The sequence below is a fragment of the Polypterus senegalus genome, chromosome 18 (genome assembly GCF_016835505.1).
Source record: "Polypterus senegalus isolate Bchr_013 chromosome 18, ASM1683550v1, whole genome shotgun sequence".
In the NCBI taxonomy this organism is placed as follows: Eukaryota; Metazoa; Chordata; class Cladistia; order Polypteriformes; family Polypteridae; genus Polypterus; species Polypterus senegalus.
Genome location: NC_053171.1, coordinates 84,283,109 through 84,355,197, shown reverse-complemented (window position 1 = coordinate 84,355,197; position 72,089 = coordinate 84,283,109). Strand labels below are relative to the sequence as shown.

Here is a 72,089-nt window from a genome sequence, read left to right as displayed (position 1 = left end):
AAAGTGTTGCAGAAACTATTATTAAAACGGTATGACAACCCTGAACCACCCACCCTACTCACCGGATTTAGCTCCGTGTGATTTCTTTTTGTTCCCTCGGATGAAAAAAGACTTGAAAGGAAGGCGTTTTGCTGACGTCGAAGAGGTAAAACAAGAAACGACCAGAGCATTAATGGGCATTACTTCAGACAAATTTAAAAAATGTTTCGAACAATGGAACAAACGGTTAGATAAGTGTATTTCCGCCAATGGAGAGTACTTTGAAGGAGACTAATTGTAGTTTGTACAGAAGATTAAATTAAACACGTTTTCAAAATATTTTTGGGTCCCCCCTCGTATTCCGGTCTTCTTGCTCTTCTAAGGTCGGCCTGCCTCCTCCCAATTTACAGCAAAACTACCCGTGCACTTCCTCAGTACCTTAATGCCCTGAGTAAAGGAGCACTTCAACTAGATAACCATAAAACCGAGAAAAGCAATTGCCAAAAAAAATGTGTTTTGAGATCAGCCAATTTAACAATCACCAATCAAATCATCGGAAGTGAAAACTGGCCAATTTAGTTGTGAGGCCGAACGATCAGAGTATCACTAGTTTTTATACTTCTGGACAATAAAACAGTACAAAATAAAATGTACATCTTAAGAAAAGGAGAGGAGTAAACACTAAATAGTTTCAATATCTTACATTGCTTGGAAAAATATGGGACAATAGTTTTTCTATAAGAACAGACTTTACAGTACTAAACAATGAACTTTAGACGTTTTATATCACTTAAGTAGTGTTGATATTTTTTTTCGGCTTTAAACAAAAGATAAAGAAGTTTAGGATAATTAAAAAGTTGTAGGCAGGAATCAAACCACAATGCTATTGCCTTTTAGTCTGCCACCACCATAGACAAGCACTAAGATTGTCCTTTCTGACTATTAATCCTTAAACCGCCACACACTTTGGGGGTAAATGCACCCCCGGACGCCAAATACTTTTTTGCTGCAATTCGCCAAGAAAAAGTGAAATTTGAATGGAATACATGCATTTTTTTCATGCAAAGAGCATCACAGTTACTGCAACAGTGATCATTTTACACACTATCAATGAACTGTAAAATCTATAACAAAAACTACTGGAACAATCTCTTATTATACGTACAAGGTGCAACTGACACCATTGATGAAATTCAGTAAATTACCGAGCCAAATGCACTTGAACTGGCTGCACGTAAGCACACAGACTGATTACTGCAGGCTAGTCTAGTGCAGCGGCTCAGTCCCAGGGACAGTGAAGCTTCAGTTCTGTGGTGATCATGAGCTGGCTGCTCAAGAAAGTACGGCACTGACTGATCAGCTCTGGTGTGCTGGCAAATTGCATTGGGAACTGACTATAGCTGGCTGTGGCGGTTTAAGGGTTAAATATACACACTGTTGTAAATTTCTCTGATTTTTTTTTTCATGATAAAATTCATTTTTGTTCGGGTTGCATTTTTTTGGGCCTCGGGGCCATAAGACTGATACATTATTGGAAAACATTTTTCTGTTGGTTGTCTGCAAATAACCAAAAAAATTCTTCACAATCTGTGAATCAGTCAGGGACATGTAGCTTTATATATAATGAATATCTAAGCAATCAACCTAGACCTCAGCATTAACGTTTGCAGTGCTCCATCTACTGGAGTGTATGTAGTTATAAAATGCATTGCCTTTATCATTCCAGCAAATGGTGCATCACAAACATTTGTAATAATGGCATATCTACAAATGGTTGTGTTGAAATGACAAATGTATTGCATACTTCTCTTTTATGCAATTTGGTATGGGATTTGTTAAAGCAATATTAATGTTTGTGATATGCCATCTGTTGGAATGACAATTCCAATGCATTTTATTATTACCAATGTTTGTGATGCGTTGTCTATTGGAATGACATATCCAATGTATTTATTTTTGCAAATGTGTGTGATGTGCCATCCTTAGGAATGACAAAGACTTAACAACAAGACAGACACACAGGTATACAGGCACACAGACACTTGTCCTTTTATTCAGTGGATAGAGATGATAATCTGAACTTAATACCAACTGCTGAAGGTGGTGTGCAGTTGATGAAAGATAGCTTCTATACATTTTATATTGAAAAAAACATAAATCTTTTAAAATAGTTTGGCTGTTTTCCTATGCATTGTGACAGATTGGGGGCGCTATCGCTCCCTTGAACCCTTGTCCAAGACGCAAGACATGAGGTAAAAGTCCAAATGTTGACTTTATTACTACTGCACAGTGCACAAAGCACCCTCCCCTCCACAATACTCAAACTCTCTACAATACACAATTAATAATCGATAATCACAATCCTCTAATCCCAGATGCGTTGCCACCCTTCCACACAGCTCAGCTCACCGTCTGGGGATTTCCCAGAGTCCTTTATAGTCCATGACCCAGAAGTGTTTCCAATCCCCAGTCCATGTGATCTTCTATCACTTCCGGGTCAGATCAAAAGTCCTTTTCTTCACCCCGGAAGTACGTCATTCCCCTTGTCCATGTGACTCGGAAGTACTTCCAGGGCATAAAGCAAATAATTGTTGTTCCTCCCTGCAGCATCTCCTAGCAGCCAACATGGTATCCAGCAGGGCTGTGAATAAAGACTCCAATGTCCATGATGCCCTGCTGGCCTTCGGGGCACTTCCCTGCTGCAGGGAGGGCTCCACCTGGAGGCGTGGGGGTATTGGCCGGGATGAACAGCCGGCCATATATCACAGCATATTAGAGAGTGAGAGCAAGAAAATAATTTAGCAAAACACTCCACACCCTATGCTTTATGGCTCATCTTGAGTTTCACCCTGAAAAATACTAATTAATGTTCAGTATGTGTGAATATATAAATTCCTTCCTTCTTTTTCTAAGTACAGGTAGTCTCCAGGTTATGGACATCCGACCTACGACTTACGAACGAGGCCACAGTTGCGAAACATGCGCCTCAGTAACTGCCGCTCCGTCATCTTCGGCCTGGGGATGCTGCAAGCTGTGGCTGGAGGGGGTCAATTTCGCTGCTTGCACGGTGTAGTGTTCCTCAGGTGGCTCCCGGTGGCAAGTAGTGACCCATGGTCCATAGTCACCGGGGCCACAGCTATCGCTTGTGTGCAGGAGGATGGTTCGCTGCCCACCCACTACGCCACTGCAGCTACTGATCCTGACTGGACGCAGGCTGGATGGAGCGAAGGGGGGTGTTTCACTACCCGCCCAGCACACACAGCTGGTAAAGCTGCAAGCGCTGACCCGGTTGTGGCTGAGCGGAGGCCATTGAAGGTGAATGGGACGGAAGGGATAGCATTGTAGTGTGCCTCGGATGGCTACCTGTTGAATTGGAGTTGGGCGATTCACTACCCTCCTTTGGCTGCACTATATTCGTTCTCGGTGGGCGGACACTGCAGGCAGCATATTGTAGTGGAGGTGACTGTGTGGTGGGCGAGTGATGAACCCCCCCCCCCTTTGCTGCCCCTATTTATTCTCAATAGCAAGCCTGCTTGTACTGTTACGCACATAGCAGGAAGTTGTTTCTCGTCAGTACATCAGACGTGTTGACGACGGGTGCCTCCCTGCTGTGATAGCGTGTACAACTCATCTTAACCTTTTGTCTTCACCCTTCAAGAATGTCTCTGAAACACAAATCTGATGCAAGTGCTAGTGATACAGTAAAAAAGAGAAGAGGTGAAACGCCATCATTCATTGGCAGAGCACTTGGTTACGGTCGGTAAACAATAGGATTTATTAAAATAATGTACCTGTTCCAACTTACATACAAATTCAACTTAAGTACAAACCTACAGTCCCTATCTCGCACGTAACCCGGGGGCTGCCTGTATATGTAGTCCAGAGCAGGTAGATAGAAATTACTAGGGAAGAAATTTTGGCTGCATCCTGGTGCTACTCTGTGGCAGAGCACACTCTCAAGAAGTAACATTAACCAACCATGTGCATCTTCGGGATGTCGAATTAAAAGAAGAGCCACTGAGTGTGGAAGGTGAGCAGGTAGGATTGGAAGAGGGTTTCTGGACATGGGAGACAAGACTGACTGTGCTTGTTGGTAGGAGCTGAGGAGCATTAGGTCTGTTATTTACACCTTCCTGTTATAATTTCGGTTGCTCCTGCTGCATTAACCTTCCCTTTATAACTTCCCTTCCCTTTCTTTTATACACTTTCTCCGTCCTGTGACTTTATTTCACTTTGGGGTGAGCACTCCTAAAATCCCCTCACTAAACACTTTTGAGTTTCATTACATGCCATGCTGTTGACTTCTTCACAAAAAGTTTTTTCAATGTCATAACTGTTTCATAACATTTAATGACAGATCTGTTTCAACAGATTTTGCTACAGATGCATATTCCTGTCTAAGCTCCTTCATGGGTTGGTTTATGAATTCTTCCTACTGCAAGATTTATTGAAGCTATCAAGAAAACCTGACAGGAAACTTGTGATAAAGGCAATTTTGTAAGCGTTATATAGAAGCATGGCTCGCACATATCTATCGAGAGGGTAAGCAGCTTAGACAAGTATTGGAAAGTGATTGCTTTCCGAGCTTTGCAAGTGAGTATTTAATGCGCTCCTAAAATGGGCAAGAAGCTAATGATTAACATGAGGCTCTGTCCCGTGCCTCTGAACTTGGGTACATTTCAGGGTACATTTCACAACATTTTCAACCTGCTGGATTTCATTTATTATTTTTGCAAGATTCCTCTGAAAAAAAGAATAACACGACTACAAATGTTGAGACAGCATAATATACGGTAAGCCTGGCAAATGGTATATGTGCCTGAGAAGGTGAGCTTGTGAAGGTGAACTATCGAGGTGTCTTACTGATTAAGTGAACATGGGACATAGAAATATCCAAGCTTCTGAAATGTTAACCTAGAAAAACAAAACAACAAGTTCACTGCTGGTATCGGCACATGAGAGCTCATTACACAACAGAAACAATTATACCGAGGCTACAAATGAATCAATATAACCTCCAAGATGAGGACAATGTTTGTGCAATCTTCCTCTTGTTCTAGCTTTAGGGAATGTCTACAAATTGATCTGCGTGCCTGTAAAAATTGATAATGAGCTTTGAGAATAAACCTCAAATGAGAGAGAAGTCGAATTAGTGACCTGTTTCATTATATCTTTGGAAATACTTGTCTCATTCTGTGGAATTTGGCTCAAGTGTGAGAGACCACATCAGATGCCTTTAAGAAAATGGTGAGCTGCTGGAAAGCAATAAAGCAAATATTTATTGGGCCTATAAACACTTTTCTTGTGCCTCTCTTCGAATCCCTTTCTTGCTTAGTTGTTAATACAGTTCTAGATTAATTTTATTGATCTAGGCTGTTTGTGAATGCAGCTATTTATGGCAAATTTGTAGTACATTTGTTATTTTTGTGTTTTATTTTGCTGCTTTCAGTCACAACAATAGCTAGCTTTGGTTTTGTCTAAAAATGATGTAGTACACTATTAGAATTCTGATTACGTGTTCGATAATTAGCGTGGCCTGTCACATAAAGCAATGGCCGCATTTCCTTTACCTGGGTGGCGTAACATGAACAGAAGTGTTTTTTTTTTTTTCTTTCTTCTAGAAGTCTCCACAGGTTCATTACATGGCTGTTGGGTGTCACAGAGTTAAGCACTGGGGCCTCATAGGTCCAGCATTTTAGGGTTTGAACCCCAGACTTGATCTGTGCAAGTGTGGAGTTCCTAAAAATGTCAGGTTAATCAGTGATGTCAATTCAGAATCAGAGTCACATTTTTTGGCCAAGTATGCTCACATACAAGACTCCATTTTTTTTCTTGATGACTCTCCATATATTGTTACATGACAAATATTCACACACATGGTCAGTAAACACCTGAGATAAATACTGAAGAACAAACTGTTAACACATGCATACAAAGTCCAGGGCAGTGCAAGAAACGCTGAAATAAATACTGAATTAAACATTAACTATAGGCATGAATAGTGCAAAGATTTTGGGGCAGGTGGGCAAACTGAGCAAAGACAGCCAAATTAACCATTTGTGAGCTTGATTGCCTGTGGAAAAAAAAAACTGTTCTTATATAGTGGCGTGTAAAAGTCTTCAATCCCCTTAAAAATTGGAATTTTCTGAATGACAAAAGATTTATACACTTATTTATCCATTCAGTATTTTTAATGTGAAGTCTTATGCTGTAACAATGCATCTCCAAAGTCCAAATAAACTACTTTCTATAGATATTTAACTCAAGAAGAAAAATTTCAAAGTTCTTGCATAAGTATTCAAGCCTGACACAGTAATACTTTGTCAAGAACCCTTTTGCTGCAATACCAGCCTTACCATATATACTTACGTATAAGTCGGGTCTTAAAACCTGAAAAATCGATCATAAAATCAGACCCTGACTTATACGCCCGTTCAAAAATGCGACACTTATTTTTTTTTACATCTTCTTGCATCCTCCAATCTCACATCAGTTTCTCAGACGCATCAAATTTTGTTGCAGCAGCGCAGTTACCAATTTCTTTCGCTATTTCAACGATGTTTCATTTAAAACCAGCTTCATATTTTCTTCTGATCGAATGCTCCATCGTAGATAAGAGATGCTCTTACGATAAAGTAGTATGAGGGTGTGAGATACAAAAAACACAAAACAGTGCAAACATCGCTTCAGGAATAGTTTGGGTATTACCGTGTGGTCACGTAGGCACAATAGAGAGAGAGAGGTTAGTGAGGACGCGCTGATATAGCGCATTGCCGCCCCTACATAGAAAAAAAAAAGGCCCTGTGCTTTGTGGCAACTCTCTCAGGTGGGCGTTAGCATATCATCATCTCTGGGACCAACAGAGTCAGTTTTCCACATTTGACTTATATGACCGACATTATAAAATACCGGATATTATACAGTAAAATCAAGTCCCGACTTATCCGCGGGAGAACTTCCACGAGTATACACAGTAATTCTTTTGCTGTAAGAATGGACCAGTTTTGCTTATTGTTCAGGAGTTATTCTTCCCCATTTTTCTTGGCAGATTTTATAGAAACCCTCTAGGTTGGTGGGGGGCGCCTCTGGATAGCAGTTTTCAAATAGTGTCACAGATTCTCGACAGGTTAATTTCAGGGCTTTGACGTGGCCATTCCAAAACATTCCCCTTTCTGTTTTTGAGTTATTCCTGTGTCACTTTAGCCTCATTGTATGTTGAAGGATGAATCTTCCCCCTAGCCATAGGTTCATAGCAGATTGGATCACGTTCTCCTGCAATATTTTGTGGTATTTGTGTCCATCCATTGTCACTTCACCTCTGACAAGATCCCCAGTCCCAGCACATGAAACGCATCCCCATAGCATGAGCTAGAAGTTAGTTTCACCTGCTGTTTCCTATTTGTTAGAAAATTGATAATCTGTTGGCACTTGGAGACAGGGACAGAAAGCTAAGGGAATTTCAAATGGAGGAGTTCATAGATGATTGTGTTAAATGCTTCCCCTTTTGTGGAGGTCAGGCACTCTGGGATTGTTCTGGGCCAGTGCACAACGCGGCTGAGGCAGGCTTCACACCACCTTGACCCTTAATTGTATTAAGTGGGTTTGAGAAATTGAGGTATGTTATTAATGGACTGGATGAAGGAGGAAAGGAGGGGTGTTACAATTTTATGGCTTTGCCATACTTTTGCTACTTTTCTGTTTTTACAATTAGTTTAGTTTTGCATTTATTGTTAAGAATCGGAAAAACCCCAGTTCTTTTTAGACGTTTTATTTGTCTAAGACACATGACAGGCATGCATGTTGGAGGATTTTCTCAGGGGCTTGATCGAGGTATGTAATAATCCGCTGAGATGACAGGGGGCTGTTGCCGCTAACATTCTCTTCTCCTTCTTTCCCTGTAGCACTGAGAAACCACCCAGTGAGAGCACTTAGCCCTGCCCCTTCCCTTTCTCCGGCTGTTTGAACCCTGACTTCCCAGAAGGATGTATCTTTTTTATTAAGAGTGATGCACTGGATGGAGCTCCTGAGAAAACAGGCCTTTACCCTTCACCTAAACCCAAACCTTTTCTATTTGTAAGCCCAAGATCAAGATGTCTAACACCAGAAAACATTTGGTATTTTTATTGAACTTTTTGTTCAATTAAAGAGGACGACCAGGTTAGAGTTGATGAATTAATTATTTAATTAAAACAACAGAAGTTATTTCCATTATCTAACAAACACCAAAGTGCTTGTCTGCACCAACTGAGTGAGGCCATGAAATGAACTAATCTTTAACTGTCTGTGTGCCATTTGTCACCCTTCTATTTACTGAGCCACACACAAACCTTTAGATCCAGTTGGCATCACCAAACACACACACTCACGTTCTGTTGGTTTCTCTTTATTTCCAACTTCACTCTCTTCCTGCACATCAAACCATTCCAATAACTCATTTTCTTATTTAGATACTAATGACTTCACTAAACATCAGATGTCAAAACTGTTTTAGGTGGTCTTCTCTTTAGCAGTGCAGGATTCCCATAGGTGTAAGGACCTCTCTCCATAATACCATCGACACGCGCAGTCCTAGCCCATTGATATGAAGGTCCCATGGACATGACCCCTCTAGGTAACTGGCTACCACCTGTTCTCAGAACTCCTTGACATGATGCCTGCCCTGTCTGATCTCTCTCTCTCACTAACACTGGTGGACCCTACGCTGATGATGGCTCACTTCAGACTGGGCATACTGTATCAACTTGCATCCTTTGAGTGCCCCCCTAAATTTAGTTGCTGTTGCCCTCGAGGATGAGGGTTCTGAGATAAGGGTAGTGTAGTGACCCACCCTTCAAAAGGCCAAATACTATCAGAAGGGGTAAGGATACCCAGAGAAGCTGAGGCTCTGTAAACAGTGTGAGTGGGAGCATAGGGGGGAGCAAACATGGCACTATGGGTAAGCACTTTATTCTGCATCTTCCTGTTGCCCATGTGTGTGGATTCTGGCTTTGAGTTGGCTCATTAACCAGAGGATAGTGTGGCAGTCAGGTTACCCCTGAGCCCGGCTGAGCAGAGTGAGGCAGAGCTGGGCTGCATGAGTGAACAGGCCAAGGGCATGAGATAGTGGGCTGTCTTGTTGAAGGTGTCCCTGAAGAAACTGAAAGTGATATTGTAGGGCCACACCAGCGGTCTGTCTCTCACATTCATCAAGTCATTAAAATGTTATAGATAATGATAAAGCATTTGCTTTAAAAAGATAGATTTGACACTCCATTGCAGCTTGAATTTTACTGACTTGAGTGTTTTGTTGAAATTATTTTCAGTTATCTTGTTACCCCCTCTGGAAGTTTACTAAGGAACCCTAATGGGCTATGGACCACTAGTTGATAACCAGTGATATACAGGATAACAATGCAGATTTATATCCCTTCATTTTCAAACCCACTTAATCCTATTCAGAGACAGGGTGGCCAGATTTCTCCATGATGCACCCGGTGCAAGGCCGGAACAAACCCTTCATGTGATGCCAATCTGTCAAAGTGTGCACTCACTCATACTGGAGCTATTTGGAGTTAATTAACCTAACACATCTGTCTTTGGAATGTAGGAGAAAAGAAGGTACATACACATGAAGAAGACGCAGCCTCGTCACAAACAGAAAACAATTTGAGATTTGAACCCAGGAAACAGGAGGTGTTATACGATGCGATTAACAACAGTGCCATCATAAATGGAAAATATGAACAATCAAATATGTTCTGAAATAATATATTGAGTATTTCACATTTGGAACAAGATCAAATGCTCATTGCATAGAATGTTAATGTACTGCATCTAGTTATTTATGACAACTTTGCAGAGATCTATTTTAATATTGACATTAAAGAGTTTCTTTCTGTTAATCAGGCTCAGAAAATCCAAATTACAAAATCCACTGTGATTCAATATCTGCCTTAATGAGACGATGCGTCTGTGTATCTGTGAATGTGTCTGTCAGTCCAGTTGCTATGCCTCTGTCATTCCAACACAGTTCATCACAAACATGTGTAGTAATTAAATGCATTGCATTTAACATTCCAACTGACGTTACACCACAGGAATTTAAATTGCTTTTATTTATCCCATACAAAAAGGCAAATAACAGACACGTATGCATTGTATTTGTCATTCCAAGAGATGGTGCATCACAAAACATTAACACTGCTTTTACGAATCCCATACCAAATGGCATATAACAGAGACATATGAATTGCTTTATCATTCCAACCGATGGCGCATAACAAATATTTCCAATAACATTTTATTATTGCAATGTTTGTGATGCGCCATCGGTTGGAAAGACAAATGCAAAACATTTTATGACTACGTACACTCCGATAGATGGTGCACTACAAATGTTAACTCCAAGTTCAAGTTAAATACTTAGATTTTGGCCCGTCCCAGATGCATAGCACAGCTAGTTATATAATGAGCGAATACTTTTTATAAGGCACTGTTATGCAAAAGCAATATCCAGAAATAAAGTAACAATAAATGTATTAATATCCTTCATTTTATATACAGCTGAGGCATCTCAAGACATTATACACAGTATACAACAGGGGTGCCCAAGACGTCGATCGCAATTGAAGGGTAGATCGCAAAGTAGTGCAGGTAGATCGGGTTGCATTCAAAAAAAATTTTTTAAACGTTAGTCCATCATACAGTATATCCTCCCTATGGCATTTGACACTTGATTGACACACAGGCGGCCATTCTGAGATCTCTTTACTTCTAACACACCCGCTTGTACATCCCGCACGTACGATCAAACGCGCGAGCTCCTGCAAAACTCCGGCTATCTAAGTGATTTAGTTAGCCTTCCAATTTATATCGACTAAAGAAGGGATTTAAAAAATGTTTGGGGAGGGTATGGGCTGGATGTGGAATTGGAAGAGGATTTTTTTTCTCACAATGTCACAATCGAAGTGCGTTTGTCTGATCTGTCAATCTATCATTGCTATTCCAAAGAAGGAAAATGTGGAAAGGCACTTTCGAACTGTTCATAAAAACTACGAAACTGACTTCCTTCTGAAAAGCAATCTGAGAAAGAGAAAGAAGAGGGAACTAAAATCGCAGTCAATCAGACAGCTGTCATTTTTCACTCGGCTGAATTCAAAAGCAAAAACACACACACCAAAGCATCGTTCCGGGTGAGCCACTCGATCATTAAGCATAAGAAGTCCTTCCAAGAGCTACCTCCTTGACTGCATTATTTGGCTGTACTTATTTATGCTAGTCAGTCTTTTTTCTCATGAATATTATTAAATCCAAATACTGTAGTGACCAGGGAGGCGTCCAGGAGGCATCCTGATCAGATGCCCGAGCCACCTCATCTAACTCCTCTCGATGCGGAGGAGCAGCGGCTCTACTCTGAGCCCCTCCCGGATGACTAAGCTTCTCACCCTATCTTGAAGGGAAAGCCCAGACACCCTGCGGAGGAAACTCATTTCAGCCGCTTGTATTCGCAATCTCGTTCTTTCGGTCACTACCCATAGCTCATGACCATAGGTGAGGGTAGGAGCGTAGATCGACTGGTAAATTGAGAGCTTTGCCTTACGGCTCCTTTTTCACCACGACAGACCAATGCAGAGCCCGCATCACTGCGGATGCCGCACCGATCCGCCTGTCGATCTCACATATAATGTATATATATATATATATATATATATATATATAATTTTTAATGTAGGTAGATCATTTAGACCTGGTCATTTAAAAAGTAGCTCGCAAGCCGAAAAAGTGTGGGCACCCCTGGTATACAATATATCCAGTGTATAGTGGGAAAAAAGAAACAGAACAGAATAAGAGTTAGGGATCTTCCAGTCACCACATTTAATTGCGTCAACAAAAAGAGGTAGACTGTAGTAAATTAAACAAAAAAGAGAAACTGGCTCCACCATACAATCCAATATATTGCTGTTTAGGCTTTAAAAGTTATGCTTCTGGGGCAAGATCCGTCACCTCTGGAGGTTGTTCACCAAACGACCACCGACTTTGATGTAGGATGGAAGGGCTGTTGGTTCTGGATTTGTACTGTCAATATTCCTCCTATACCTTATCTTTCGCTCTATGGAAGGAAGAGGAGAAAATGTGAACAACTGAGAAACCCTGTGCTCTTAGACTGGGTTTCTTCCCTTCGTCTGGCTTTGAAAGCACTCCCCTAGCATACATACTGGAAAATAAATATGTATATATTGTGGCAGGCTCCAGCCTCGGAAGGACCAGGGGAGAGAGTATTTTCAAGATCGTTTTTCCCCCGGACTGACAGAGGGCAGCCCCCCAGTGGGCACCTGGACATTTGCAGGGCCCTATTAGGCAGCACTTCTGCCACACCCCGAGGTGTTGCTAGAAGAAGCTCATTGGGCACCTGGACTCCTTCTGGGTGCCCTATAAAAGGAGCCAGTCACCCCCACTCAATGGGTGAGCCTGAAGGAAGTGGACAGAACTTGTAAGAAGGAGTGGAGGACTGGCCGAAAGAAGGGACTGTGCTGCAGATTTGTGCTTCTGTACTGTGCTCAGTAGTGGGGAGTGAGGGAAAAGCGATGCCTCATGAGAAATAAACGTGTGTAGCCTTGGACTTGTGTCTCTGTGCTCGTCTGTGCCTGGGTTTGGGGTGCTGTACACCCCCGGTATTCCACTATATATATATATATATATATATATATATATATATATATATATATATATATATATATATATATATATATATATATATATATATATATATATATATATATATATATAGTGAGACTTGCCCGGACACCACCAGTCAGAAACCACATCTTTATAAAAGCCACACATTTATTATTCATTTAAATAAACACAGGAATAAAGTCCCGAACAACACACAATGCACACAGCAATCAATCACCACAATAATCCATCTTTTCTTACTCTGTCCTTGGCCGCCTATCTCCTCCTGGGAGCTTTGTCCTACTCCCACTCCCGACTCTGGCTCACCGATTGCTGGAAGGCGGCCCCTTTTATTCCTGCCCGGATGTGCTCGAGGTGGCTGATGACATCCATCCGGCAGCACTTCCTGGTGTGGCGGAAGTGCTGTCCTTTGCACCAGAAGCACTCCGGGCGTCCCTGGCAGGTTCCTCCGCCATCTTGCAGAGTGTGGCGGAAGTAACTATTTCCAGGTCCCACGAGGTTTAAGGCGCCCTCTGGTGGTGGCCACAGGTCCTAATAAGTTATAATCTTTTCTCTCTTTTCCCGTGGTCCTTTCCTGTTCCAGGGCGGTTGCCCCCTCGTGGTCCGGAATCTATTCTTGCCCCCTTCTGATCCTTTTAGGCGTCCCGGCCGGGTAAGAACCCCAGCCATCTGTGACAATATACTGTATATATATATATATATATATATATATATATATATATATATATATATATATAAAACTGAATTGAACTTACCCTGTCTATTTAAACTGAGCTAAAAAAACAGAATGATGTACTGTAAAGTTTCTTATACCACTGGCTATGTTCTGTAACATTTCGTTTGCCCTTTGAGTTTAACAGTGTGAAACAAGATGTCAAAAGATTAATGTGAGAAATCTGAATTCTGTTGTTGACCTTTACATTAATTATCCAAACTCCTTGTATTAAATGCCTAAAGGTTTACCCCCTTGCCACTTGACTGTAACATATGCCAGCGAAGCAAGACTAAAGGCTGGCTTAAGAGGTTGATAAGCATCCATTGATGAGCGGCAAACACTGCAAGATGCGGGGCTGGAAGATGTAGTGGAGACAGAATGTCATTTATTTGTGAGATGAAACTCACTGGCATGATCTGGTGAGGGTGAGCAGAGGGTTGGCTGTGTAGGATGTGTGTTCTGCGTTAGCTGGCATAAACAGAAAAATGCATTAAAACATAAATGTATTTCTAAGCGAATAAAGAACTACTTTGAATCCTATTGTATTATTAAATGCACTTTGATATTGCTGTAGGCTTCAAATTTGATTTAGATTAATTAAACTATATAATTTTAGCTATGGGTCATATATTTACTGTATTTATATAAGCAAAATAAATTTGCTTCAAGGATGGAGAAATAAAGATGCAATATTCTACATAGCACTGGCATATATAAAAAAAATTCAGTCCTTTTTATTTTCCACTCTGATTTAGTTCATAATCATACTTTCAGTTACATGGTGTTACAAATCAGTGACTCAAAACATTGGATCTATCAAGGATCCCCAGGACTGTAGAAGACGAGGAGTGAAACAAATCAACATGAAAAACAAAGAAGAGTAGCAATTAAAAGAAAAAATGTTCATCTGGCTGTAGTGATAACCTGGCAGGCAGGTTTGCCTCACTGCTTGTGTATTTAGCAGCCTTTTGATTGTCACACTTTGCTCAGTCACGCTGTTTGTTTTAGCTGTCCTCTGATTTTTCACTATTGCCATGTTCTTCAGGTTCTCTTTGCTAAACACTTGTGGGCATGTTTACTTTCTTTTGAAATGGCTTTGTACTTTTATTTTTAAACATGTGTGTATTTTTGCCAATGAACTACAGACATTTTTCCCTTTTGAGCAGTCTTTCTTGGCCTACAGCTGTCATTCTGAAGAATTTCAATCCATTTTTTTAATAACGTTGCCAGCTACTTTCCTCCATGACAACATTAATGGGAACACCTGCTCTCCAATGACCTGGTTCTCAAAGTGGGCATAACAGCAAGAGCTGAATAGAAGGTAAAGAATTAATTTTAGAAAGGGCAATGACTGCAACCCATGAAAACTCTGAAAGGTGGCTTTGTGTGAGTAAGCATTGGTGTATACGAGTGTTACGACTCTGACAACATTAAAGAGTTATTATGGGTCTAACAACATCCTTGTGTGGATTTCTGGGGTTTGGAAGTCACGGAACATCTCTGGCTATGAGGTTTATCCCTACCTTCCATACTTTATTCACATTATTGCCTAGCACCGTATTGTTATGTATATCGCCGCTGCCATTTAGCAAGTCTCGTCACCTTGATACTACTCCCAGTACCCAGGGGGGTGGTCTCGAACATCACAGCATCTGACGCTATCACGTAATTTTTTTAAAGACAGGCCCAAAAGGTCTCTTGTCATCCAGGATTGTGGATGAAACCAATGGAACCAAGAGCTTTGTGCATGTTTCTTTTTTGTATTTTGGTTCGGAAGACTTTTGCTTTCGTGCTCCGGTTTCCTCCAACAGTCCAAAGACATGCAGGTTAGGTGAATTGGCGATTCTAAATTGTCCCGTGTGCTTGGTGTGTGTGCGCGCGCCCTGTGGTGGGCTAGCACCCTGCCCGGGGTTTGTTTCCTGCCTTGCGCCCTTTGTTGGCTGGGATTGGCTCCAGCAGACCCCCATGACCCTGTAGTTAGGATAAAGCAGGTTGGATAATGGATGGATGGATGGACTTTTGCTTTCCCCCTTTAACTTTTGGTTAAAATTTTGACAAGAGATTTTGTGTCCTCTCGATACACAACCTAGTTTTGGCTTCTGACTTTATTTAATCTCCAAGGTGTGCTGTATTCAATTCTGTCACTGTTCAGTTCGCTGATAGCGCAGCATGAATATGTCTTGCAGTGGCTTGGTCCTTCATTCAGGGTTAATACACACTACTGACAGGACAGACTCTGGAATCCAGTGATCCCCAGACTGAATCAAGCAGAACAAATGGATGCCATCAGAGTTTTACCACAGCACCCTTCATGGATCCACAGAAAATGAGGTTGAGCGTTCTAGATGCCTCACAGTGTGTTTTACTTCTTTTTCCAGAGGGGACCAGAATTGCAGTGGACAGAACAGGTCTTCGAATAGCAGCCAGAAGATCCAGGGAACTAAGCCAGAGCCAGGCCAGACAGATTAGGAAGCAATAAAGATGGCTGCCTTTTCTGGTCACAAGACCTGTAAAGGAGAGTAAAAAGGGAACAGCTCATGCCTAGTGGACAGGAAAAGAAAATGACCTTAAGATAGAAGAGAAAGATAAAATTGTGGTCTAATAACAGGTAGGGTCAGAATACCAAATGAGACAGAAATCCAGAAACACAAAATATAAAAGTCAAAATATTGTGGCTTGAAGGTTCATACACTGACTAGTTTTACACATAAAGATCTCAAGATGCCGGTCTGCTTATGATTCCAAGGATTAATAAAATAACAGTGGGAGGTCGAGCTTTTAGTTACAGGGCCCCTAAACTGTGGAATGGTCTACCTGCTACTATAAGAGATGCCCCCTTCGGTCTCAGCCTTTAAATCCCTGCTGAAGACTCACTACTTCAGTTTAGCACACCCTGACTAGAGCTGCTGCTTAACTGTACAGACTGCATCTCTGTTGTTAGACATTAACACTTAAATATAAGTAACATGATAGTTAGAATTGAATACTAACCCTCACCTATTCTGTTTCTGTTCTCGGTACTCAAATGTGGCACTTGGTGCCACGGCCCACCTGCCAAGTTGTTCTGCCTGCCTATGGTAAAGTCATCCCTGATGGAGGATCGCAGGAATCATGGGAAAGAGGGGTCCTTTCATTGGATTGGCTGGCCCAGCACTGTTTCAGCTGTGGAATTGCCAATTGGGAGAGGCAGCTTGATGGATGAGGTCTCCAGGACTCTAAAAATATCCAAATCCTATTATGTGATATCATCTACTGTTAAATTCTGCTCCGTACTTCTAAAACTTTTATTTTTTATGCTGTATTGAGGATTTGTTCTGTTCTGTGTATTGTATTGTATTGTATTGACCCCCTTCTTTTGACACCCACTGCACGCCCAACCTACCTGGAAAGGGGTCTCTCTTTGAACTGACTTTCCCAAGGTTTCTTCCATTTTTCCCTACAAGGTTTTTTTTTTGGGAGTTTTTCCTTGTCTTAGAGAGTCAAGGCTGGGGGGCTGTCAAGAGGTAGAGCCTGTTAAAGCCCCTTGCGGCATCTCCTGTGTGATTTTAGGCTATACAAAAATAAACTGTATTGTATTGTATTGTTTTATTCACTCCTAACTGATGATAATGGATATGTTTGTTTTATGTTTTTGTTTATCTTGACTGAAAAAGGCCAACATTTTTGAGGAACCCGAAAGAAATTCTATATATAATATTAAAAGCCCTCATACCTGGCAGACCCCCACAACCTCAAACCAGCCCTATAAAGATCAGAACTGTAAATAGTAACAACAAAATGAGCCAGCATGGAGAGCTATGTCAGAAGTGGCACTGCACCATCTCTGCCAAGGAGATTAAAAAAAGTAAATGAATGGACTTCATCTAGGACCACAGACCCCACCTGTCAAACTAAATGTATCACATTAACATTTGGGACCACTGATCTCCTCCGCTGAGAATTCCAAAGGTGTCACATTTTCAGTGTGAGGTGAGGGAAACTTTTAAAGCAATTGCCCCAATCAGGCAACAATTCTCTGCTGAAGAAAAGAGAGGTCTAGTAATCAAAAATGTTACAACTGGAAAAAACACGCAGTACTATATCAGGTGTAGGGAAGGAGGACGGGAGGCCAGAACAGAACGATAGTCAGATTGGCTGGCGGAATGGAAAAGTAACTTTGCGCCCGGCTGATGTAAAATGTAGTGGATGTAGTGCAGTTCCATCCCTCATACGGCAGGTGGCAGTGGTCCTCGTGTGGCAGCCCAGTCAGGAGTCCAGAAGTGCAGCCCTCTCAGGGTCCCTGGGTGCTGATAAAGGGTGCTGTCGGAGGAGGACCTTCCTGCTTTCTATATGACCTGGAAGTGCTTCCAGAAAACAGGGTGTGGCACCAGAAGCATTTCCAAGTCTCAATTCCCAATAAGGTAGCCTGCTGCCTCACATCAATGAGTCAGAGTTGGGAGGCAGCGGGCAACACTCAATGGGAGCAAGAAAGGAGACAGACCTGGTTTGTTTCGTGTATTTGCGGTTGATCTTTAGAAAGGTGATTTTGAAACATGTTAAGGATAAACACATTTATTTTATCCTAAAACTGTGTCTTTTATTTGAGGCTCAGTGACACTCCCTTGGGGTTACACAGGTTAAACAATCCCTAGGCCAAGAACTTCCTGTTGACAAGCTGCTGGAAACTCCAAGTAAGTCCCCGCCACCAGCCACTCACAGACTGCTAAAAATTACAAGGGGAACCCTCCTTCACTCAGATGTCATTTGAACCTCCTAGGTGGACCAACCCCCCCACTGCTGAGACACTCAGAACTCCAATGGTGACCCCCACCTATAAACTGCTATAACTGTCCCCTGCCCTCAAACAGTTACTGTAATAAAAATGGTGCACTTTACAAAAAGATCAACAAACTCTGGTATAAATAATGCTTTTCAGCCAATTCAGTCTTACCTTATCCCATTTTACAAATATACTACTAATAATCAGGAGTGGTCTCCCCTAGAATTTCTCATATACTCGGATATAGGGATGGATATTTGTTGTGTAAACCACAAGACAATGATTATTATCCATCCATCCATCCAGCCAGCCATTTTCCAACCCGCTGAATCCGAACACAGGGTCATGGGGGTCTGCTGGAGCCAATCCGAGCCAACACAGGGCAAGGCAGGAAACGAACCCTGGACAGGGTGCCAGCCCACCGCAGGGCACACACACACACACACCAAGCACATACTTGGGACAATTTAGAATCGCCAAAGTAGCTAACCTGCATGTCTTTGGACTGTTGGAGGGAACCCACACAGATATGGGGAGAACATGCAAACTTCATGCAGGAAGGACCTGGGAAGCGAAGCCAGGTCTCCTAACTGCGAGGCATCAGCGCTCCCCACTGTGCCACCATTATTATTATTATTATTATTATTATTACTAACAGAACAAGGTGCAGAGGACAGAAAGATATGGAAGAAGAGGATCCGCTGTTGGAAAATGGATGGATGGATGGAACCCCTAACGGAAGCAGCCAAAAAAGAAGATTATTATTATTATTATTATTATTATAAAAGTAAAGTTGAATAAATCCGACTCTGCAGCTGCATGAATAAAAAGTAAAGTACCACTTCCGGTTAGTTGATAGAAATCTATGTTTTGTACCCAATACTTGTATGCAAAATTTGATTGACCTAAGTAAAAGTGTACTCAAGTTATCGTGTCTACATACACACTGTAAGAAAGGCACTATATAGGCGCCTGATCTGAAACAAACTCACCTCAGAGGCACGTATAAAAATAAAGAAACTTTTATTTTTTTTCACCTGTGGGGCACATTTTCTCCGTGTCCCACAGGCACAACACAGTCCCAAAGTAGACAAAAACACCAACACACACAGTCCTCTTTTGCCCACCACCACCACTCCTCCGTCAAGCTTCGTCCTCCTCCTCCTGACTCTGGCCATTGGGTGGTGGCTGCTGGCCCCTTTTATAGTCCACCCAGAAGTGCTCCAGGTGGTTGACTGCCAAGTTCCGGCTGCACTTCCAGGTGTGGCGAATACACTGCCCATATGGGCTCTGGAGTCCCAGCTGCATCAACCCCTGGCGGCACCTGCGGAACCCAACAGGGCTGCACCCAACTTCAATTCCCATGGAGCCCTGCAGGAAACCGAGGCACCACTCCAACCCAGGGGGTCTGCCATCTAGCGTCCAGAGTCAAAGGGAAGCACAACTTGCAAGTGACCACCTTAAATACCTTTTACCACTCATGATCGGACACCCCTGTATATGAAGTTCAAGGCTTAACGAGCTCATCCAACCAATTTGGTGTTGCAAGTAATCAGCATTTTGCAGTGGCATGCATTTAGATCAGCAAAATGACAAGGGGACCCACATTTGTGCACAGCCAGTTTTTCACATTTGATTTAATTTTATACAACTAAATACTGCTTCACTAAAAATCTTTGTTCGGAAAACACCTCAGTACTCAGACGTTCATAGGAAATGAAAGACGTACCACTGTTATTTTTTTGTTGAAAGGAGAGTCAATTATTATGCAGGCTGAGAGGGGTTCCCAAACTTTTTCATATGACTGTACTTTCCCTATACTTATACATATACAAAAAAGTATAAAGTACTAGCTCAGGGGTCCTCAATCACGGTCCTGGAGAGCCGCAGTGGCTGCAGGTTTTTGCTCCAACCCAGTTGCTTAATAAAAAGCACTTATTGCTAAAGTAACACTTCTGCTTCACTTTAGTGATTTTGAGCCCTTATTGCTTAATTTTGTCTTAAACAGCTATTTTAATTGCTCCTTATTATCAATAACATGCAAATGACAAGAGAGAGCAGCATTTCTCCATTTAGCTTATTTACATTTACACCTGTGTGTATTTATCTGCACTATTGGGTTTAATTAAATACTTGGAAGAAAAATGAAGAGAAAAAAGTGAAGGACTGAGAATTACTCGTCCATTTTAGCCTTCAAATCATTTGCATGATAGAAAGGGAAAGAAAATCTAGGATATGAGAATGACCTGACATAGCAGAGTTAATTTAATTTCATAGCTTGTTAGTGCTTTATTGGCAAGAATTGCTTTCTAATTAAGTAACCAGGTCAGAACAAAAACCTTCAGCCACTGCGGCTCTCCAGGACTGGGATTGAGGACCCCTGTATGAGCTAGCTAGTAAAAAATACATTCAGATTTGCCAAGCACCCCCTAGTGGCCAAAGTGGTTATGAATGAAGCAAGTGAACAGAGCTAGATGAAAGGGAATAGTACAACGAGGTAGAACAATGAATCGCATTTGCTGTTTTATTCTGCTAGTGCCTTTGATCGGAGTGAGTAAAGTGCCCTCATTAATCTGTTTGTGAGTGATGGATTTATTGATTTGGTTAACTAATATATCAGCAGTTTTTTCTCACTGTCTCCAGCTCACTTATATAAACACTTCAAATGACTATTTTTTAATATTATCTTTATTGCATTCCTTTAAAGTAGGTCTGTCTGCATTATGACACTAAGTTTTCATTATAATTATGTGGATTCTTTGCACACACAGTTAATGCTACTTCAACGTAAACATTACCTTTTCCTACAAACATAAATCTATCATCCACCCCTTGATTTTAAAACCCAACTTTTAATTTCAAGATCAGAAAAAGCTGCAATCCACTCTTGTGGCCTCACAAGTCAGCAAGCAGCAATGGATTGGCCACTTAATCACAAGACACAATTACATTTACACTCAATTAATAGCTTACTGTCAATGATACATCTAAAGAGAACGGCTTTGGGAGGTGGGAGGAGAATGGAGCTTTCCATCCAAGAAAGAAATTCTTGGAAACAAAAAGAGAGTATGGAAAATCCAAATAGACATTAACTGGGCCAAGAAGTGAACCCAGTCCTATGAAGCTGTTAGGCAGAACTACTAAGCACTTTATCATGCAAAACCATTAAGGTTTTGGCTTTGCTTAAAGATGGAGCTCATCCGTTGCTGAAAGAATGGAACAATTCAGTCTTCAAGCATTCCTGAATTATTTTTGAGAAAGACAGAGTTCTGTTCTAATGTCTTTAAGGAAAAAACAGCGAAAGAAACACTTTATATGACAGACATCTGCTGTCATCCATAATGGAAAATTAGTGGCAAAGGTTGCCCCCATAAAACGGTGTGATCCAAAGGTACATCTTTATTAAAGCCTATATGAAATGTTGCTTTTCAATTTCTTAAATCAAAAGAGGAAATATCCTCTGGTGAATTTTACAGCAGTGATGTTTTGTGGTTTGCACTTTCCTCACATTTGTCAGCAAAAGCCTGGTGATAAAGCAAATCTCACAAATACACAGAAATTGCCAGTGGAGTCATAAAGAGGCCACCAGATGGGTTCAGTTCTTTGCCACTGGAGCTAGACTGCAATGATAGGACTGACAATATTGGATTTTAAGGGCAGTGCTATCTTGATTGATGTTAAGTGCCTAGTGTAACTAGAAAACATACATTTTAATTTTCACTTACAGATATTTCCATCTGTGGGTGACACATGTAGGAACCCCAAAAGTAGTAAACAAGTTTGTTTTAAGTATGCTGGGTTTCAGAAATAGTATAATGTACTAAACTGTATTTTTTATTGTTGTTTTATTATTTCTTTTTTTTTTATTGGGAAGATAAAATAATAATTGTGTTTCAGTATCTAATGCAAGCCAATCAATGTTGAGCTTAAGGTTGCATCATGATTTTAGTCACGCGATAAGGCAGTGTGAGGGAGATGGTGAACGTGTGCGCTGCCAGCGATATCTGCTGTCTTTACAAGGGAAAGAAAAAAAGAGTGTGTCATCTGTTTTTAGAGACTAGTATATTCACTGTGATATCCGGCCCAAGTGAAGAGTGACGACGCTTGTTTATTTTTTTTCGGTTGTATTTCAAGTGCAGTTATGTTTGTTTCTCTACGGTACGCTGCGAGTGTGTCTGTGACGCGAAGGCCTAGAAGCTGGAGAGACATTTGTTCGCAAGGAGCGAGAACTGCTGATAAAAACCCTTATCACTGCCGAAGTCTTCAAAAGTGCAGCAAAACAGGACAGAGCGTGCATTTCTTCTTTCGAAGTGGATCGGCTGGATTCATTTAGGATTTCAAGACGGCTCGTGAACGACGCTGAGTCTTCGTGTTGTTCGGTGAATACACGATTGTTTCATTAACTCATCGGAGAAAGTAAGTGGATTCATTTTTCATGCAGGATTGACATTGGAATTCATCTTCTGTTTAATGTGCACCCACGAATGGGCCCCAACGTTAACGATCGATCCAACTTTTGAACTATTTGACTGACTCATGCATACTTTGAATGGATCCGAATATCTATCCGTCTAGTGTTTAAATGGTACCTATATACTGTTGTGGTGTGAACTGCACTTTTTCTCGAGTCTTAAACTCACCTGAGATGGATGATGTGTTTTTTTTGTTTGGTTTCTTGTATTAGATAGTTCTGAGGGGAAATGGAGTCCTTGAAAAATGTTCTAACTGGTTTGCTATTATTGTGATTCAACTAAGGTATTCCAAAACAGAAACATAGACAAAGTTAAAAGATCAGAGAAGAGGTTTATGTATTTTATTTGACCACAAACTATTACATTATTGTCATACAATAAATCGTTATTTTTTTTTTTTTTTTCCTTTTTTACAAATTTGTATTCTGGTATTTCATTGAGACTAGAGAGTTATTTAAATTTAAGAAGAAATCAAGTTACTGCTAAAGTTTAAAACCGAAAGTAAAGAAGTTACCGGCCTAATTCACCATTCAACTGCCGGGGATCCAGGATTCTTGTTGAGTATACAATTAAATTAACCCCTAGGGTTAAGAAAAGGGTTACACACAGTTGAGCACAGGTTAGCGCTAATTTTCCACAACTGCACAGGCTTTGGCTTTGCTCTTGTTGGTGTGGAGTTTACGTCTTCTCCAAGTGACTGTGTAGGATTCTCTCCCTGTGCAATCCAGTGCTCTTCCCACAACTCAAAGCCACAAGTGCTTGATGTACAGGTGACTCTAAACTGGCCCTGTGTGGGTGATTGAGTCCTGTGATGGACGGATACCCAGTGTGGCCAGGAAAAACTCTGCCACCACAATCCAGAATTAGATTAAGTGGGTTTTACAATTGATGTGTCACTGCAGAAATGGATTAAGTTACTTCAGAAAAGATGTGAATGGTTACACTTTAGTTATATGTGTGGGTGGGATATGTGGAAGAATATATGCTCAATTTGTATGTGTCTATTCGGGATTTGTATTCTGCTCACGAACTTTAAATCCTATCACTAGGAAAATATATGTTGCTGCTTAACAATAAGTAATGAACTGAGTTTCATGTAGAGTATATTAAACAGTTTCATGCTAGTTATTTTCTTTAAGCTGTATTCAAATCTGTATCTTTAAAGGTACAGAGTATTTTGGAGTTACAAAGACAGGCGGTTACAGATAAGACAATTAATAATCTCTTTAAGCAGTAAAGCTGATAAATGTTTGCTAACTAAGGGTCACCAGACATGACTTAACTTTTTGTTGGTATGAACTAAGATTTATAGCAAGAGTTGGGGAGGGCATTTCCAAGCTGAAGAATAGAGTCTGCCTTAACTGGTATTCAGAGCTTTAATTTAAATTTCTGGATCAGCATTAATTCTAATAAATACCTCCTTTTGTTAAATTAAAATATTTGCTTCTTATTTTCTTCCAGACATGGTAACAGAACAATTAACACTACTGACCTGGATCCAGATCTTAACACAAGTCACCCTTTGTGTTGTTTGCATGTCCTTCACTTGTCCAGTGGGTTTTCTCCACATACTCTGCAGTCGTTCATATGCCAAAGGTGTGAATGTAAGAGTGATTATATGTATAAATAAAACTGTAAAACTCTCTGTTTGTCTTTTGAATATTTTGACTGTTTCACATTGTGTATCTGTCACACTAAGGACCTAATTTCAGCCTTCTGATTGCATCCTGTAAGGTTTCTAAACTCTTTTGAGGCTCCTCCCAATGGGACGACATGCCGAAAAGGATCCCAAAGTGCGATTGCCGCATTTACGGAAGACAGCCTATCGGTTGTTGGGGCAACCGCGTGCTCCCAGCGCTGTTTTAGCTTGCCGCCAAAACAAATACAAAAAGATTGCGGTCGCGCTATAAGCACCTGTCGTCAATGGGTGATGCAAGGAACATTGTAAATGCAGAGAACAGTATTACTTGGCCACGAACCTGCCTGATTACTGTGTCTGTGTATAGGAGAGTGGTAGATCCCACTACAATAAATAACCCTGCTGTTTTTTTTTTTTAAGCTGAATAAAGTTGGTTTTACTAAAGTACTGAGACTCAGCTTCGTGTTTTGGGGTGCAAGACAGGGCCTCACATGTCACACTGTTTGTTTGTTCACCATTCACACAAAAGTGATGTTACTTACCAAGCACGCCATACTGGCCATCACCAAGATGTAGAAGATGTGACAGATATCACTTTCCGCAATAAAGGAGTGCAATCTCTTAAGAAAAAATAAGCCTATTCCACCCTTTCTTATATAGTTTGCCTGTCTTTTGAGACCAGTTCAACCTGTCATTAATGTGGACCATCAAGTACTCGTAGGAGTGGGTCACATCTACATCCACTCCCTGAATAGTGACTGGACATACAGGCTCTTTGGTGTGGTGAAAGTCAATAATCAGTTCCTTGGATTTTGCTGATGTTGAGTTGTAGACAATTCTCTTTTCACCAAGAAACAAAGTTCTCCACCTGAATCCTATTCTCTGTCTCATCCCCTTTATCAATACACCCCATACATGCAGAATCATCTGAGAATTTCTGTAAGTGACATGCCCTGGTGTTATATTTGTAGCCTGAGAGTAAAGAGAAAAGGAGACAGGCCTGTTCCTTGTGGTGCTCCAGTGTTGCTCACACAGTCCTTGATTCTCACAAACTGTGGTCAGTCTGAGAGATGGTACATCATCCCTGACACCATAGGTCATATCTCTCAGCTGAGCATCTCTTAAGAGAGATAGATGGCTGGATGGTATTGAAGTTGCCAGAGAAACCAAAAAACATAATCTTCACAGTGCTGCCAGCTTTGTCCAAGTGAGAATAAGCCTTGTCCAATAGGCACACTGTCCAAGTGGTCTACAACATGAAGACTCATATAATCCAGGACCAGCTTCTCAAAGGTCTTCAGGATGTTTTAGGCATTAGAGGAAGAGACACCTGACTTCTTTTTAGACAGGAATAATGCAGGATGTTTTCCACAACAACAGCACTTTCTGGAGCCTTAGGGACAAACTGAACAGATGACAAAGGACAATGCAAAGTTGGTCAGCCCAGGCCTTAAGAACTTGAGGATTAACACCATCTGGTTCTACATCTTTTCCTCTGTTTCACATGTAGGTTGCCAGTGGTACATCCTAAAATACAGGCTATATGGCATTTCAAAAGTTTCATTGTGGGAATTTTGTATGTGTATGGTAGGGAGAGCAACCTAAAAACTGCATGTTATTCAAATGTGGCTGAGTCAATCTTAATGAAATTTAGCATGTACAGTGCTCCCTCCTCGATCGCAGGGGTTGTGTTCCAGAACCCTCCCGCGAAAGGTGAAAATCTGCAAAGTAAAAACCACACATTTATATTGTTATTTTTATATTGTCACGTTTGGGTCACAGATTTGCACAGAAACACAGGAGGTTGTAGAGACAGGGACTTTAAAACACTGAAAACAAACATTTGTCTCGTTTTCAAAAGTTTAAACTGTGCTTCATGACAAGACAGAGTTGACAGTTCCGTCTCACAATTAAAAGAATGCAAACATATCTTCCTCTTCAAAGGAGTGTGCGTCAAGAGCAGAGAATGTCAGAGAGAGAGAGACAGAGAGAGAAAAGCAAACAATCAAAAATCAATAGGTGCTGTTCGGGCTTTTAAGTATGCGAAGCACCACGCGGCAAAGCAGGGAGCAATGTGAAGGTAGTCTTTCAGAATTTTTAGAGGAGTGTCCGTATCCTCTAGGCCAGTATGTGAACAGCCCCTCTGTCAGGAGCAGAGAATGTCAGAGAGAGAGAAAGAGAGAAAAGCAAACAATCAAAAATCAATAGGTGCTGTTCGAGCTTTTAAGTATGTGAAGCACTGTGCGGAAAGCATATCGTTTATCATTGAGGAGTTTTATTTAATACGTAATACGTGCTCTGATTGGGTAGCTTCTCAGCCATCCTCCAATAGCGTCCCTTGTATGAAATCAGCTGGGCAAACCAACTGAGGAAGCATGTACCATAAATTAAAGGACCCAGTGTCCGCAGAAATCCACGAACCAGCGAAAAATCCATGATATATATTTAGAAATGCTTACATATAAAATCCGCAATGGAGTCAAGCCGTGAAAGCTGAAGTACAATATAGTGAGGGATCACTGTATAATAAAACGGAAGCAACTTAATATCCAGGCCACATGGCATTTCAAAAATTTCATTGGCAAGGGTGATAGTAATGGGAGGGCAGAAAATGTAACACTTCAAATGAGCAGAGTTGAAGTCAATGACGTTTTGCAAACATATTACTGTTGAAACAACTTAAAATCTAGACTTTGAGGCCTGTTCCACCAAGAAAAAGGGTGGTAAAGACCAGCTGGAAAACAATAAATGCCACCAAAACAATTCAGCCAGTGGTAATATAAACTGCTCAAAAAAATTAAAGGAACACTTTGAAAACACATCAGATCTCAATGGGAAAAAGAAATCCTCCTGGATATCTATACTGATATAGACTGGGTAATGTGTTAGGAACGAAAGGATGCCACATCGTTTGATGGAAATGAAAATGATCAACCTACAGAGCCCTGAATTCAAAGACGCCCCAAAAATCAGAGTGAAAAAATTATGTGGCAACCTAGTCCATTTTGCCAAAATTGAATTGCAGCAACTCAAAATTGTACGCAGCACTTTGTATGGCCCCTGTGTTCTTGTATACATGCCTGACGACATCGGTGCATGCTTCTAATGAGATGACAGATGGTGTTGTGGGAGATCTCCTCCCAGATCTGGACCAGGGCATCACTGAGCTCCTGGACAGTCTGAGGTGCAACCTGGTGGCATTGGATGGACCAAAACATAATGTCCCAGAGGTGTTCTATTGGATTTAGGTCAGGAAAGTGTGGTGGCCAGTCAATGGTATCAATTCCTTCATCCTCCAGGAACTGCCTGCATACTCTCATCACATGAGGCCAGGAATTGACGTGCACCAGGAGCCACTGTACCAGCATAGGGTCTGACAATGGGTCCAAGGATTTCATCCTGATACCTAATGGCAGCCAAGGTGCCTTTGTCAAGCCTGTAGCGGTCTGTGTGACCCTCCATGGATATGCCTCCCCAGACAATCATTAACCCACCACCAAACTGCTCATGCTGAATGATGTTACAGGCAGCATAATGTTCTCCATGGCTTCTCCAGACCCTTTCACTTCTGTCACGTGCTCAGGGTGAACCTGCTCTCATCTGTAAAAGCACAGGGCACCAGTGGTGCATCTGCCAATTCTGGTATTCTATGGCGAATGCCAATCGAGCTGCATGCTGCTGGGCAGTGAGCTCAGGGCCCATTGGAGGACATGGGGCCCTTGGGTCACCCTCATGAAGTCTTTCTGGTTGTTTGGTCAGAGACATTCACACCAGTGGCCTGCTGGAGGTAATTTTGTAGGGCAGTGCTCATCCTGTTCCTCCTTGCCCAAAGGAGCAGATACTGGTCCTGCTGATGGGTTATGGACCTTCTATGGCCCTCTCCAGCTCTCCTAGAGTAACTGCTTGTCTCCTAGAATCTCCTCCATGCCCTTGAGACTGTGCAGGGAGACACAGCAAACCTTCTGGCAATGACACGTATTGATGTGCCATCCTGGAGAAGTTGGACTACCTGTGCAACCTCTGTAGGGTCCAGGTATCGCCTCATGCTACCAGTAGTGACACTGACTGTAGCCAAATGCAAAACTAGTGAAGAAACAGTCAGAAAAGATGAGGAGGGAAAAATGTCAGTGGCCTCCACCTGTTAAACCATTCCTGTTTTGGGGTGATCTCATTGTTGCCCCTCTAGTGCATCTGTTGTTAATTTCATTAACACCACAGCAGCTGAAACTGATTAACAACCCCCTCTGCTACTTAACTGACCAGATTAATATCCCATAAGTTTCGTTGACTTTATGCTATACTCTGATTAAAAAGTGTTCCTTTAATTCTTTTGAGCAGTATATTTTGGCATTTTGATTAGGCTTGGCCCTACTTATAGTAAAAGCTACATTCCACATCAGCAACTTAGTTCATCCAACGTAATGTACAGAGTTGTGGAGATTCAAGAGTTTCATTAAGAATATCAGTTCAACATAAAAGATTAGTTTTGCCAGCTTACATGTCGTATCAATATTTCAATTACTCAACAAACCATCCAGTTTATTTAATATCTATTCATGAGAACACAATAAACTTGGAAAGGCAAAGAAATAGCATTCATGGTTTCAACCCAGCAAGGAGCTACCAGAATTATGGAATCGAATCATACACAAAAAGAAATTCTCGATTCACGAGAGCACAGAAATTGATATAGAAGTAGTGTAGACGACAGTCAATGCTTAGAAAATACATAAATATTTGTTTTCTTACCTGGGCAACGCTGGGTACATTGGCTAGTTTTGTCTGAACTGGCATTCTGTGTATGAGTGCAGGTGTGCCCTAATGACACCTGGGTACCATGAAGGACTGATTCCTGCCACGTGCCTAATGTTGGCTGGATAAATTCCAGCAGCAGACAGTAATGTTAAATGTAAATGGTAGCAGCTCTACTTAAATCGCCTGCAACTCCCAGCAGCCTTTGTAGTATTTAAATAATTGGGGAGATTCAGAGGGTGCAGGGGTTGCTGGAAAGAAGGATAATTAAGCAGTCTCTTTAAAAAGGAGTCAAAAAGATGCTGAGAGGATCACAATCATATGTGTGTAATTGTTTCTGTGCATCACCCACTTTTGGATTACAACTATAACCACTGTGGATTACGGTTTCTATCTGGATGTATGTGCTTGTCCTGTGTCCGTTTGATTGTGTGATTGTGTCTTGATTGGATACGACTTTGTCTGGGAAGCACTCCCAATCACGCCAAGTCTTCATGCTAAAACTAGAACCTGATATGACAAAACTAACTTTCATTCAGAGGGCTGTTCACAGTTGGATTTCTTTCCACACACCATCGTCATCTGCAGCTGTCAGTACTGGACAGTGTTTGGTCTGGGTCGTACGTGATCATTATTTAAATGGAAAGAACTCCTTCAAGTATTCTGAAAGGTTTAGTGAAAGCAGAAATGACATGAACAAAAAAATATATTCAACAATAATGACATCATGTTTGCAATGCAATTTTTAGCTTAATGAGCAATAAAAAGAATTGTTGACCATTAAACCAAGCGTCAAGCTTTTAAAAGAGACTCTATTTAAACATAAACCTTTTGCAGATTTTTCTAGCCCAATAAGCAACTATTTATTTATTTTGCAAATGCCTGTTCTACTTGTATTCACAATACATAACTAAGGGTTTGTAGATTGATTAATTGATTCAGGGAAAGGTAGACAACAGGGTATAAACGAAATGAAACAGCACAAAAATGCAAATGAATTTCAGTTTGTATGCCTGCTTAATCAGTTAATAAATATTTACAGGAGGGAATCTCAGCTAGGAATACAGTAATGAAATGCAAACATGGTAAAAAAATGTTCTTTAGAAAACACACACACACACACACACAGCCTTGTGAATAAAAGATCCAGAGATGCACTTTCTCTCTTTTATGTGTTCTGGTATAGAATAACCAACAGACGACAACATCATATACAATATTAAAGACTTATGAGTCAAATGATCTTCATGGTCACTGGCCAAGAATATGAATGAAAACTCCGAATACTACAATATATGCAGTTTACCAGATTAGAGTTGGACTTTTCATTTTGCACAAAAAGTGCAGCAGACCTTCAACAAAGTGCATTTGCAGCGTTGTGTTTCCGTTTAACATTTGCCATTTATATTCTATATTTACACATACAGCTCGTGCTATTGCATTTAAACAGGTCACAAAGCAGGATGATGCTTTACAACAATATAAGGGTTAATGCAGCTGTGCAGTGAAAAGGTGATGATTTATTTATGTGTATTTATGGCTGTTACTGGTACATTTAAACAGCTCCACAAGATTTAACAGCAAGCTGAACACTGCTTTAAAATAATATGCGATTTACCATAAAGTGTGAAATTTAAAGAATACTGACAGAGATGTGCCAATGTGGGCAGGAGTACAGTACCACCCTCAGACACTGGTTCCTCTGCAGGACAATGTGAATTGTAGAGCAGCAGCAGGGTGTGCCAGCCGCAAGTTGCCAGTGCAAAGTCTGGTTGCTGCCCGAGTTGGATCATTTCAGAGTTATTGTGATTTTGATAATCGTATATAATAAATTCCAAAAGTAAAAGAGAAATAGTCAAAAATTAGATGTAACAAAAACAGCGGAGCACAGATAAATGTATTCAAGACACTCAATAAAAATGGAATCCCAAAAAGGCAGACTCAAGGACAGAGACACAAATCAGTAAACAGGAGAGAATGAGAGAGAGCTTGACGAAGGATTTTTACTAATGCTGTGGTATAAAAAGTCTTTTATATCTTTTGTCCCTCCCGTCATGTGATTGCTGTCTGATTAATGTTGCCGGATTTCTACCCTGACTTATGTGTATTTTCCGTTCTTTGCTATTCCAGTTAATGTCTGAAGTACTGTTTCCTATGTCTTTTCTATAATATATGGTAGGTTGTTGTACTGTATATTTAAACATTCTGCTATTTCTTTTGTTTTGTTGGGAGAACCACAGGAGGCGGGGCCACCATGACATCAAAGCTGTTCAGTCCTTCTGTCTTTTTATTGAGGTCAGAGAGATGGAACAACAGTGGGTCATTTTGTCTGTGGAGTTTCCTCTGAATATTGCTTTCTTTCAACTTTTCTGTTTTTTTTTTTGTTTTTTTTTTTGCTTCTGCTCTTACATTTTTGGATTTGTTCTTTTTGGATTACCTTCTAGGCAGATCTTTTTTGTTTATGCTTTTTGTTCTATTTTTGCTATTTTAATAAAGTTCCTCAATTTATAAAGATTCCTTGGTTTGGTTACAGGCTTGTGGTTTTGGTACTTTCATTACATTTTAAAGCTATCCACAGCCTTGCCCCTCCATATCTGTCTGACCTCCTCCATGTTGCCATTCCCTCCCGAACCCTTAGATCCTCTTCCTCCATCCACTTGACTGTCCCCTTCATCCGTCTTACCACCATGGGGGGCACAGCATTCAGTTGCTCTGCTCCCCAGCTTTGGAACTCACTCATAATATCATGAGCTGAGAAATATTGAATCATTTTCACTTTTCAAATGTAAACTTGAAACTAATTTATTTAAGACTGCATTTTCCCTTTGATTACAATTGATTTTAACTTTTGTATTTTACTTTTGTTTATAATCTGTGTTTTGTCTATTGTTCGGTGTCCTTGAGTGTTTAGAAAGGCGCCTACAAATAAATAAAATGTATTATTATTATTTATTATTATTTTGAACTTTCAAAGCCAGCTTCCCATTCTGGGCCCTGTTTAGGCCGAAGCCTGCCTTTAGTATTTGAGGGGATAGCTGCTTATGATGAAGGTCTTGTAGGTCCTGTGCTTCCTGTGTTGAATAGTCTTGTGTGGTTGGCCTATAGATCTTTTTTTTGTCATCTGCAAAACCCCACAGAAAATCATTTGATAAAATAGAGAACAGCAACTGTGAGCTTCTAAACATCAATGATTAACTGAAAGTTTTGGATGAACAGATACTAAAGCTTTGCACTCACTACAGGCACTTGAAAGGCCTTAAACTACACTGTGACACAGGGCAAACTGAGCATGTTTCTCTAGCAATTACCTACCGGCTTTGCCTCGGCAGCACCAGAAACCGGCAAATATATGTGTTTTACCACTGCGACCTCTCAAGGTGGAGTGTGGGACCACCAATGAAAAAGAGGACCTCCACCTCAAGAGCACAGAGAAGCACTAATGTTGTATTCAAGCAACCATTTTGTAGCTCTCAACTCTGTGCCAGCTACCTGTAAAAGTGCTGCTGTCATTTTCGGAGACTCTATTGTATGAAACCTGGACTGTGCACCATCAGCATCTGATTGAAATCTTTCTGTGCAGAACATGTCTTTCTCTTTGTCAGTAATTTGGATTTGTTCTGGAAGTGACAGAGATTTTTCAGAAGAGATGGGCTAACAGGCAAAGTGCCCGGGTTCTCTCAGACAGGTAATTAATCAGCTTTGAGTATTTGAAATCAACCTTAAAGCTAATGTATGTTACATATCGAATGCAGCCAAGCCAGTCACTGAATTGTCTAAGCCACATGTAAACAGTAATAAAAACAGTACACGTTAATAAATTAATGTCCACAATTTAACACATATCTCTATCGTCAGTTATTTGTTGAACTCTTGCCAGCCCTTGACTTATAAAACAATATTATGTAGCATCAGTGCTCTAACTATCAAATCAGTCTATGTAAGGAATAATGATAATAGTGATACTGATTTAAACAATCTACATAGCTCTAGTCTTAACTTTAAACCCATGTCACGATGCAACCATTTTGCATTGACTTTACCTATAGATATGCACTATACCAGCACCATAGCAACAAACCATTGTCTAACTAAAAGGTCTGGATAAATGAGAATAACGTAATTGCTATTTTAGATACTTCAGTATAGCTCTGCTCTTCTGAGAACTTAAATGTGGATTTGTTAATTATTAGAGCATTAACCAGTAAGACCTTTTACTTTAACAATCTTATCAGTGATAGGAAAATAGACTTAGCGACACGGTGGGGCAGTGGTAGCGCAGTTGCCTCGCAGTATGGAGACCTGGGTTTGCTTCCCGGGTCCTACTTGCGTGGAGTTTGCATGTTCTCCCCATGACTGCGTGGTTTTCCTCCGGGTGATGCGGTTTCCTCTCACAGTCCAAAGACATGCAGGTTGGGTGCATTGGCAATCCTAAATTGTCCTTGGTGTATGGGTGTGTGTATATGGGTGTGTATGCCCTGCAGTGGGCTGGTGCCCTGCCTGGGGTTTATTCCTGCCTTGGCTGGGATTGGCTCCAGCAGACCCCCGTGACCCTCTAGTTAGGATATAGCGGGTTGGATGATGGATGTATGTAAATTAGAACTTCTACTGGCTCAGTACTGATGGAGCAGCAGCTTTAATTGAGGCAGCACCCCCAAATTACAATTTTGTTCATTCGGTTCGGCAAAGGTAAGAAAGGCAGTGGTTTAGCACATATTTTCAGTTAAACTGTAAAGATATCAGTTTTGACACTTTCATGTCCTTCAAGTATCTTCCCATAGGTACTCAAAGAGTGACACAGTCTCTCGCATTGATGATTTACAGTATACACCCCAAAAAATAATGCATGTTTTATTCTGGATTTCTCAGACTTAGTAGGAGGTTTCAATTTTCACGTGAACATTCAGTGTGACCCTAAAGCGAGAGAATTTCTTAACTTGTTGCCTTTGATTTTAGTTAGCATATTGGCCAACCTACACATAAGGCAGAGCACAGGCTGGATTTAGTCATTAAAAAAGGATTAAAAGTTAACGTGAGGCAAGTCGTGGATATCGGTATAACTAACCATTTCTGCATTCTGTTTAACGTAAAAGAACAATATATTGTTAAAAATGTTAATTTGATGTATCCGCTGCATCTAGGTTTGCTAATATTTTTAATAACCAGTCTGAATTTAGTATTTTTAATAACCAGTCTGAATTTAGTACTTAGTTTAGTACAGCCATAAATGTAATCAATAAAGAACTGAAGCTGACGTAGTGGCACCTGAAAAAATTGTTAAGAAATCCGCCAGCACTAAAACACCCTGGAAAACTTGTAGAGTGGCAGTTCTTAAGAGAAAATCCCATAGGGCTGCTGATTGGATAAACTAAAAATAAACAATACTACACTATGAAATGTTAAAGGCACCTATAGCTGAGCGCAGTAAAGTAGTCCATTTTGGAAGGCGGTCTTAAAATTATAAATGATTATGCAGGAAATCCTAGGATATTATTTTCAACTGTTGATCATCTTCTAAACTCAGTTCAACCAATAAAACACCTCTGGAAAACTTCTACTGCAACATATGAGGCTTTTTCTACATTTTTTTAAACACAAAATAAATCAAATAAAAATAATATAATATAGTATATCCCTCCAAACAAATCCTGTTGAACCTTAGCAGTCTCTTTTTTAGAGAACTAAATTCCTTCACTGAAATAAGATTTATATGACCTCCGTAGAACAATCCCAACAGGAATTTTTAAAGGAGTCTCCAGTGTGCTCATTGATGTTATACCTGACATAGTGAACTCGTCATTAGATATGGGGGTCATCCCAGAGTATCTAAAGACTTTAGTAGTTAAACCCCTACTATAGAAAAGTAATCTCGACTCCTTTGTCTTTGACAACTTTAGACGTATTTCTCACCTGCCACCTTAAGTAAAATTCTAGAAAAAGCAGATTTTCAGCAATTGAATGAATATTTAAATACACATCCTATTCTTGATACATTTCAGTCAGATTTTAGGACAAATCATAGTAAAGAAGCTGCACTGGTTAAAGTAATAAATGACTTGCAAGTCAGTGCGGAGTGGCCACATAATTGTTCTTGTTCTACTAAACCTGAGCGCAGCATTTGACACAGTAGACCACAGTATTCTAATATCATTTTAGGCAAAGGGTGGACCTCTCTGGCAGTGCCTTAAATTAGTTTCTGTCTTATTTATCAGGCAGAAAATTCTTTGTTAGTTGTGGTGATTGCAGTGAGGGAGCCATGATATTGTACAGTATGTTAGTATCACAAGGATCTAGTCTGGGTCTGCTGTTATGTTCAGTATACATGCTTTCATTAGGCCAGAATATCCCAAGACACAAGGTGAGCTACCATAGCTAGGTAGATGACATGCAGCTTTACCTATCTACAGCTATCTGGTGACCCTAACCCTCTTGACTCAGTGTCTGTCTTGTATTTCTAAATGGATGAGTGTTAATTTCCTTAAGCTAAATAAGGAAAAAGGTAAAATCTTTATCATTAGTGGAAATAATGAAGGTATTAGACATAAACTCGATCCTTTAGCATTAAAAGTCAAGGTAGACATAAATAATTTAGGTGTAATCAGAGACTCTAATCTAACCTTTTAAATTGTATATTACCCATATTAATAAGAGTACATTTTTTCACTTAAGGAATATTGTAAATGTTAGACCTCTTCTAACACTGCAAGAGGCTGAGATATTATTTCATGCTTCTGTTTTTTAGTCGGCCAGATTACTGTAATGCACTGCTAACTGGTGTATTTAAGAAAGAACACAAATCAGTTGAAATTAGTCCAGATTGAAGCAGCAAGCATCTTACGCAGAAAAAGAACATCTGGGCATATCTCCCCAGTTTTATGGACGTTATATTGGTTACCAGTGCACTTTAGAGCTGATTTTAAAATAGTATATAAAATCTTAAACAATTTTGCTCCTTATACTTTGGAGTGCTTATCCCCCAAGATTCGCAGTGGCAACCTTAGATCTTCTAATGGTGGCCTGCTTATTATTCCAAGAGGTGAGCATAAAAGAAGTGATGAGGTGGCCTTCTGCTGCTATGAACCAAAAATCCAGCATACTTTAACAACAGAGATACACCAGGCTAACACCATGGATCTTTTTTCAAAAACTCCTAAAAACCTACATGTTAGATTTGGCTTTCTCATAACTAGATTTTAGTTCTGTTATCTTAATACTCTAGATGTACACGCACTTGATATAGTCTTCAATGAATTGCACCATCACCACCTGATCAAAGTCCTCTGCAGCCACCAGACGTCACCAGACGTCAGACGTCAAAGCAGACATCACAACTTGCAACAAGACCCTTGGTGTTTGAAGCCTAAAAAAACAATAAAGAACTGCTAGAGTAAAATGTATTGTTATTATTATTATTATTATTATTATTATTATTAGAATGGTAGAATGCCTAGTTTGGGTTGAGCATCTTTTGGCCTTGAAACCTTACAGATTTAGTTTTTTTTCTTCACCTTATTTTTTTCTGTCCTTCCTGTTCATCAAACTTTATCATCGGACTGGCATTTAGAGGCTTAAAAAACAATTCTATATTTAAGAACTCGACTTCTCTTAATTATATATCTGTCTTATGTAAATGTGCATCATTTATTGTGTGTATACTGTTTATTCATTGTTGCTCTTAGCTAATTTTAGTTTGTTTTTTCTTTGCTTATAACTGTTTCATTGACATCTTGTAATGCACTTTGAGTTATATATCCTTTGCATGAAAACGTGCTATAAAAATAAATGTTGTCGCTTTGTGGCTCCAATTTGAGGCCTCACACCCCTCTTGCTGTATCTGTAAAAAGATGCTGAGCAGCAGACACTAATGAGAGGAGCCAAAGGCAAGAGGAGTAGCTCAGGATGAAGCCCCTGCCAAATTCTAACTGATCTTCTATAACATGACGTAACATTCTGAATCTAGTTTAATCCATTTAGGAATTGTCATATAATGGAGCTAAAAAAGAATATTTGTTTTTATCCCTTACTAGTTTTGTTATCATTCTTTTGCAGTACTAAGGCATTTGGTACATATGGGTTAGGCAAAGTACTTATGTCTTATCTTATAGCATTGTAACTTTTCAAGTCAGAGTGACTTTACAGGTTTGTGACATGCTCTTCACTAGAGTGCTGGGTTCAATCATCTGTAGCTTAAAAACGCCCTGAGGACATCATCTCTCAGCTTTAACTGGTTTAAAATAATATGAATCAGTCACAAATTAGATCAAGGATAAACCAGAACAGAATCTTCCTTGTGTGCTTTTATGAATTCTGTACAGCACCCTGCCTAGCTCTAATATGAAGACATGGAAAAATCTTATACTTGATTTAAGTAAGCATGTATTTGTTATGCATTATCTTTTCATACAGTTTTGGATCCTAAGGCAAAATTCTTGTCAACTGCATCAAAGGGATACAAGTAATTGTATTAGATGTTATTAAACTGAGGCCCATAAGCATATTCTGCCCTAAAGGTCTTCAGTATTAACATATTATTACACAAGATTTCATTCTGCTGATGCTGAATATTATTAAAGGAAAATGTTGGGTATTTTTATACAATTAATGTAAAATAAAATAAATAACAACATAGTTATAAATATATTTAGGCACAGCCATGTGCATATACTTTAAATACATTGCTATGAATTTGCTTTTATGGGGTGTCATGGATGCACACCTGGGGATCTTCCAAAAGGCTCAGGTACTGTAAGCCGGATGATACCACTACCAGACGGGAGGGGACACCCAGCCACAAACCATTTCTCTTGTTTCCCCCACAGCATGCAGCTGTTACCATGAGACGACAGCTAGCCCCGCCTCTGCCCTGCATCAGAAGCACCGCCCTTTCCGGGCGCAGGCCAGTAAAAACAAGAAGCATCTATCAAGACAAACTTCTCTAACCCTTAGCTAACAGCTGCTTTACAGATTAAAAGATGTGCAAGCAGCACTCTTTGTTTTCATTGGACAGTCCCAGAGGAACAGTGTTTATTTTCTTTGCTTTATTCATTAAGGGCAGTTGGCTGGGTTGGCACCACAAAGATTTCAAAGTCTCAACAATTGTTTGTTTCACAGGAGTTACAATATGAGATATGTGTCCATCCATTCAGTGGATAAGACAAAGTGACAGAGCAACAAGTATCACATTTTTGTCATTCTATGTTTCATGACAGCGTCACATCAAACTGTATGGGCGTGTTCATGTATACACATGACCCTGTACCTAATATACAGTAGAAGAAGAAGAACAAGAAATAATAGTCTTATGATGTTGTACTCTTTGAAAAGCCACTAACCAAATAAAAATGAATTCATTATACATAGGCAGCATAGTGTGTTGGACATGAGCATCTTCAGGGCTCTAATGCCATCATAGTGATGGGAATAATGAGTGGAGAAACACAGTTACCAATAGTTTCTATCTTTCTTCCTGTAGAGCAGAAGCAGAGCCTCTGGAAGAGCAATGATGACACTTCCGTCCCAGGCCCTTAAGTTCCAACACTTGTGTCTTGCAATATATTTAAGACGAAAAGAGACCAGAAGGTATTTCCCCAGCTTTATTAGTGATATGTTCTTAGTTTATTTGATTCTCGACCAGACAGGCCCTAAAAATGCTGTGTTATCTTACCAGTTTCTGACATTAAATGGGAAAATGCAGAGATCTCCAACCTTTTATCTTGTTTTGATTGTCTCATTACAAGTGGTACAGTACTTAGCACTACTGTACAACAGCTCCAGATACTTGAGTTCAGTTCCTGGTCTGATATTGGTCAATGTGGAGTTTAAACATGTAAAGCAACAAGCGCCTGCAGCCATGTTGATGACCTGTCTCCCAGGTCATCAGTCATCACAACTGAAGTGCACTTGTGCAATGAGGGCACAAAAAAACAAGGTTGGTGCAACAAAACTGCTTAGTGCAGTTTATTCAAGCCAATAAAATCAACAGGCAATGTCCAAAGAAAAAGGGCAATGCAGTTCTTTATCAATTGAATAAATAAATAAATAATCCATGATAAAAACAAGTGCTCTTTTGTGGGAGTTAAAATCAGCCAATAAATAGATAAATCCAAACAAGTGTTAAAAAGAAATCTAAAATCCTATTCTCTGTCTTGAGCCCCAGTGCATTTCTCTCTTTGTCTCATTTTTCTCTTCCCCACTCACCCATCAGGTTTCCACAGCAAGGATGAGATGCCAGCAACTGTGGTTTCCACTCTGGCTCTCATCCTAGCCACCTCATTCAGTAACCACTATCATACTCTCAGCTGGTCTCCATCATCCTGCTGCCTGTCTTCAGTCTGGAGTAGCCCATCCCCGAGGCACTGTTCCCCTTGCTCCCTTGTGGGGTCAGCTGACCACTTTTCCTCCAAACAACTGCATTGGCTTACACTTCCAATCTTGTCTCTGCTCTTTTCCCAACAGGCTTTCTTGATTTGACTCCCTTATTGCTTTCATTCTTTCTCGATCCTCTCTTTTTTTCCTTTTCTTTTTGTCATACCTAGACTCTTTTATGGGCAGCACAGTGGCGCAGTAGGTAGCGATGCTGCCTCGCAGTTAGGAAACCTGGGTTCGCTTCCCAGGTCCTCCCTGCGTGAAGTTTGCATGTTCTGCATGGGTTTCCTCCGGGTTCTCCGGTTTTCTCCCACAGTCCAAAGACATGCAGGTCAGGTGCATTGGCGATCCTAAATTGTCCCTATTGTGTGTTTGGTGTGTGCGTGCCCTGCGGTAGGCTGGCGCCCTGCCTGGAGTTTGTTTCCTGCCTTGCGCCTTGGATTGGCTCCAACAGACCCCCATGACCCTGTGTTAGGATATAGCGGGTTGGATAATGGATAGACTCTTTTATACCCTGTGGGTGCAGAAGCTTTGCTTACTGACTCATGGATTGTTAATGAGGCTTAGCTGATTGTGCCTGCAAGTTAGCAAGCCATCAGTTAACTTCCCCACTGAACGCAATACGACTGCATGGCTTTCAAACAACACGCACCAAAACCCATAAGACTGAGCCACACTGTCTTTAATAAAATCCTGCACTGTCACAAACCCCCATTTGCTTCACCATACTTTCATGACTTTTCATATTATCCCTTGGTTTGCTACCCTGGATCTAGATCCCTCCCTACCACAGTAATGTCTGTACTTGATTCACCAGGCAGGGTTGCCCTTCCCCGATCTGATGATCAGACTCAGTTCTCCTAGGTGGGAAACCCCAACCCCTGCTCAGATGGTCATGCTTGATTTAGTAAGGTAAACCCATCCATCCCTTGATAGGTCACAAAGACACTTAGGGGAAAAAGCGGGTCACAACACCAAAAAGGTTGGAATCCTGGTTTATACTTGATGTATCTGCATCAGGTGCGAGGGCAGATTACGCCAGATTCGGAGACGATCCCCCCCACAAAGAGCAGCATTTTTTCCAAAATGGTACATTTCAAGGAAAGGGTAGTTAAATGGGTGCCAGAATGATAAACAAAGTACTGAATATGATGTAACAGGACATCAAAACGCAAGATAAAAGTGCAAAACATCTGCAATTTATCCACTCATTATGTTGGTCCCCCACTCATGAGAATATTATACTTGCACTTCCTTCACCACTTTTGGTCAATCGGTCTGACACTCCACCTTCTCCTTTTGTTCCTCCTAAGGTCAGTAATAGCTGACACAATTCTTCTTCCCGGATCCTGTGCTGTGACATTCTTAGCTATGCAACACTGACCAAACCCTGAGAGTGAAAATATCAATGCACAGATGGAACGGATCACAACAAGTACAAATGTGTTTTGGTCGCTCACTGCGTGCATGCTTTGCTGTGCATTCTCCATGCCAGCTCTACGTGGTAAGTAATAACCAGGATAACAAATACTGCCCTAGTACTCCTACTCTGTTACATTACAAATGGTTAAGAACACAGATAAATTCATCCATCCATTTCCTAACCCGCTGAATCCAAATACAGGGGTCTGCCGGAGCCAATCCCAGCCAACACAGGGCAGGAACCAATCCTGGGCAGGGTGCCAACCCACCACAGGACACACACACCAGGGCCAATTTAGAATCACCAATGCACCTAACCTGCATGTCTTTGGATTGTGGGAGGAACCCACGCAGACACGGGGAGAACATGCAAACTCCACGCAGGGAGGACCCAGGAAGTGAACCCGGGTCTCCTAACTGCGAGGCAGCAGCGCTACCACTGCACCACCGTGCCGCCCTAACACAGATAAATCCAAAACCAAATTAAATCTTGTCAAAGATTTAATAACTTTCTTGAGTAAAACCTCTCTACAAGTCAACTCAAAAATATAGTATTTTTTAATTATGATGTAATTACTATCTACCAACAGTGGGCTGGCGCCCTGCCCGGGGTTTGTTTCCTGCCTTGCGCCCTGCGTTGGCTGGGATTGGCTCCAGCAGACCCCCATGAACCAGTAGTTAGGATATAGTGGGTTGGATAATAGATGGATGTATGGATGGATTACTATCAGCTATTTATTCGGCTTAAGAAGACTATGAGTGTCCATGTTTAATTGTGTAACTCAAAATTCTACCCATTGTAAGTGTGAGCTTGTCCACTGATGTAACCTGCAATGGGTTTGAGTCCACTACAAGGTTGGCTTCCTGCTTAAGAAGGCTCTGCACTTTGCAGGGTGCAAGTAGGCTGGGAGCTGATAGGTGGCTTTCAAGATAATAAAAAAAAAACACTAAATGAATTAATCAATATTTATTTGGTGTTAAATAAATACCACTGTAAGTGAAAAGGAATATTGCAAGACATAGGACTCAAAAACAATGAGCCAAATGCTCAAGTAAAAAAGGAATAAACAGCAATAAATTACAGAAGGGAAAAAAAAAACCATCAACACAAGAGAGTCTGACTTTTTCAACAACTATTTGATGAGGTTCCTGTATCTTCTGGCGTCTATTTGTCATGAAAATGACCAGCATTCGCATCACATACCAGCATTAGAGACCACAGCCTCAATGCGCATAGCTATGCCTTCCATTTGGGTAAACAATTGGCAATTGTTATAAAAACGACAACAAAAATACAAAAAATAAACGATAACATGACATAGAATCACAGTGAAAATATGCTTATTCAGCTGTAGGACTGACATATTGTTACCATGCTGGTACAGTACTTTACTGCTATATTTTATATCAGATGCAAATTACTGCAATTTATCATACTTCTGCTTAACAAGATGGCTTTTCAGAAAATTATGAACATCATAGCTGTTTGTAAATGTAAATCATTCAACTGTAAGCAATATTTTATTGTATAACTTATTATTCATTATTAAGTGAAACCCTTCAGGTTTTTCAAGGTGTTTGCACCTGGTCAAGGTTGTCTACTTCTTTCTGGTATCTCTCAGTGCTTTTTATCAGGTCACAGAAGCGTTTGTTTTTAATATGCTTATAGTTTATCCTCGGGGGTCTGCTGGAGCCAATCCCAGCAAACACAGGGCGCAAGGCAGGAAACAAACCCCAGGCAGGGCACACACACACATACACACACCAGGGACAATTTAGAAACACCAATGCACCTAAACCTGCTTGTCTTTGGACTGTGGGAGGAAACCCACGCAGACACGGGGAGAACATGCAAACTCCATGCAGGGAGGACCCGGGAAGCAAACCCTAGGCGTCTTACTGCAATGCAGCAGCGATACCACTGCGCCACCGTGCCGCCCTAAATTCATTTCATTTTCACAAACATCAATGGGTACAAATACATTTTGGTTTACATATGGGTATACTGTAAAGAGTAATATTTAAAGGCAGCTATTTTTTTCCTTAGTATAATGTAATGTCCTCTATCTAAAGTTTTTAACTTTTCTTTTTTTTGGTATAAATTACAGCATTCATAGAGTAATTGTTAATTTGTCTTTGTTTTTTCGTGCTTTTTTTATCTCACATTCTAAAGATGTTCCTTTTAAGTTAATTAGTGACTCTGAATTTCTTTTATGATCACATTTAGGAGCAAAACAAAAGTACAGGACCTTTGGGAGGATCATTAATCCCCAAATCCTTTGCAGATATTGATTCTCATAGGTCCGTGATGTAATGAAAATTGCCCATTTTTTTATTATTTATTTATTTGTTTGTTTATTTGCTTCTTTATTTATTTTGTGTTGCCAACCTTCCATGTAGTGCTACACCCCAGGCTAGCTATGGAGACCTTAACCATGTGGAGGTCCCAGGTAAGTGAGGTCTCCACCAAGCTAATATACAAGCAAGTTTCAAGTCTGATAAAAACCAGATACTCAGCCAGTGGCACTCACAGTGTTTTGGATCGAGGACTGCCTTGCTGAAATCAAATATAACAGCAGACCACTTGAGTCTGACAGTCACTAGTGTGTTATTTTACAAAAGGCATTAATGTAAGAAATACTAAGATTCCTGCGGTGGGCTGGCGACCTGCCTGGGGTTTGTTTCCTGCCTTGTGTCCTGTGTTGGCTGGGATTGGCTCCAGTGGACCCCCATGACCCTGTAGTTGGGATATAGTGGGTTGGATAGTGGATGGATGGATGGATATACTAAGATTCAGTTCCAAAAATGCTAGATGTGTGTTGCAAACACCCAGATTTCAGCCAGTGATCCTTAATAACCCCTAAGCCATGTAGAGCTATTAACAGCAAGGAGTCCTGTGAGAACTGAGTAAACTTCAGAAAATGTCTCAATGAAATCATAAATGTGCGTTTGTAATTCATATGACTACTTAAATGCAAATTCCCATGTGAGGCACATATTGTTAGACAACTAATGTGCCTTCTCACAGTATTTGTTTCAGGATATAATACTCTCCTCTTTTGCTAACATGTACCACGTGTACCACCCAGCACCACGTGTTATGCTGCATTTTGAAATTACAGTGTCAGTTACATACCTTCAGCTTTAATAGAGTTTCGTAGCTTTTCTCTTTTATTATAGTTAAACTACTGTACTGTACATTGTTAAGGCTGACAAACATATGAGTATGGTATTGGAATTGTTACAAAAAATGTAAATTATTAAATGTTTTACCAAATGGCAAAAGTGTTTCAAGTATCGCTTTAATTTACGGAGCAGGAAGAGCAACAGTGAATGATATAAAGCATGATGCTGAAAAAAAACTGAAAAACGTGTCGAAAAGGAAACCACTGACGGTAATGTTAATCTGTATTAATGTTAGCGTTCTTCAGCATTGTAATTTTCTATTTAAAATTTGTTATATGATGTTCTGTTAACATATTGTGACGTGCAGGCAGCTTGTGATGCGCTGTCAGGAGCAGAAATGGTGGAATGCTGTGTAAGTGATGGAACTGGGCGAAGGGCTTCTGTTCTGTGAGGGGTGGACATGCCTGTTAGGAGACGAGCGACATGAGAAGTTAGGAGAAAAAGGAAGGTACAGTGGAAGGAAGTTTTGAGTGGGGCGTTAGGAGACGATAAGCAGGAGTGTTTGCGGTGAAGAGAAAGACAGAACGTGAGTGGCAGGAGAACAACTGATTGGTGTGGAAAGCGTTCCTTTATAGTTTTGGAGGTATGCTCTGTAACCCAGAAAACGGAGTATAAGAAAGTGCACTGTTTGTTACGAAACGAAGACTCCAAGTAAAACGTAGAAAACTCTAGTACCTCTGAGTTGTATTTGCTTATTATGGATAGTCATTACAATATTATATCCATCCATCCATTATCCAACCTTCTATACCCTAACAATACAGAGTGGTCCAGATCTAATTATGCAGATCCAGATCGTCTGGATGACTTTGATTTATGCGGGGATGATTCCAGTTCGCCATGAAGACGATTTTTCATGTCTTCAGTTTGCACACTTCTCGATGGTCCGGGATTTTCCAGGTGACTTAATGTAATTAAGTGGCGTAATGAAAATTGCATAATTAGATCTGGACCACCCTATACAGGGTCATGGAGGTCTGCCGGAGCCAATCCCAGCCATCACAGGATGCAAGGCAGGAAACAAACCCTGGGCAGGGTGCCAGCCCACCGCAGACAATATTATATAAATTTTTAAATTAATTTTGTTAATGCTATATTATATTTTGTTAATAGTTTTTTTCATAAATAAATATGACTATTCACTACTATAATCTACTGTATATCCTTTTTAAAGTAGCTGTTCTGTTATCTGTCTTTTCTCTTATCTGTCATGGCCTCAGTCCCAACCCCTGACAGTTAATCGACGTTTTACTATATATTGATTTAGCAGCACTGATGTTGGCTAGTAGTCTTGATTTTCACAAATAAATGTTTAAGTACATACATAACAGGCTAACATTCAGTATCTGAATGATTAAAAAATCACTTTGCCCTTGCAGGCCACATGACTCACACTTGGGGACCATTGATGGTCCACGGACCACACTTTGAGAATCACTGATCTTAGCAAAAGTCTGACACATGACTTCATATATGTCAAATCTTATGTCTGAATTGTTCACAAAATCTGTAGTTTCTTTGCACATTTTGCAATTATTTTGGCTAAATTCTCAATATTTAGTATTTACCAATTTTGATTTCATTCAGATGATTTCCAAAATTTACTCACTAAGTACAGTATAACCATATGCCATTGATATTGATAAGACGGAGACTCCATCCTCTACTTCCAGATTCCACTGATGAATTCAACCAAGGAGCATTCCCCTCAAATGCTTTTCTTGTTTGGAAAATAATATGCTAAAACTGTCGATCGAGGCTTGTAGCGTCTGGATTAAAGTTCTATGTGGAACCTTATCAAAGGAGACTCATGACAAATCAAATCACTTTCCTTAGGCTTCGCAAAGAAGGCTACATGGGGGCCGTGTCTAGGTCTTCAAAATTCAACATGTTCAATATGTCAGCTACTCAGAATTCTCAAAAATGTTAATGAAATCTATCCATAATCTTTACTTCAAGTAAATATGGATCACATTATTTAGGACATTGGCGAAAATTAGGAGGTAAAACGAGAGCTGGTAAACACTTTTAAATATTATTTGGATAAAACATTAGAAGAGCTTAGCTATTAGCTAACAAAATGAGCTTGATGGGCTGGTATGGCCTCATCACGTGTGTTAAGTTTCCTTCTGCTTCTTATTCATCTTCTAAAACCATTTTCAATTTTGTTTAGAATATTGTTTTTCTACAAGTAACATCTTACTTCATATCTAATTATTTTCCAATTGCACTCCAAAAGAATCCATATTTTCTCTATTGTTATAGAATAGATTAATTTAAAGTGATGGAGTTGTATCCCCAGAGTGCAATCTCTACACTGAGTAAAACATTGTAAATCAATAACATATCTTCAATAATAATAAAGTTATCCATCACCACCTTTTCTAAATCCACTTTTTTAATCACACGTCTGCTGAACCCGCCGTGGTAGCATCTGGCACAAGAAAAGAAAACAATTTAAATGAAACACTGCACAGTATATTCATGCATATACCGCCATGAGCATATACATATTCTTATTGTGAAATTAACACGTTAAAAAATACCAACTAACGTAACATGAATGCCTTTGGGGTGTAGGGAGAAACCACGTTAAATTGAGGGAAGATTGTGAAAAGAGCAAAAGACAAACTGACGTGTTAAGGTAACAGTGCTAACCAATATAATGGACAAAAGGCTATGTAGTGTGCTTCATGGTAGATACTGTGGGAGTGATGGGCAGATAACTGTGAAACAACCCCATAAAATTAAAGTCATGTATGTTCATTCACTTTATGTGCCCATTATCCAGGGCAGGGCCATATGGAAGCTGGAGCCTGTCCAAGGAATCAGAGGAATCAGTGCATCGCAGGTTGAACACACACACACATGCTAGGGACAATGTCAGTTCACGTAACCTACAGTACATGTCTTTAGACTGTGGAAGAAAATCCGCACAGACACCAGGAGAACATGCAAGTGCCCCACAAGGAGCACCCAGGACAACTTGTTGTGAGGCAGTGCCACCATACTGCTCTCTGTATATTTAAATTTAATACAAATCTTCTGCTTTATTTATAGTTAGAGATTTCTTGTTTTCCTGCTATGCATTTTCTAGATTCTTGCCTCAAAATGTGCAATTAACAAATTACAAACCTCCAGTCTGGTGTTTCATTGTCTGATTCAAAGTTCTGTTTCTCTTTTTTCCATTTTGCTTGTAAAAAATAATTTTTTGCCATGAATGTAATTTCAAATTTTTGCAAAACTTCTTTTTTTTTTTATAAACACATAACTTAAATGTCATTTTAATTCTTATTGTACCAAGCAGGTCCTATCAGCTAATGATGAAGACAAATAATTACAGGGAAACCTTAGAGGTACTACAGGCTTCCCTGACACACAAGGATAATCTACAAGACTAACAGTAACACTATTAACCAAACCTTATTTTAATGTGGTGGAAAACACATCTCAGTAACCTTGTTATTTCTGTAAATTAAGTTAAGAATCCAATTAGAGTATATGTATATTGCAGGCTGCTGCAGTAATGGAGGAGTGTCAGAGAATGTGCTGATTTCTCTTAATACTCATTCCAACTGCCCCTCTGCTTCTCCAAACTGAACTATTAGGTTACTGAATTGCTTCTGCTTAATGGTGAAGCTCAGAAGTGTAAGTCAATTATGGGTTGGAGCAAATACAATGAAAGAAATTGATCCAAGTATATTTTGGATTTGATAAAAGCCACTTAAGAGGGTCCCTTTTGCCAGCATGGGGAATTCAGCACATTTCCAAGCCTAATTAACCAAAGAACAAACAAATCCTAAGTGTCCTTATGAACACTATTTGACCAAATGTCACTTGCATTCGTTTTTTTGGACACACATATGCCATAAGCAGGGTCTGTGCTTTATGTGTAATTCTGTTTAACACATTCTGTGCTATGAATTATAAACAAAGTTTTCAATGCAGTATTTGTTTAACTATGACTTGTGTGTGCCCTGCTCAGTGTGCCGATTGTGTTTTGCCCAGTGATGCCTGGATAGGCTTCAGCACACCACAGTCCTAGAGTTGAATTAGTGGTGCTCCAAAAATAGGTGAACAAGCACGTATTTTAAACTGTTTAAAACATTTTACATCACTCATGCAAAAGAACGCTCAGTGTTAGTTCCTGCATTTTGCTCATGGAGTTCCAGCACCCCATGGCCCTAGTGTTACATTACATGTATTCCAATGGATGATCAAAATGATCCTTTAAAGTGAAGATAAACAGCAGGAATCAGATAATACACATCTATCTATCTATCTATCTATCTATCTATCTATCTATCTATCTATCTATCTATCTATCTATCTATCTATCTATCGTTCTGTCATGAAGAAAACACAGACACACAGATTAAGGGTTGGGGATTCCATCCCCGTATCCTGTAAACCACAGTAAAAGATTGAGAGAATTCTTAGTAATGGTCAGGTTTGTAAATTACAATTGACAAAGAATGGTGGTGACTCGGATGTATTTATGAGATGGGAAATGGAAGTAGGAATGCTGGGAGGATGATGTGGAGGATCTTGGGATGGTGGTGACATCATTTGTAAGTGAGCGGGGGTGAATTTTTGTTTTTGTTGTTCGTCTTTCCTGTTAAAATAAAGAGAGAGGTGTTAACATGTTCTCTTAGTTCCCCATCTTGTGGTTTCACGTGACTCGTCGGGTCTAGCTGCCCCCTAATCGCTCATGTGTTACACTATCTATCTATCTATCTATCTATCTATCTATCTATCTATCTATCTATCTATCTATCTATCTATCTATCTATCTATCTGTCGATCTTATACTAAGCACATTAAATACATTTTAAAAGATTTACTATCTCTTTCCCTACATGTACCATCAGTGCCTTTCCTTGATAACCACATGTGTCTGAATCTCTCTTGACCGGCTCTGTCATTAGGGAGTGCCTTGCTCACCTCCTGCCCTACACTTTTATGGTCCCAGTGTTTGAAAGTGATTCTCAGTGTGGTTCCTGTGCCTTTACTCATCCTTGTGTGTCTCACACTTGCACTTCCTCTTTCACTCACATCACCAAAGCCAAACTGACCATTCAGACTGCTCAGAGGGATCGGACACATGCCAGCCTTTACTACTGCGTTTTATATTAGATAGATTGTATACCTCAAGCCTGTTTAACTATGGGAATAAATACTTTATAGTGTACAGTGGACTTTATTTTGCAGAACCATCTCATTATAGTACAAATATAATTGTAAACCAATAAAAAATCTATTATAACAGTGAGCTTTAAATCTTTGTATATATCTATTATCTGTTTATCTGCTTTGTATAATGCCTTCATCTACTGTATCTATCTATCTATCATATAGTGCCTATCATAGCCATCCATCCATCCATTATCCAACCCGGTATATCCAAATACAGGGTCACGGGGGTCTGCTGGAGCCAATCCCAGGAATAATCCCCGGGGAGGGCGCCAGCCCACCGCAGGACACACACACATACTAGGGACAATTTAGGATCGCCAATGCACCTAACCTGCATGTCTTTGGACTGTGGGAGGAAACCCACGTAGACACGGGAAGAACATGCAAACTCCACACAGGGAGGACCAGAGAAGCAAACCCAGGTCTCCTAACTGCGAGGCAGCAGCGCTACCCACTGCACCACCGTGCCGCCAGTCTATCATATCCATCTATCTAATTTGCTGCTTTTGTAAAATAGTTTTTTCGGCTTGTGCAGATGACTTTGTGATGGTGGTCATTTTGACTAACATGTTTTAGCATTCAGAATGACCGATACAGTGATATATAGTGCATTGTGCTGCTGTATCACTGGACTGATATGCCAGAGCTCCTTTTTTGACCAACTACACACTACTGGTAGAATGGAGCCTCCCAAAACACCTGAACAACGTTCAAGTTTTTGATTATGGACTGCCTCCATGAACGGAAAATGCATGGTTTAAACACTTTTGCATGTGCGTTATGAATATTTAAGCTTTCTCCCACAAATTATAATATCCAGTACCTCTAAATAACAACAAAAGTGATTGCTTTTACCATGATAAGAGACAAACATGCCTATCTGTGTTTTCCAGACAAAAGATTGTAATAGAAATCTTACTGTAAAAGTTCAAAGGGCTAGGGAAAAGATCTTACAGTTGTAGACATTTTGTTTTAAAACATCACAAGGCCTGTTATTCCAAGTAATAAAATAATTCCCCAGAAACACTTACAGCGTGAAGCAATTCTTCACTTCAGTCTTTGACATTTCACATTCAGAGCAAAACACACTGACATTTAGTTCCAACTGTAACAATGATTGTGCCAAAGAGAGGTTGGCTGTAAGTGGTTTTATGTGTTGCATTGCGGATGCACAGCTAGTGGCACAGAAATAAAGAGAGGAGTTATAATGATCAGATAAAAAACAAACACCTTCAATTAAAGCCCATAAACCAGTGGCTGAGATAAAAGTAGGCAAAGGTCAAAAGCACAAGGCAGCCAATCTAAAACAGGCAGATATAACAAGAAACAATAAAAAATACAGAATACAGAAAAGGAACCAAGATGCTAGACTCAAAAGATGAGCTGGCACCGTGTTTCAGCCCTGAATGCAGTTAGCCCACTATTTTATTTCTCTTGCCTTTCCAATTTTGTGAATGGTGTTTAATTGTTGTTTCTAGGCAAGAGGAACAGCTAAGCAGAGCCAATGGCAAACAACATATGAAAGGAGGGACCAGGGACAGGACTTGTACCCAACACAGACAGAATGGAATCCTTGCACTACTGCTAGTAGCATAACCTATGAATGAACCATCTCAGACTCATCTGCCCTGTGCCACTGTGCATGAACCATCTCAGACTCATCTGCCCTGTGCCACTGTGCATGAACCATCTCAGACTCATCTGCCCTGTGCCACTGTGCATGAACCATCTCAGACTCATCTGCCCTGTGCCACTGTGCATGAACCATCTCAGACTCATCTGCCCTGTGCCACTGTGCATGAACCATCTCAGACTCATCTGCCCTGTGCCACTGTGCATGAACCATCTCAGACTCATCTTCCCTGTGCCACTTTGCATGAACCATCTCAGACTCATCTGCCCTGTGCCACTGTGCATGAACCATCTCAGACTCATCTGCCCTGTGCCACTGTGCATGAACCATCTCAGACTCATCTGCCCTATGCCATTCTGTCCCTGTGCTCTTTATTGTCAGTCACAGCTTTTTGATTATGACAGCTCACTGAATCTGTTCAGTGATGCCTGCTTTGATTTCTTTTTTTCTTCTAATCTTGGCATGGCCTTGATAATGATTCTGGTTTTCCTTTCTCATTATAATTCCTAGTGCCTTTATGAAATCAAGGTTTTGATTCATGCTTGCCTTCGACACTGAGCTCTGGTTCTCCCATGTTTATATTATATTCATGAGTGAATGCTCCATGCCACAGGCTAGGAAAGTTTAAGTATGGTTCATGGAACACGACAGTGAATTCAAGCAATCACCTTCCCATTCCTGTCAGTCCAATTGAGCATCTGTGTGATGAGATGGAACAAATGGAGTAGAAATCTACCACTAGCTAAATCTGCATCAAATATAGCATACGTTGCAGTCAAAAGGATACTTTGCAGTCAGAATGTTCAGTTCACTTTTGTCATCTTGTTGAGTCCATGCCCCAGTGAATTCAGCCCATGTGCAAGGTAAAGAGCCAGGAAAATCCCAAGTATCTATGTGTACCTAGGAAAGTCGTCAACTCAATATACATTAGTCATATTGTAAAATTAGGAAACATTCTGATAAATTAGTATGACTAAACTACTGTAATTATGTTCTCTACTTTCTATTAATTTAATATGACTACACATAGCTGAGCCATATTTTTATATATCTGAAAAGAAGACCTGAAAGAATAAGCGCATTTCCCAATATTTTTAACAGGCATAAGTTAATCATACAGTTTATGAAATAAGAGTAACAACAACATTAACTACAATTTACTTTAGTATAGCATAAAATATCACAAGAAATGCCTTAATGGGCTTTAACAAGCCCTGATTTGTAACAGTCCCCAGTCTTGACTCTCTAAGAACTCCTAAAAAAAACCTTGTAGGGAAAAAAGGGAAGAAATCTCAAAAAGGGAAAGAAAATTCAGAGAGAATTGGCAGGGTGGCACGGTGGAGACCTGGATTCGCTTCCCGGGTCCTCCCTGCGTGGAGTTTGCATGTTCTCCCCGTGTCTGCGTGGGTTTCCTCTGGGTGCTCCGGTTTCCTCCCACATTCCAAAGACATGCAGGGTAGGTGCATTGGCAATCCTAAATTGTCCCTAGTGTGTGCATGGTGTGTGTGTGTGTGCCCTGCGGTGGTTTGTTCTGGCGTTGCACCCTGTGCTGGCTGAGATTGGCTACAGCAGACCCCCGTGACCCTGTGTTAGGATATAGCAGGTTGGGAAAATGACTGACTAACTGACTGACCTTCTCCAGGTAGGTTGAGTGTGTAATGGGTTTCAAAAAATGGGTAAATACAATACACAAAGCAAATCCCAAGTAATCCTCTTCACAGAACTAGATGGCCAAAATGCAGGTATAGATTATACCACTCACTAAATACTGAGTTATCACATATGAGGATATAGATTTCTTCAAATACATCAAAAACAAAGCAGAAATTAATTAACATTAATTAAAAACAACAATACCTGCCTATCAGTTAATTGTAGAAAAGGAGTCAGATAAGCCAGACAACATCAGAGTCCAGGAGACCGACCTCAGCCAACTAGCTGACTCTTCTATCCAACTATTCCAGTGCTCCCGTATCTGAGATGACTTTTCCATAGGCAGGAAAACAACTTGGCAGTGGAGCAGTGGCACCAAGTGAGGATACTGAGAAGAGAAACAGCATAGAGGAAAGTTAGTAACAGTTTAATAACTACTTACTTATATTTTAGTACTAATAACTAACATGCAGATGTTCTACCAGACGGTTGTGGCGAGCGCCCTCTTCTATGCAGTGGTGTGCTGTGGAGGCAGCATAAAGAACAAGGACGCCTCACACCGGGACAAACTTGTGAGGAAGGCAGGATGTATTGTAGGAATGAAGCTGGACAGTTTAACATCCGTGGCAGAGCGACGGGCGCTGAGCAGGCTCCTGTCAATCATGGAGAATCCACTGAATACTCTTTAATTTAATATTGTTTTTTGTATCAGTATGCTGCTGCTGGATTATGTAAATTTCCCATTGGGGAATAATAAAGTATCTATCTATCTATCTATCTATCTATCTATCTATCTATCTATCTATCTATCTATCTATCTATCTATCTATCTATCATATAGTGCCTTTCATGTCTGTCTATCTATCTATCTATCTATCTATCTATCTATCTATCTATCTATCTATCTATCTATCTATCTAACAACAGAGATGCAGTATGCACAGCTAATCAGCAGCTCTACTCAGGGTATGCCAAACTGAGCCAGCGTGTCTTCAGCCTTTATTTAAAAAACAGAATAAAAGGCACATGATAAACGGCTACTGTACATAGCTTATTAAGATCAATAAAAGTGACTCAATACAGTTGATCCAGAAATTTATTCAAACCCCTTCACTTTTTTCATATTTTACTTCATTGCAGCCTTGTGCTCAAATCATTTAAATACATTTTCCCCCACATCATACCATCCAGATGACAAAAAGAATTCTAGATTTTTATGAAATTGTAGTTAAAATAAAAAACTGGAATATCCCATTGACACAAGTATTCATATCCTTTACTATGACAATTGAAATAAGGCTCAGGTACATCCTGTTCTATTGATTACCATTACTGTTTCTACACCTTGTTTGGAGTCCACCTATCATCAATTTAATTGACTGGATTGATTAGGAAAGGCGCTCACCTGTCTATGGAAGATTCCACAGTTTATAATCTCTATCAAAGCAAAAACCAAACCATGAAGTTGAAAGAATTGCCTGCAGAGCTTAGAAAAAGGATTTATTGACGCACAGATCTGCATAAGGCTACAACATAACTCCTACACAATTAAAGGTTCCCATGGGCACTGTGGCCTCCATAATTCTTCAATGGAAGAAGTTTGGAACAAGCCACAGCTTTTCCTAGAGCTTGCCATCCAGGCAAACTAAGCAATCATGGCAGAGGGACCATGGTAAAAGAGATGACCAAGAACCTGATGGTCACTCTGGCTGAGATCCAGGGAAACTGACAGGAGATGGGAGAAACTTTTAGAAAAAAGGCCTTCTGTGCAACATTGTAGCAACTTGGGCTTAATGACACAGGGGCCAGACAGAAGCTTCTCCTCAGTAAAATACACATCAATGTCTACTTGGAGTTTACAAAAAATGACACCTAAAGAACTCTGACTAAGGTTAGTATCATGTCTGGAGGAAACTAGGCCCTGCTCATCATTTGTGCAATACCATTTCAACGGTACAGCATGGTGAACATGTCTTGAGGGGATCTGCAGAGAAGAATGGGAGAAAATCCCAAAATCCAAGTGTGTTAAAATTGCTTGTCACTTCATATCTCCAGGTTGGAATCACTGCCAAAGGGGCTTCAACAAAGTACTGAGTAAAGGGTCTGAATACTTCTGTCGATGGGATATTTTTTATTTTGAATCAATTTGCAAAAATTTCTAAATGCCTGATTTTTGCTTTGTCATTCTGGGGTTTTGGATGTTCATTGATGTGTGGAAAAATGAATTTAAATAATTTTAGAACAAGGCTGCAACATAGCAAAATGTATGAAAAATGAAGGTGTCTAAATACTTTATAAATGCACCATAACTCTGTTTGCAAAGTGATATATAAAACTATTTCTGATTCCTTTTGCAGGCAAAACACCAGTTGCAAATCAAATTACACTTTTTTATTGATTTAATTTGAAGAAAACAACATTCCATAAAATCATTTCAAACTTAACAAACCAGAATTCTGTCCCCACTTGAGAGAAAGAGAGGAGAGCCAACAAATCTTTAAAAACAGAAAAGAAAGGAGGATGTCCTTTTCACAAATATAAATGCTCATTCTAAGATTTGATTAATTAGATCTTTCCATAAGGGCGGCACGGTGGCGCAGTGGTAGCGTTGCTGCCTTGCAGTTAGGAGACCCGGGTTCACTTCCCGGGTCCTCCTTGTGTGGAGTTTGCATGTTCTCCCCGTGTCTGCGTGGGTTTCCTCCCACAGTCCAAAGACATGCAGGTTAGGTGGATTGGCGATTCTAACTTGGCCCTAGTGTGTGTGTGTCCTGTGGTGGGTTGGCACCCTGCCCAGGATTGGTTCGTGCCCTGTGTTGGCTGGGATTGGCTCCAGCAGAACCCCGTGACCCTGTATTTGGATTAAGCGGGTTGGAAAATGGATGAATGGATCTTTCCATATTTAAAAAAAGCTTTGAACATAGTCATCTCAAATATATACAAGTATAAAGATAGAGGAAATTGCGAAGCTCAGGGTCCACAGTGTAACAACATGAAGTGCAAATAATAAATTAAAAATAGAATTTTAATTTAAAATTAAAACACAAACAAGACAAAGACAAGACAAAGAAGTAGCAGCAATAGTGACGTGTAGTTAGCAATATGAACATTGATGCAATGTATGGTATTTGCAATCTAGATACATAAATATAAGGTCAATAGATATGTAATATAATAAAAAAATAAATAAATAATAGATATAGATAATACAGAAATTATCAGTGTATGATAATAGTTGTTTAAGACATGTATAAACAATAACAGGTCAGAATGTTTCACAGAAGAAGGATATCAAGAGTGTCAAAATCCTTAAAGGTCAGTATGAGACTTTCAGTTCTTTTTCTACATGCACACTCATCTTTGCAGGAAAGTGTTTTGAGAGATGGTTGAGGCCGTGTGGAAGATCCCAGGGGGCAGCATGGTGTTAAGGAGTCTGACAGCTTGGGGGTAAAAACTCTCCTGCAGCTTGGCAGATCTGGCTCTGATGCTGCAGTGTCTTCTCTCAGATGGCAGAAGTGTGAAAAGTCCATGTGAGGGGTGTAAGGGGTCCTGCACAATACTGCAGGCCTTGCTGACACTGCGTTTCTAAAATATGTCCTGTAGTGAAGGGAGAGGCACCTTAATAATGTTCTCTGCTGCCTTCACTATCCTTTGCAGGCGCTTGCAGTCAGATATGTTGCAGTTGCCATACCAGACAGTGATGCAGCTGGTCAGAACACTCTCAATGGTGCCTCTGTAGAACATGGTGAGGATGGAAGGGGGAAGACTTGCTCACTTCAGCCACCTCAGGAAGTGTAGTCTCTGCTGGACTTTCTTGATTAGTGATGAGGTATTATGTGTCCACGTAAGTTCCTCAGTTATGTGCACACCAAGGAACTTGGAACTCCTAACAGTCTCCACATCTAAACAGTTGAAGCTGAGTGGGATGTGGGCGGAATGTGATTTTCTGAAGACCACGATTATCTCTTCTGTCTTGTCGACATTGAGAGATAGATTGTTGTCTTCACACCTTGCGGACAGCCGTTCCATCTCATCTCTGTATGCTGTTTCATCATCCCTGCTTATCAGTCCCAGCACCGTCGTATCATCCGCAAACTTGATGATGTGGTTGGTGTTGTGCGTGGCTGTGCAGTCGTGAGTCAGCAGGGTGAACAGCAGTGTACTAAGCACACAACCCTGCGGCGCTCCAGTGCTCAGTGTGATGATGCTGGAAGTGTTGCAGCCCATTTCAACTGACTGGGGCCTCTCTGTCAAGACGTCCAGGATCCAATTGCAGAGGGTGGTGTTCAGGCCCAACCTGCTCAGTTTTACAACCAGCTTTTGAGGGATGATTGTGTTGAAGGCGGACCTAAAGTCTATGAATACCATCCTGACATATATGCTTTTTTTATCCAGATGTGTCAGGGAGAGGTGAAGGGCAGAGCATATGGCATCCTCAGTTGACCTGTATGAGCAGTATGCAAACTGAAGAGGGTCAAAGGAGGCAGGGAGATTAGTCTTTATGTGTGACGTGACTAAACTTTTGAAGCACTTCATGATGATTGGCGGTAGTCATTCAAGCATGTCACTGCTGAGTTCTTCAGCACTGGTATGATGGTGGTCGACTTGAAGCATGCTGGGACTGTCGACTGGCTCAGAGATGTGTTGAAGATGTTAAACAGGTCTTTTAAGTTAGAATTCAATTCTTTTCCAATTTCAAATAGTATACAGCATCAGTTACCCACTGACCTATAACAGGTAGGCTTGGATTCTTCCAGTTGAGCAAGATAAGTCTACGTGCTAGTAGTGAGGTAAAGAAAATTACAATCAATGTGTCCTCCTCCACTTTAAGCCCATCTGGGAGTACACCAAACACAGCTGTTAATGGGTTAGGAGTGATTGTGATACCAAGGCATTCAAAGATTTTTTATCCAGAATGATGTTAATTTAGTGCAAGCCCAAAACATGTGGCCCAGTGACCCTGGAGCTAGATTACAATGTTCACATGTTGCTTCTTGCCATGGATAAATTTTGAACAATTTTAAACAATATAAATGTACTTGATTAAAGATTGAAGTTGAACGATTAAATGCTTTGCACATATGGAGTGTACTGCTGTCTTGCACTCCTTTTCTGAGATGTTAAATGAAAGATCCTTTCCCCATTGTACCCTGGGATCCATGTAATGAAGAGACTTTAAAATGTTTTTTATATATTACTGAGAAGCTATCTGAGTCTTCAAAACTGATCAGTATTGCCTCTGGAATACAAATGAGTGGGAGGTGAGGATAATTGGACAGGTTCCATTATGTATTTATTATGTATATGTAGTTCTCTAAGTGTTTTAATCCTGGATGTTTTCCAAACATTACATACTGTGTAGGTTTGAGAGAGTAGAAAGAGGTGATTATCATGTAGAGGTGCAAAAGATAAAAACTTCTTTCTCTTAAAGTGCTTCCTGCATTGGTTCCATATTCTGAGTGATTGATTGACAATTGGATTATTTGTATATTAATGATAATTTGTATTTACTGGGGCTAAAAGCAGGGTGTACAAAGAAGTGCAGCAAGATTGTATTTCTTTTGCAGACCAGGATTGCATATATTAATCAGTTTGTGTCAATGTCCATGTCTTTACAGCTTGTATATTTGCCGCCCAGTAATAAAATTGAAAGTTAGGTAGTGCTGTGCCACCTTCTGCTTTAAGATAGTGTAGAGTTGCCATTTGGATGTGTGGCTGTTTTGAATTCCAAATAAATAAAATTATAATTGAATCTAATTTCTTACACAATGATTTGTTAATATATATGGGGATGCTGTGAAATAGAAAAATACGCTTGGGAAGGATGTTCATCTTAAAAGTATTAATTCTCCCTGCTATTGTGAGATGGAGGGTAGACCATTTGTTCACATCTTGCTTTAATTTTTCCATGCAGATAGAAAACATTTGTTGAAAAATATCATTATATTTTTTTGTGATTTTTACCCCTACATATTTAAACTAAAGGGTGGTATGGTGGCGCAGTGGTAGCGCTGCTGCCTCGCAGTTAGGAGACCCGGGTTCACTTCCCGGGTCCTCCCTGCGTGGAGTTTGCATGTTCTTCCGTGTCTGCGTGGGTTTCCTCCAGGCGCTCCGGTTTCCTCCCACAATCCAAAGACATGCAGGTTAGGTGGATTGGCGATTCTACATTGGCCTTGGTGTGTGGGTGTGTTTGTGTGTGTCCTGTGGTGGGTTGGCACCCTGCCCAGGATTGGTTCCTGCCTTGTGCCCTGTGTTGGCTGGGATTGGCTCCAGCAGACCCCCGTGGCCCTATTTGGATTCAGCGGGTTAGAAAATGGATGAATATTTAAACTAAACTGCTAAAATAAATGGGAAGGTGTCCAGTCTAATATTGTGTGCTAGTGAATTCACTGGAAAAGGCACACTTTCAAATAAACTTTGAGTCCATATATCTTTTGAAATTTAGCTAGTGCATTGAGGACTGCTGGTATTAAAATTTGTGGGTCTGATATATACAGTACCATATCATCTGCATATGGTGATATTTTCTGGTCAAGTCCTTCTCTGGTAATACCCTTTTATCTCTAATGCACTTTGAAAGTGAATGGCCAATGGCTTAATGGTGATTGCAAAGAGCAATGGTGATGGGGGCATTCTTGTCAAGCACCATGTTCTAAGTTTGAAATAGTTTGAAATAATCCTGTTAATACAAACAGTCGTCTGGACTGGTATAAAGTAGTTTGATCCATGCACCTATGTTTGAGCCAAACCCAAATATGTGCAATGTGGTGAATAGGTGGTCCCATTCAACCATGTTAAATGCTTTTTTTGTGTCGAATGATAATAAGATGTCTTGTGTGTTAGATTTTATGTGTGAGTATGATACATTAAACAAATGTTAAAATTAGAAGCTAAGTGTCTGCCTCTCTGTGGTGGGCTGGCGCCCTGCCCGGGGTTTGTTTCCTTCCTTGCACCCTGTGTTGGCTGGGATTGGCTCCAGCAGACCCCCGTGACCCTGTAGTTAGGATATAGAGAGTTGGATAATGGATGGATGGATGTCTGCCTCTAATATATTAATATAAAGAGAAGGAAGCACTTTCTCAATTCTTCTAGCTAGAACTTTGGATAGTATCTTAACATCATTATTCAGAAGTGAAACTGGTCTGTATGATGCGCATTGTAATAATTTCTTATTTTTCTTTATGAAGACGGTAATTAAGGCTTGGCAAAAACCTTTTCTCTGTGTTCATAGTAATGATGCTGCAATTTAAAGATCATCTGTTCCGTTTCTGTTGTTGTCAAGAGGTTACATTTCCTTTAAAGAGGTTTTTTCCTATAAAGTGCCTCGTTTGGAGACTTGGTATATTCTTGATCTATTCTGGTAATTTCCAAATTATTTTTTTTGGAAAAGATATGAAAAATCTGCCCTTTTTAAAAAGCCTTTAGAGCCCCCCATGGTATTCCTGCAGAGACCTCCGAAGATGCATTTTTTAGATGAGTGTGTACGGCATAGTGATTTTAGCTCCATGATCACAGGGACATGGTCAGAGATAACAATAGCATCATATTTGTAGTAGTACATTGTAATATTTGACAGTGAACAATAAATTATTTTCTGTAAAGAAATAATTCTTGAGTAACATTTTTACAGTTTCTCGAAACACACAAAAAAATCTTTATAACATCATTGTTACTATAACTCAAGGTTATTTTCTCATGGGAAACAAAAGCTACACAGTCTATTTATTTATTTCCCTTGGGAACAAATACAGATCTATCTATCTATCTATCTATCTATCTATCTATCTATCTATCTATGTATCTATCTATCTATCTATCTATCTATCTATCTATCTATCTATCTATCTATCTATCTATCTATCTATCTATCTATCTATCTATGTTATACTAAGCACATTAAATACATTTTAAAAGATTTACTATCTCTTTTCCTACATGTACCATCAGTGCCTTTCCTTGATAACTGCATGTGTCTGAACCTCTCTTGACCGGCACCCCTTCTATCGAAGGGCATTCCCTTCTTTCTTCTATTTCTTAGGCTCTGTCATTAGGAAGCGCCTTACTCACCTCCTGCCCTACACTTTTATGGTCCCAGTGTTTGAAAGTGATTCTTAGTGTGGTTCCTGTGCCTTTACTCATCCTTGTGTGTCTCACACTTGCACTTCCTTTTTCACTCACATCACCAAAGCCAAACTGACCATTCAGATTGCTCAAAGAGATTGGACACATGCCAGCCTTTACTACTGTATTTCATATTAGATAGATTGTATACCTCAAGCCTGTTTAACTCTGGGAATAAATACTTTATAGTGTACAGTGGACTTTATTTTGCAGAACCATCTCATTATAGTACAAATATAATTGTAAACCGATAAAAAATCTATTATAACAGTGCACTTTAAATCTTTCTACATATCTATTATCTATCTGTTTATCTGCTTTGTATAATGCCTTCATCTATCTATCTATCTATCTATCTATCTATCTATTGTGACGGACAGCCGGGTCCCATGCCCGGCCGGGACGCCTCTGCTGCATACGTCCCGGGGGAGCCACCATGGACAGTGCAATGCCTCCCCGGGGCACCTGGGGCAGCCTCCCTGGCCGTGGGTCCTTCCTCAGTCTCCCCCATGGCTCCATGGGACATGGAGTCCACCACAGCCTGGTTAAGAGATGGGGTGGCCGCTAGGGGGTGCTGCGGAGAGCCAGCCGCCACAATAGACGACCTTCCAGCCCCACCCGGAGGTGCAATTAAGTCCAGCTGGTCAGGCACCTGGAGCACTGCTGGGCGGACCATAAAAGGACAAACCCTCCTTCAGTCGAGGCCAGAATCGGGAGGTAGAGGACGAGGTTGCCTGGGAGGAGTGGAGGTGCCAGGGAGAGTTGTAAGACAGTGTTGTGTGCTTTTGGGACTGTGTTGGGCCTGTGGGACACGGGGAAGACGTGCGCCCACGGGTGAAGAAAAAAATAAAGCCTGTTGATTTTACACGTGCCTCTGCGTGGTCTGTACCGGGTCAGGCGCTATATAGAGCGGCCTTTACACTATCTATCTATCAACATCACTTCACTCTTCAGCATTAACAGAATCCACTTCACACCTGTTTAGCTTGATATGATTTTCGGGATAAAAATCTCTCAGTTTCAAAGTTTAAAGCAGGGGTTCACCCCCAAAAATCTTATACCATCTGGTCAGGGTCCCAGATTATACATCTAATGCTGCAAAGCGAAGAATGAACATGGATGTTGATTACTGCTAAACAGTAGTCACACTGCATGATTTTGTATAATAGTAGATCTATTGATAAAAGCAAATGCGTAACTACAGTAGACATATGTAATCCAATGTCCCGTGATATCTCTTGGCTGGGGTTTTTGACCCTTTTTTTTGGTGTACCACCTCTGTTTTTAGTTGTGCCAAGTTAGAGTTCAGTCCTTGACAATTTAAGACTGAAAGAAAACGGAAGTACTTCAAAATATTTCAGTTCCTGGAAGTGCTACAACCAAGAAGAGTGGCTGAAAACCCGTAGCCTAGAGGTTGTCATGCATGCCCTTTATAGGGACGCCTTCAGGGCTTGTCAGAGGTAAGCACTACCACCCCAGGACACAAGCCATTTGCAATTTTACCAGGACTACATAACATGTCAATTGTATTTGTTCAATGCTTGTCTGACCTTTTTCTTGTAGTTTTCAAAACAATATACATATTAACCTGAAGAAGAGCTTCCCCTCTGCAAACTATAAAGACTTCACCAATTACTATACCTGACCCCTTTGGAGGTGGGGAGTTTCCAAGTTAAGTACCAGGTCACATACTTTAAAAGAAAGGACTACCCATTTCAAAAGGGTGGGAGAAAAGAAGGCATCAAAAAAAGACATTTGTAATAACAAACACTGCTAACATTTCATCGAAAGAGATGACAGATCATCAGTTTTCATCCAGTTAAACTTGACTGTTGGACTGCTATCTGCAGTCATCGGTGACACATTCCAGAATAGCCCCATTTGAACTGTGTTTTCACTGTCTGTCTGTCTGTCACTGACTGTTTTGTCTCCTTTTTCCACCCACAGCTCAGAGAAGATGCCCAATGAGGGAAACTCATATCTCCCCTTTGGTCCACAATGCTGTAAGAGCAAGTCACTTCAGGAGGGAAGTGCTTACTTGAGTGCAAGCAACCTGCCAGACTGAGCTCTATCCTGAAGCCTGACTGCTGATTCTGTGTTTTTGTTTCTTCATTTGCCACCATGCATCTGTTGTTTTCGTTTAAACTTATAATTTCAGTTAACGGGGTGGCCTGGCTAGCACCCCAACATTTCATTTGGACTAGTGCATTCCTCTCTCTCGACGAGAAGATATTGTGTGATATTTAATCACATACAGTATTAGTCAATAGTCTGATGAAGTTAAGTATTTGCTTTAACAGGTCTGCTATTTTATAAAATCATGCAGTATGACTACTCTTAGCAATAACTGAAATACAAGATCATGCCCCGCTTCATCACATTGGGCTTATATTAGTGCAGTGGTTCTCAACCTGTGGGGTGAAGTATCAAAAAGGGGGGCGCGAAGATGTGAAAAAAAGAAAACAAGAATCAAAAATATGAAAAAAACATCTGTTAAAACCAAAACAAATTAACTTAAACTACATTCTGATACTAGAACGATAGATAGATAGATAGATAGATAGATAGATAGATAGATAGATAGATAGATAGATAGATAGATAGATAGATAGATAGATAGATAGATACTTTATTAATCCCAACAAATATGGAGTTAGATAAATGTCGATAAAAGTTAAGTAGGTATAATAAAATATGTATTTACATTTAAAAAAAATGTTGGGTATGTGGCGCGATTAAAACTGTTATGAAAACTCGGGTTGCAAATACTTAAAGGTTGAGAAATGCTGTATTAGTGGAAGACCTGAAAAGATGGTACAACATTTTGGTGATTTGTGCCTTGACTTGTTCTAATCTAAGTTTTTCTTTAACAACTGCTGAGAAACATAAACTTTATGATGTTTGCTTTTGGTTTAAAACTCTTATACATAGTTCAAAGGACAAAAATGTCCATACTTGTAAACTGTGGGAAAATTTAAATATTATAGAAATAGAACACCCTTGGCTTATCACAGCTTTTAAAAGTTAACATTAGGGAGCACAATCCATGAATGTACATCTTGACTTATGGCCATGAAACAAAATGACTTATGAAGGAAACAAAATGCAAAACATTAACTTACCACCATTCATTTCAAAATGGATTGTATCAGACTGCAGATCTCTAAATACTCTATAGCTGAAGATACAGATCATTCAGTGACGTCTGACAATTCTTACACATTACCATCACATGGGTCAATTGTGTCCAGTATCAAGGATTTATATGAAAGGCACCAGTCTTTGCAGTTTGAGCAGCTAAGAAGTCGTACAGCAGTCACACTCACAGGGGACTGCTTCGCATCACTGAATTACCTTGGTTAATTATGATTACTCAAGTGAAATTTTGTGATTAACCACAATTAAAAGCCCCCGTTTTAATCTTTGCTTGCTCTTCTCAGTGTTTATTTCTGTTAATTATCCCATATTTCAATTTGTGTTGTTTTGAATTGTTTTTAATTTGCTTTTTAATGTGTCTTTTGAATGGTGCTATATAAAAGACATTGGGATAGAAAAACTGAGCAAGGATGAGGCTGCCCTGTGTCTCTTTCTGTGAAAAGAATAACTCGTCGGCTTGTCTTTAATAACACTTGAATGAGAATGACAGAAGAAGAAGAAGAAAAAGGGGTTAGCTAAGAATAGTTAAGTTTTGGAAAAAGAGTGAGAGAAGAAGAAGTGGTTAGTTAGGAAGAATTAATCTTTGGATAAAAAATATTATAGCCTTCAAACAAACATGGTAAGCAGAGAAGATATTTTAATAGATCCCAACTAATGCAAAGCTTATGTCCAGGATGAAGCAACACGACTTTACGTTGTGCTAAGACTAGTAAGACTGCTTTAATGTCTTCTTTGTAGAGCTGGTCCTTCTCATGTACACATATTTGATAATTTCATAATGGCTGCAGTAATTTCATGTACTGTGCATTGAACAGAGAGTGAAGTTTGCAAGTAGTCATACTTAAACATTCTGTGTGAACTAGTTTTGAAATCAAAGTATGAAAATTTAACTTTCTTGTTCTAAAATAAAATCAAGACATTAGGTAGAATGTATATATTTAGCCTAGTCTTAGTTAGAAAAGCAGGCCGCTTGCTAAAATGTAAAATTAATGTCTGGATTTACCAGTACCATTTTTAATATTCCACATTCTGCTGTCTTCCAGTGAACAGCAATCCTCTGTTCTCATTTCACAAGCTTGTCACTCCGTCTTCCAAATCTGAAGAAAGCACAATGGACAGTGGGGCTGCAACTCGAGAGAGCAAATGCACTGCCGTTCTGCACAGGTTGCACTGTGTGAATTTACCCCAGCCTAATGCACCATTTTTCAAACAGCAGAAAATCATGAGCTAAGAACAATTAAAAACAAGAGCCCGGGGCAAAATAATTCTGTCCATGGATTAAAAATATAGCCAAGTGAAAAATAAAAATGAAATGAATAATCCACATTTTGTAAAATATTAATGCAATTTATTATTTAAACACTTGCAGTTCAACCTCAACCCCCAACTCTGATTATTAGGCATACAGTAATTAGATAGCAGCCCCCCCTAAACTGGCAGACTGACGTTTGTGCACCAACACATAATTTAATCACATTATCAAAGCATAACTAAGCACAATGAAAAAAATAATAACAAGAAGACATACACTCACATCCTAATATATATATATATATATATATATATATATATATATATATATATATATATATATATATATACTGTATATATAAATATATATATATATATATATACTGTATATAGTTAAAATAAAAGTCCACAGACATTAAAAAGGGGCAGCCACCCGTATATTATGTCCTGGCTGCAAACAGATATTTTGGTTGAGTCCGAAACAAATATGGTGGCTTTAAAGGCTGGGACAGGAAGTGACATCATTAATGGCACATTTACCGAAAGTGATGTCATCAATGGCGCCGGTACCGGAAGTGATGTCATCAATGGCACCTGTGCTGGAAGTGATGTCATCAAAGGCACCGAGACCTAGCGGGATTTCCCATGGATGGTCTGCAGAGGATTGAGAGAGAAAGTCAGTGCAGCTTGCCACTCCCTGGTCTGGCATGGTACTACTATTATTCAGGCCTTTTTGCTGCCTCCCAATCGCATGTGTGTGACAATATATATACATATATAGTATATAGATGCATATACACACTCACGTAAATTATAAGGAACACTATACTAATTCTCTGTAGGGCCTCCTTTTGCTTACAGAACAGCCTCAGTTCTTCATGGCATGGATTACACAAGGTGTTGGAAACATTCCTTTGAGATTCTGGTCCATGTTGACACAATTTCATCAGGCAATTTCAAAAGATTTCTCACCCAATGTGAATACCCCATTCTACCACAAAGATGTTCTATTGGAATCAGATCCAATGACTGGGAAGACAAACACTTTAGAGTTTAGAGTTTAGATTCAATTTCATGAAACCAGTTTGAGATGACTTTAGCTTTATGATGTGGTGCATTCTCATTTAGACGATGGGTAAATTGTGGCCATTAAAGGATGCACATGGTCAGCAACAATATTCAAATGTTCTGTGGCTTTTACGTGTTTATTGATTGGCATTAATAGGCCCAAAGTATGCCAAGAAAACATTCCCCACACAATTACATCAGCACCACCAGCCTGGACTTTTGACACAAGGCAGGTTGGATGCATGAGATTCATTTTGTTGGCACAAAATCATGACCCTGCCATCTGTCTGCTTTAGCAGATATCAAGATTCACCTCACCAGGGCATGTTTTTCCAGTATTCAACTGCCCACTTTTGTTAAGCCTGTGCCCACTGCAGGCTCAGCTTTCTGTTTCTGGCTGACATGAGAGGAACCTAATGTGGTCTGTTGGTGCTGTTGTAGCGAATCCACCTCAAGGATGACGTGCTGTGCACTCAAAGATGCTTTTCTGCTCATCACAGTTGTACAGAGTGGTTATGTGAGTTACTGTTGCCTTTGTGACACTTCAAACCAGTCTGGCTGTTCTCCTCTTACCTTTCTTATTAACAAGGTGTTTCCATCTGCAGAACCACCACTCACTGGATGTTTTTTTTTATTTTTTGCACCATTTTGAGTAAAGTCTAGAGACTGTCACGTCCACAATTCCAGGAGATCAGCAGATTTAACAATCATTCCATGGTCAAAATTACCACGATGAAATTTTATTAGTCCATTCTCATGTTTAATCTGAATATTAACTGAAGCTCTGGACCTGTATCTGTAGGTTTTTAGGCTTTAAATAAATAATTGCACGGATAAGCAAGTGTATAGATGTTCCTAAAACTTTGCCCAGTAATTGTATATATATCTGTATATATACAATTATGGGAAAAAGGTACACCCTCCTTCAGTTCTGTAATTTTATTAATTAGAGATTGAATCACAATTGTGTTGTCATCACTTACTTCTATAAACAGAGAAATTTAGCCTCAGTTGACAGATAAAACATAGTAAATGTCCATATGTTTTAATTTTTTTTGTTTTTCAAAAAATAAGTAAACATTCAGAAACCATGTATGGAAAATAATTTCACCCTTTAATTACTAACACGTAGAGACACCTTTAGCAGCAATAACTTGCAGCAAACATTTTCTATACTAGTTTATCAGTCTTTTACATTTTGTTGGAGAAATTTTAGCCCACCCTTCTTTAAATTATTGCTTCAGCTCATTGATGTTTGAGATCATCTGTTTATGCCCAGCTCTTCTAAGTTCTTGCCACAGCATCTCAATGGTTATTTGTTCCTATTTTATCCATTCATATGTTGATTCGCTGGTGTGCTTGGAATCATTACCCTATTGTTTGATCCGGTTTTGTCCCAACTTAAGTATTTGGACAAATGGCCTCAAATTTGTCTTAAGAATATTTTTATCTATCTATCTATCTATCTATCTATCTATCTATCTATCTATCTATCTATCTATCTATCTATCTATCTATCTATCTATCTATCTATCTCATCTCTCCACCTACTTACAGTATCTAAAGGTGAATTGTTTGTGTATATATCTATTGTGGCAGTAGGAGGCGCTAGTGCTCCCTTGAACCCTCAGGTACAACTCCAGACCCCAAGTAAAAGTCCAAGACTCTTTATTATTTTTCACAGTGCACCAAGCACCTTCCACACTACTCATAAACAATAAACCAATTCTAACACAGTATACTAATCACTCCTCCTCGCTCAGAAACTTTGCTCCTCTCCCTCCCAGCACAGCTCAACGTCTGGACTGAGCCTTCGTCCTTTTATAGCCCCTGACCCGGAGGTGTTCCTGTCCCAGCAGTCCACAGTTCCTTACTCCTTCCGGGTCAGGGCAATCAATCCATTAGTTTAACCCGGGAGCACGACATTCCTTCCCATCACATGACCGTGACGTACTCCCGGGTCATAAGGCATCACCCCTCAGCGACTCCTGGTGGTATCCAACAGGGCTGCGTATAAATACTATAAAGTCCATAAGGCCCTGCTGGACCTCGGGGCATGATCCTGCTGTCGGGAGAGCTCCTCCTGGCGGCCCGGGGGTGAGGACCGGCATGGGAAGCCGGCAGTCCTCCACACTATATATATATATATAATATATGTGTGTCTATATATATATATATATATATATATATATATATATATATATATTCGTTTCCCGGGGCCTCCCTGCATGGAGTTTGCATGTTCTCCCCGTGTCTGCGTGGGTTTCCTCCGGGTGCTCCAGTTTCCTCCCACAGTCCAAAGACATGCAGGTTAGGTGCGTTGGTGATTCTAAATTGTCCCTAGTGTGTTCATGGTGTGTGGGTGTGTGTGTACGCGCCCTGCCCGGTGTTTGTTTCCTGTCTTGCGCCCTGTGTTGGCTGGGATTGGCTCCAGCAAACCCCCATGACCCTGTAGTTAGGATCTAGCGGGTTGGGTAATGGATGGATGGATGTCTGCCTCTAATATATTAATATATTACAGAAGGAAGCACTTTCTCAATTCTTCTAGCTAGAACTTTGGAGAGTATCTTTAACATTATTATTCAGAAGTGAAACTGGTCTGTTTGATGCGCATTGTAATAAGTTCTTATTTTTCTTTATGAAGATGGTAATTAAGGCTTGGCAAAAACCTTTTCGCTGTGTTCATAGTAATGATGTTGCAATTACAAACGGATACTCAAAAACATTCATTAATCGAAGCCTATACAGAAGACGCCAAAAAACTCAGCACACAATTGACTTGAATCAGAACCCCCACCCCACCTGGCACTCACTCCCTTATCACCACAAGGTGTCTGAAGGTGCAGCACACATCCTGGCCAAGTCAGGTGTCAGAATAGCACACAAACCCACGAACAATCTGCGCATGGTCCTCTTTAAAGCTAAAAACAAGAAATCGACAGCAGGAACACGAAACGCAGTGTACAGCATTCCATGCAGTTCGTGCTCAGCGATATACATAGGACAAACTTCAAAAAGAATCGCAACACATATACCAGAATACCGCAACACCGTCAGAAGAAAGGACACACTATCATTGATCTATATGCATACTAAATCAACAGGACATACATTTAACTGGGACAATGTACAAGTAAGATTCAAGGCCAGCACTAAAAGTGCCAGAGAGCTGGCTGAATCCTGGGTATCAAATGAGAACGCCATCAGACACTTGAACATAAATCTAGCATATGCAAACTTAAGAAGAACATGTTCATAATAAATAAAACTTTACAACCAATATCCCAACCCCGACCACACTGACTTGGCCACCTCCCATACCTCCAACCACCCCCACATAATTTTTTACTATATATTGCCTTTGATTCTTGTAAGTGTAAGCATTATCCTCTGATGAAGACCCCTGGCAGGGGTGAAAGCTCAGGAATAAAAACTACTTTTGATATGTAATTCATTTTCTCCCTTTGTGGATCTCCAGCTTCAAATTTGCGAACCATATCACAGACTTTCTCTTCCATATTTATATATATATAGTAATAGTACAGTAATAGTAATTAGTAATAGTGACCTGAGCAGCATGACTGGCACTGCTGACTTTCTGTCCAAGTGTGTGTACTCTTTTTCTCTGTATCTGCTTGGATTTGTCTCCTGTTTGTTATCTGGCTCAGCCTAGTAATGCTGAGTGTGCTCTGTGATGCATATAGTAGCTGACCATCTCCAGGATGAGCTTTGGCTTTACATGTAATTCTCCTATGATAGATTTTGGCTTCTGAACCTGACATGGAACAAATGAGTTTAGAAAATAGAGAGTTGGATGGGATATTCTAACCATTTTGCCTGTCTCCCACCTCTTAATGGTTATAATTTATTGGAAAATTATACAATTATCCAAATTCCTATATAGATACCTGACAAACAAATACAACAAAATGATGTGTTTCATTAACCCTTAAAAACTGATGTGATTATTACTTGGACTATAGTGTTGAGGGCTTCCTTGAAACCTGGGAAGCGTTGCATTTCAAATTTAAGTCTCTAAGTGCTAATATAATAAAGAGTGGTGGAGCTGGGGTTGTGGAGAGGTCAGCCACTTCTACTGAAGCTCTGCTAATTGGCCTGCCCATAGGCTACACTCAATTGCAACTCGAGGCACATTGGTAATGCCACTTGAAAGCTGAAGACTTTACAGTTCTGCAAAAGTCATTCATTTCTAAGTATAAAACATTCAAAAAAATATTGTCATTGGGCTGAAAAAATAAATAAATACAAACGCATCATTATGGTTTGTGACTCATTGTCTGCAATCTCAGCTTTGTATAATTCAGCTTATCAGTCAGACTCCCACTGAAAGGAAAGAAAAAGCCTTTTCAACTGCAGTTTCAGGTGTTGCAAAAATGACTTTTGCTTTTAGTGTGTTATCTATATATGTATAAAAGTCAATGTATGTATGTTCCAGCATCACGTCCGAACGGCTGGAGCGATTTTCATGAAACTTGGTACACACGTTTCTCAATGGTCGGCTAAAAATACTGTAGGGTGAAATCAACCCTAACCTACCCCCTTCTGGGTAGGGTGGGGGTTGATCTTACTGTCTTGTATGCATGTTATCATTCAGTTAACACTCGGAACGACCACCAGAGGGTGAACTGGAGGTGACTGCCAGCATTCTTTATGTTTGAGCACCACCGCGCCAGTGTTGCTTCTGAAATTAAATAGAGTTCTATGTGTGGAAGTGTGTGTGTCTGTCCGGCCAAGAAGTGAGATGTAGAGTCGGGCTGAGTGCTGCATCTCCGAGGATACGCAAGCGAGGCCAGCACACTGGCAAAAGGAAACCTCCTAAGAAAGACAGTCGCTTAGCTGCTAATGCACAAACGATGTGAGCACATTGGCAACACAAATGCTCATAGCAGAGAGAAGCCAGAGTAGTTCTGACGATTTCAATACTTCCTAGGATCCTGTGCTTTTAACAGCACGGGCTTACACAGTTAGTATATACCAGGCGACTGTCAGCATTCTTTATGTTTAAGCAGCACCATGCCCCTGTTGCTTTTCAAATTAAATAGAGCTGGCCGCTTTCGAGCATCAACTGGATGATAACATACATACATACAAGACTGCAAGACAAGCACATTAGTGAGTCTTCTTTGTTTGTTAATTTATTTTTAAAGTTTTTTTTTTATTATATTTTTTTTAAACAATTTAAAAAAAAAACACTTTAATAAATCAAGAAGACTGAAAGGTATGTTTATTAAAGATGTGGCGGTCCAGGTTGGCTCCATGCTGTCTGGTTGCCTCTTTCGAAGAGGACAAAACACATGCAACAATGGCAAAAAAAAAAAGTTCAAATGCCAACTCATGTTCAAATGGCATAGCGTGTTTAAATAGTGACGTTTTCATGTATGAATGTGCGTGTGCATGTGTAATGGAGGCAGAGACAGATTCATTCTATTCAAGTGATTACTGGAATATAAAATACATACTTTTGCAAAGGTACAAACAAGTGTGTTTTTATTCAAGAATAAAACTGAATAACAAAAAATTGAAGTGACAACAAGATACCAAGCTGACATGACTCACCAGCGTTTGTGTGTCTGCTTACACCCTTTCAGTGATGTCTTTAACAGGTAGCAATACTTTACACTGACTGTTACAGACTGAAATCAAAGGCTTCTTCCTTTTGGCCAAATACACCATCAGCATGACACTGACAGACCTAAACACTAGCGTGTCAAATTGCTTGCATACTAAAGTGACTATAGCTGCAGGTGGATGTTCCTGTCGCACTTTATGGTGCCGAGCAGAGTTGCGTTGTGGTACTTAAGTCTGTTAGCCAGTGAAAGCGCTGTGAAGAGGCTGTCTGTTGTTATGGTCCTGCCTTTGTCCAGTCTGATAGAGGTCACAGAACATCATATCTTCGATTGCCAGTACAACAAATAGTTCTGAGCAGGCATCAGCCAAAGCACCAACTGTGGTCATTGCTGCCCTTGTGAAAAGAATGAAGATAAATGCCATCAACTCAGAGAGGGAGAGGCAAGGTCATTGTACCACGTGAA

General features: G+C 40.1%; 2 long non-coding RNA genes across 2 annotated transcripts; both read left to right on the top strand.

Moving 5' to 3' along the window:
• Positions 1-4,673: 4,673 nt before the first annotated feature.
• LOC120518867 lies at positions 4,674-8,108 on the top strand. Its single transcript, XR_005631314.1, has 2 exons — positions 4,674-4,772; positions 7,881-8,108. It is a non-coding gene; the product is annotated as an uncharacterized LOC120518867 (long non-coding RNA).
• A 24,133-nt stretch (positions 8,109-32,241) lies between these two features.
• LOC120518688 lies at positions 32,242-63,008 on the top strand. The gene is made up of 4 exons (XR_005631272.1): positions 32,242-32,676; positions 38,461-38,567; positions 40,667-40,857; positions 62,509-63,008. It is a non-coding gene; the product is annotated as an uncharacterized LOC120518688 (long non-coding RNA).
• The last annotated feature ends 9,081 nt before the right edge of the window (positions 63,009-72,089 follow it).